Raw genomic sequence first — 71,673 nt, 5'->3', positions numbered from 1 at the left:
GTGAAAGTTTTGGTGTCACAGATGAAGAAGAAGAACCAGTGACATGGGCTGAAGAAGCTCCACCATACAACCAACTGCCAGCAGAGGAAACACGCTACGCTCTCTTCACCGACGGTTCCTGTTGCATTGTAGGGATGAATCAGAAGTGGAAAGCAACTGTATGGAGTCCGACACGATGGGTTGCAGAGGCCACTGAAGGAGAAGGTGGATCAAGCCAGTTTGCTGAACTCAAAGCCGTTCAACTGGCCCTAGACATTGCAGAAAGGGAGAAGTGGCCAAAGCTCTACCTCTACACTGATTCATGGATGGTAGCCAATGCTCTATGGGGGTGGCTAGAGAGGTGGAAAGAGGTTAACTTGCAGCATAGAGGAAAACCAATTTGGGCTGCTGAAGAGTGGAAAGATACCACTACCCGGGTAGAGAAGCTACCTGTGAAGGTTCGCCATGTAGATGCCCATGTCCCCAGAAGTAGAGCTAATGAAGAGCAGCAGGTAGATCAGGCTGCAAAGACAGGGATGTCAAAGATAGACCTCGATTGGGAACACAGGGGAGAGTTGTTCCTAGCACGATGGGCCCATGATGCCTCAGGCCATCAGGATAGAGGTGCCACCTCTAAGTGGGCACGAGACCGAGGGGTGGATCTCACCATGGACAGTATTTCTCAGGTGATCCATGACTGTGAGACGTGTGCTACCATCAAATAGGCCAAGCGGGTGAAGCCCCTGTGGTATGGTGGGCGGTGGTCCAAGTACCAGTATGGGGAGGCCTGGCAGATTGACTAAATCACACTGCCTCAGACACACCAAGGCAAGCGCTACGTGCTCACCGTGGTAGAAGCCACCACTGTATGGTTGGAAACCTACCCTGTGTCTCATGCTACAGCCCGTAACACCATCCTGGGCCTTGAAAAGCAGGTCCTTTGGAGGCATAGCACCCCTGAGAGGATTGAGTCAGATAATGGGACTCATTTCAAGAATAGCATTATCAACAGCTGGGCTAGGGAACATGGCATTGAGCGGGTGTGCCACATCCCCTACCATGCACCAGCTGCAGGCAAAGTGGAGAGGTACAATGGACTGTTAAAAACCACCTTAAAAGCATTGGGTGGGGGATCTTTCAAAAATTGGGAGCAACATTTAGCAAAGGCCACCTGGTTAGTTAACAGCCGAGGTTCCACCAATCGAGCACGTCGTGCCCAGTCTGAGCCCTTGAATATAGTAGATGGAGATAAAGTCCCAGTGGCACATGTCAGAGGTTTGTTAGGGAAATCAGTGTGGATCAATTCTGCCTCGAATACAGACAAACCCATTTGTGGGATTGTCTTTGCTCAGGGACCAGGTTGTACATGGTGGATAATGCAAAGAGATGGAACAACACGATGTGTACCTCAGAGAGATCTGATTGTGGGGTGAAACTATTGCGCAAATATCACTGCTGGATGTTACTGCCAATGTCTTACATGAAAACACACAGACATGAGAAAGAAGGAAATGTGGAAGTGGCAAAGGTTTGAGCAAGTGAAATAGAAGGAAATGTGTAAGTGTTAAAGGTATGAGTAAGTGAAAGATACAAGTTTTAACTTGATGGAGTTTTTAGGTGATGTTGAAGATATGGAGATAAGGGGTGGAATGTCCTAGGGTGACGTTACAGTGTTTGTATCTCCAATTGTGTGTTCTGTTTATGTTTGATATTATGTTCTGTGCTTTCAGAACTGACTCTGAAAGTGAAGGTTTGTTTTGCCTTGTTATCAGCCGTGGGTTCACCTCCCCCTCATGGTCTTCTGTCTAGAAAAGGCTAGTGCTGACTGGCTTGCTTTTGCTTGCTTGCTTGCTTGCTTGTGTCGTGGTTTGACATGGAAAAAAAAAAATTTCCAGAAGAAAGAAGTCAATTTAGATGTTGACCAATTGAAGGTAGACACGCCTCTGAGAACACAGAGGGGTTAAAAGCAAAATTCCCAGGAGAACTGGCTCTCTTTAGTTCCAGTCAGCGTGCAGTGCAGCCTCTCCCCTGCCTAGCCCGTGGCTGGGCGGGGAAGGGGAAGGCCCATGGCCTGACTGAGATAGGCCTAAGGGTGGAAGGACTGGAACCGGGCTGACCTCCTGCAGAGAGAAAAGTGAAAAAAATCTAAGATGCCTCAGTTCCCCTCCCCAGAGTTTCTCTCCCAAAAGGGAGAAAGAAAGAGACAACAGCAGTTTTATCAGCAGTTCACTGCGGGAAAGGAAGCGTGGGGGGGCCACAAAGTGCCCAGTCGCGTGGCAGCCGCCAGAGTCTGGGCGTCAAGCCATCCTGGGAGTCCAGACTTTTAACCCTTCCTTAAAAAATGAAAGCTTTATAATTTTTTTCCCCCCCTCCTCAGTTTAAAAAAGAAAAATAAAGGCACCTTAAACCCTGAGATGTTGAAAAAAGAAATTCTAAATAAGAGAAGGACAAAGAGTAGCTTTTAGCTAGTCTTTTCCATATTGACCACAAACTAAACCAATCTTCTCCTTCAAGAAAAACTATATTTTAAAAAGATGCCAGAGCAAAGTCAAGAAACCTACTTCAGCTAAAAAAACCAAAAGTGGAGTGAACAAAATAAAAATTAAGGAGTTTGTAGTAGTGCCCCCTGTCCTCAAAGAAAAAAAAAAAAAAAAAAAATCTCTGTTCTTAGACCCTCAGCCCCCGGAGAAAATGGGAAGGGGGGGAGCGACTGTAGTCCCAAAAAATAAAAAACTAAACTGTTGTTTTCTCCCCTCTTAACAAGACATCCTTAAAAGAAAAAATCCTAAAAGCAGTCTGTCCATCCATGCATTGGTGGTGAAAGCACTGTACATAAAAAAGAGAAGGGTCACCATGGCAAACTTTTTTTCTCCAGGCAGTGCCATGGGTAACATAAAAGCACAGGATGTGGCAGCTGTGTTTCTTTAGAAATCTGTAGCACAAGAGAGACTCCTGTCTCCCTCAATAAACTAAATATCAATTGTCTAGAAAGTAGAAACCAAATTAAAGTCCAGATTGTGTCTCACTGTAATATGTTAGAGTTAAATAGTAAGAAAAAGAATGCTTTGCAAAGTTTTCATTTTGATCTGTGTTTATATTTTTTTTCTTTCCTTTCTTTCTTTTATAGTAGTAGCTTAATAAAGTTTTTTTTCTGTTATTAACCTTAAGCCTGCTTTGCTGTATTTTCAATTCTATTTCATAGCATTCAATTAAGAAATTACATTTTCATGGGGGCACTAGCATTGTGCCAATGTCAAAACATAACAGCTTGCTTCTGCTTTCGCCTTTGCTACCTAATCAGTTTAGCTAAGCAGTCCAATTCTTTCCCTAGACTGTTTCTTTTCCTTTCCTCTTCCTGAATACCATCCAACCTGCTCCAGACTGGGATCTGGGAAACACCAAGAAACACCGGAAGCCTGCATTTTGTGATCTGCAGCAGCCATACCCAGTGCTGGACAGCAATCCTCAGCGTCCAGACTCGGGCGACCACTCCCAGGAAAGACTTTCTGGATTTATTCATCTCTTCAGAGTCATGAAAGAGTTTTGTTTTCTTCTGGTTTCGTTAATTTTTTTGGTGCTGGGGAGTGCTTTGTTCATTGAATAAACAGGTTCTTTTCCCCTTCTCTCAGAGAAAATTTTTTCCTGAACCAGGTGGGTGGGGAGGGGCCGTGTGGGTTTGTTTTCTGGGGGCTCCTCCCAGAGGGTTTTCCTTAAATTTGTCCTAAACTAGGACAAATAAGGAGAGTTTTCATATTTTTAACCAACTTATTAAGAAGTTTTTTTCATTGTAATTCCCATAAGAGATATTGTGAATTGGTTAAGATCGAGGAAGCCACGTTTCAATAATCAGCAGGGCCTAAATCATAAAAATTAAATATACTTTTCAACACATTGTTAAAATAAGGAGAAGAGAACCCACTGTCTTTCAAAGCCTGACAGAGTTCTTTTATATCATGGTGAGAAAGTTTCATATCCTGGGTTTACATCATTACGACCATACCTTACTGGTAAGGCAAGGAGTTGTTTATTTGAGTCCAATTTTTTTTCTAAATTTTGACTAATATTAGACCAATTAGATAGTTGCAGTGGAAGGTTTACCTCTGATTTAGACCCTGTTTTGTTTTTCCCTCTCATCACTCCTGTGTCTGACCCAGAAGAACAGGTAGTGTTGTTACAACAATCAGCTGTCCCAGGAACCCTGCCAAGAAGCTCCAAGTTCTTGGCAGTAGTGTCGTGGTAGCATCAAGCCCCCCCAGGAGCCCTGCCAGGAAGGGTGGAGGAGGAGAGCTCCACATTCCCAACGTCCCTCCCTCCGCTGGAGGTAGCGGCCACAGAATGTGTTGTATCATTCCCAGAAAAAAGCCAGAGCCTGCTACATCATGTCTCAATTCACTAAATTGGATCCTTTTAGATTCATACAAATTGGGCTGCTCTCGAGCTGCAAATCTCTAATTTGTATTTGTGACACTTTGCAATGAACTGTTACAAGTTCCACTCCATATCCCCGCCTGCAGCTGGAGAACTCTCAGTTCCGAACTGCAAATTTGACATGCTTTTTTCCCCCCAACAGCAAATGAGACAGCCTTCAAGGCTTCCAAACGATCTGTCTGTATCTCCACAGAAACTTCCCTAAGCTCTCCCGCCTCCACCCCATCCATCTCTCTGGACAGAGCCATCCCTGCCCTGCCCAGCCCCTGGCTGCCGCCTGTCACCTCCGTCCGCCCTCCTGCCCGCTCCCCCGCAGGCAGAGCCATATCCAAAGCCCCCCTCCAGCTACAACCGGAGGCTGAGGGGTTACAAGTGGCAAAAACCCTGGAAGGGGCATGGGGGAAGAATTAACATGAAAAGAGTTCTCCAAACTGTAAAGCAATCTGTCTGCCTGAGCCCGATCTGAGGGAGTAACCTCTTGGGAAGGGGAAACTGTGGCAGAGGTGACTCCCACAGCCCCCTGGCCAGGCAGAGCGGATCCAGAGCCCCCCTAGGCAAGCCCTGCCTGCAACACTTCCGAACGAGGCACGGCCGCAGCCTGCTTGGAAGAGAAGCGAGGCACAGAAACAGCGGCCACTGTTTTGCAAAGCTTCCCCAAACTCTCATCTCCCGGACCCATTAGACTCCCAGCCTCCCCAGAACATGATCGCAGACCCTCCAGATTCTCAGAGCACAACAAAAATCCCGAATGCTCTCCTGGGAGTCCCAGGGGTGGATGATTTCATGGAGGGATGGGAGGACGCCCGGTGACAGCATCAGTGACGCAGGGAATTCCGTAAGAAACAGAGGACACGACTGAAGCTGGAAGCTGATTGGATTCCGCCTTCCCGGGGTTCGGGGTGTTGTTCACACTGCCTGGACAGGCCAGGAGAAGGGAAGGAACCCCAAACAAAACCCAACACCCCCCCAGAGGAGGACAAAGACCCAGCACCACTCAGAATTAAAGTTTCAGAACGAGGTGTCCTGTTTTAGTGCTCAAGAAAGTCTTTGCCACGATCATTCGGTTTGAAACTTTCCATTAAAGCTCTGGAGACAGTCATTAGTTTGACCAAAGTTTCTTCTTTTTTAAGAGAGACCAGATGGTAAATTTTCAAGTTTATCTGGTCCCAAAAAGCACAGGTAAAAGCAGAATTCAAGTCTATATTTTGAGTATTCACCTTTACCCAGATTAATAAGTCTTTTAGTTCATGTTTTGAGATATCTGAACATCCTTTATTCTGTAAAATTGTCTCAAGCCGGTAAAAGACGTTCCATTCTGTTTTAGATAAATTGCCCAGGAGCCCCTAAATTTGCTGCTTAGTACTTACAAGGATATCAGCTACAGACAACGAAGGGGATGAACCATTCTTCCTATTAACAACCTCGGCCTCTGGCGACGGAGTCGTCCACAATCTTCTTCTTTTTTATTCCACTAGTCTAACCACCGTCCTCAGAGAGGAGCAGCATTTATCGCCGGCCGGGGGCTATATACGAGTCAGAAATAGGATGGGACTGCTGTGGTATGTGTCTCGAGCTGTTTATTTTTTAGCATCAGTCTCATTACATGGTTTTGACAATGGGAAGATGCCAGCAGCTCACATCCAGGCAACAGACCAAGAACTTAATGTTACAACTTACTTTATAAACATTTTGACCAGTCACACAAAGCAAAAGCATATTGACAGTAGTTCTATCCAATCACTACAAGCACATGTGCCTTTAGTTAAAACAATGCTTGCTTATTTTGAATACAATACTTGCTTGTAAGCCTCAAGATACAATGCACAGAGCTCCATTATCAAGCCTAGACCTTCCTAACATCTCAACAGATATACTTTCCTGCAACTTAGGAAGTTATTCTGTCCAAGCGTTAATACACAGACTATTGTTCTATTTGTTCTTTCTTTCTACTTCTTGTATAATTTTTCTGCTGACAAATATTATAGCTACTGCGTAACTCTAATCACCATCCTGGTGTCTCTGAGGCCTGCCTTTTGCAATGTGCCCAAAACGCTCTGATTTTAAGGAATTCCACAGACTTATCATTGATATTTGGTTCACAAGTCTTTTTCCATGCTTTTCTCAGTTGTTTATTAGAACTCATCTTTATAACTGTCCCATGGCTGTGTTCCACACATTTCTCAACTACAATTACACAGGTTACATTTATTTACCTGACACAAAACACAACTTTGCATTTCACACTGTCTTTCTTTGAGAGAAAGATTCAGATAAAGTCAAGGAAACAGGGCAGGCGAGACGGCAAGCTTCCCTTGAGATGCTTTTGGAAGGGCCTGCAAGGACCCTGCCTTCCTTCGGAACAGAGGTGGCCACGACACATGTTGTTGGCTGTCTTACCCTAGGTGCTCCCTCTGTTCCATAAGGACTTTTGCCCACTTCATCACTTGTCTGTCCCTCCAGCTGCAGGGCCTCAAACCTGCTCTGTAAGGTACTAAACCTCTAAGTCAGCTGCAAGTTTTGAGAATAAGGCAGTGAGCATGGCTCGAACTAGGGTGTTTTAGTCAGGCTTACAATATATGTTGAGAAGAAGAAGAGAGAAGGGGTAGATAGCACACGAGAATCCAGCACAGCCTCGCCAGATTTTTCATCTGGGTTCTTGAAGCACAATGCCCAGCACTTGCGCTGAGACATCTTTTTGTGTGTTCTGGTGACCAGAACCATCCCACGGCCAGGCCCAGGGTAATTTGGGTGCCAAAGTCCTGCCGCCTGCAAACAGCACACTTTTTTATCCAGCTGGAGCTGATTTCAGCATGTTTGCTGAGTTGACTTTAGGAGTGTTTTCCTTATCTTGGCAGTTCTAACAGATGTCCTTATGGCCCCTAAATTGTGCATCCTTTGCGTCCTCAATCAGTGGGCGTCCTTCTTCCCAAGCTTTGTCAGCTTCCCTCTGGGTCTGAGATCAGTGAAACGTGCCCAGCCCTGAGTCTTCAAAGACCAATCTAGCAACAAGTACTTTGCTTTTCTAACACCTGACCATCACTCCGAGCTTGCAGGCTGCCATGTTCGGCACACGTTAAATGTCTCTTCTTGTTGATCAGGTTTGAAAGTGTGCAAAGCTCAAGCGTTACAGGACATCCTTTCTTCGTCAGGAATGGGACCTGCGGGGTCCTGGCCCGCAGATCTTGCTGCTGGCCGAGGCTGCAGGGCCAGAGCTGCCGTGCGCCGTGGCACTGCCGGAGCGCCCCGGCAGAGCCGGGCTGGCAGTGCCGACACCTGAGGGAAGCCCTGCCGTGGCACTGCCGGAGCGCCCCGGCAGAGCCGGGCTGGCAGTGCCGACACCTGAGGGAAGCCCTGCCGTGGCACTGCCGGAGCGCCCCGGCAGAGCCGGGCTGGCAGTGCCGACACCTGAGGGAAGCCCTGCCATGGCACTGCCGGGGCCGCTCCTGCCCCGGGGCCGCCGGCAGGAGCGACGCCTGGGACCTGCCGACAGACCGGCATTGCTTGGCCCTCTTCAGTAGATCGAGGGAGTGGCACCACGAAATAGCAAAATATTACACCTGATTTAAAACACCAGAGGGAAGCCATAGAGTTGAAAGGAAAATGGTGTGCCAAAAGATAAAGAGCACGAAAGGGAAGACTAAAGAAAACATACTGAATCTTAATCTTCACATTAATCTCAACTATATCAGAGGAAACATGACAGTGAAAAAACCTACTCAGTGTTTTGACATTAGAAGGGTTTGCCATCATTATTTTGCAAGTATGTTCAACTCTTAAAAAGCAGTCAGGTATTCCTTTGTCTAGTGCCATGAATTTAATAATGGGATTGGATTTGGTACAGCTATCCCTCAAATTCTCCACATAAAGGAAGCTGAGTACTTAGCCATGAGTCAGTAAAAGAAATCTTCCATTCTATCATTGTTCTGTAGTAAGCACTTAATAAAAGAAGTAATTCTGCAAATTCATGCTGATCCTTTAGCCAGCTGTTAGAGAAACATACTATAATATTGGCTTCTTGGCTTTCCACAAATATTAAAGTGGAAGCTCTATGTATAGTGTAAAAGTAACCATGAAATACCAATATATATTTAATTTCTGCTATAAATTAAACTTAGAGAAGTGAAGTACCTGATATTACTCTTCAGGAAATTGAACTTACTCTTTGGTTCGGATCACATCCAATGAATGTATGATGAAGACCTCTGCTACTGACCGGAGGAGAAGGCGGACAGGAGCAGGGCTCACGCAGGGCTCAGCAGGGACTAGTGCCCTCGTGGCTCTGGGCCTGTTCTGCAAACTCCCCACACTCTTCTGTCTCCCAGACAGAGAGAGAACCAGCACCTGGAGGAGACTGTGACCTTTCTGGACAGGGACTCACCGCTGACGGCTGCCATGTGCGACAGCAAGCAGGAGGGCCCTGGTGCCAGGGAGCCAGGTGAGGGCAAAGCCGCCCTCCCAGAGCCGGGCCCAGGGGCTCCTGTGGCAGGCGTTGTGTGGGGCCCAGAGCAGAGGCAGGGGGAGGCAGGAGCTGCTCAGCCATGCCGCGGCTGGGAGCCTCCTTCCTGCCCAAGTGGGGCCCAGCTGGGCCAGGGGGCAGCTCTTGGGACACCCGTGCCCACAATGGCCCCTGCTCTCCAAGGCCTCCAGCCCTGCCCATCAGCCAGGCAGGCAGGCAGGGACAGAGCAGCCCTTGGGGCCGATGCTGCTGCAGCCAAAGAGCCCCGCAGAGGTGCTCATGCCCGCTGCCACTGGCTCTGTGCCCTGCAGTGTGCATGCTGTGTCGCCGTGCAGAGGCTGACCCCTGTGCTTCCCCAAGCGCTGCCACCAGCTCCTGTGCTGCTGCTGATTCTCTGCCCAGCCCACACACGGGCACTGCTGGAGCCTCACACCCACCACAGCCAGCTGGGGTGTGACAGCTCTGCTGCTATGAGCACGGCTCTGGGCAAAGCACCCGCATGTCCCTGGGCTGGGGGCAGTGCCCAGGTCGGGCTTGGCAGAGCTTGTCTACTCCTGGAGAGCCGGGGCCAGTGCCCAGGTGGGCCCTGGCCCGGCTCTGGGGCACCTTTGACATTCCTGCTTGCCTTTAGAGCTGCCAGGGATGAGCCAGAGCTCAATGGCCCCGGCCTGGCTGGACAGTCAGGACTGGAGCCTTCCCGTGGCTCCCCAGCACCCAAGACCATCATCTCCAGCTTGGAAACCCTGCCGAACAGGATTTGCCAATTTTTTTCCTCTTAGATCTTTGAAAGGATTTTGGTAGTAACATTGTTTGACCACTTCTTCAAGGAACAAAGGTGGCACGTTTCTATTCAGTAAAGAGTTTATTGGCTTCCTTGCATTTCTATTTGGTATCCCTATGCTTCCTTCAGCATTCCGGGAAATAATGAAAATCTACCGAATTCTTCAGAGAATTTTCTGAATCCACTATTAGGCAAAGTCTCTAAATTCACTCCTTCTCTTAAATACATCCTTTACGTACAGTTAATTAGCTGCTCCTGTAACATACAAAGATGTAGTGGTTTACCTGTCTGGACAACACAACATGATGTTATACACACCGGTACACTAAAACACGTTTGTTCCTGGGGAGTTGCAAAGTTGCAGGCTCTTCTTGAGGTCCTGAATTAATTCTGCACGCCCATTCATACCTGCATTCCCTCCCCTTGCTCAGCTTTCACCTACAGTTCCCAGGGAACACATGTTACATACTCACCTCAAGCAATAATCTACATCGGTCTTCCCAACCCTTTTTCTTCACTGAACTCTACTGATCTACAAAATAACTTTGGGCCCTCTGTGCAAAAAGAAGAACCAATTAATAGGCTTAAACATTTTCAATTGTGCTGCTGCTTCTAACAATCATGGGCAACTCAGCAATAAAGTCAGGAGTCAATTCTTCACATCCTTCCTGTTCTCTTGCCCACCACCAGATGTTGTCTCCCAACAGAAATGTTCCCTCCTGCAGCCTGGTGTCTGCGGGACAATGAAAGGCAGCAGCAGTTTTCCTCAGCATGCTGCAGTCTAAATTGCAGTGAAATAGCCGCTGTTTCATTAGAAGCTCAGCACCAGGATCACACATCTTCCCCCAGAACTGGGGCCTGCTTAGGACTGAGCTCTCCACTTTAACACCCCCTGCAAATCAGACAGGCTGGAAGAGTGCTGGGCACGAACTGTATGAACACAGCGATACATTTCTGCAGCGTTATTGAATCAGTCTCGAGAAATGCACACCATTTAAGCGTGTCTTAAGACTATTTTGCAAAACATATAACAAGCAATTGTTTTGCTGGCCTCTGCAATTTTTGGGGACGGGACTCCATATGTTTCCTTTGGTTGTTGTTTTCTTTGTTTCTAAATACAAAATCCCCAGGATTCAGAAGAGAAACCCCCAGATTCATTAGGACAAATCACCACAGGGACCTATGTGGGTGACAAGAACACAGAATTCCTAATGGTAACACCAGAAAGACAGGAAAAAGTTAAAGGCGATAAAAATACCTGAAAGGATCCAACATATCTAGGTAACCTGTCAAGTTGCTAATGTTTTCGTGAGCTCTGCAAATCTGGATTCCTATTAGGCAATTACCTGAAAGAGAAGAAAGCCAGAAATCTGCTTGGCCTTTATTTTACCAGGACTTTTTCACGGGATTCTGCCATAATTTTGAGCACAAGTAAGGACGCCAAAATTTGACTAGGAAACATTCCTAAGCAGGCAGCATCTTTTCCTCCTCACAGAATTCCAGGAAAAGTTTAAAAAAATACAAAAGGGGGTGAAGAAATTCTGTCGTACCTCTTAGGCATTCATCATCTTTGGAGAAGAAGACAACTCTAGCACTTTCTGTGCGTGGTAAAGAAACAAACCTAGACAAGTACAAAGGGATTTTAGCATTCTAAATTGTACTATCAAATTCCATGAACACAAGTTAAAACTGCAGTGCTTAAGAGAATTGGTATACAGTGAAAAGCTTTATTCCCTAGTAACCAAATAGAGCCTTCTAGAAAAAAAATAAAACTCTTCTTAACAGCAAACTGACTGTGTCTTTGGTTTCTGGCCAAACTCAGTTTGGAGTTGGTCAAACCAAAATGAGCCCGTTAATTTCTTGTGCTCAACGTCTCTCTTTTCATATTCAGCTTCACATCACATGGGCTGCTGGGAGTTTTGACTCTGGGCAGCACAAATGGTTTTCCAAGATGACTTTCACTGCTCAGAGGTGTGCAATCTCAGTTTCCCATTCCCTGAGTGCTGCTATTAATATTCCCACAGCATCCAACTACTACAGCCAAGTAGACAGCAAATAGAAACGGAACTTGCATTTCTTGGTCCGTTTCAGTGTCTCACGTCTCAGGCTCATCATCACCCTCAGAGCTGCCGTCTTGGAAACATGAATCCTCTTGCCATGCGACTTTTACCAGCTTTATTGTTCCGAGTCTGCAAGACTCTGCTATAACAGCACCGAAAAAGAAACAAAGCCACATCCAGATTATTCCTCCACTTGTCAGGAAGAATTCCTCCTTTCAAGACAAATACTTACAGTGGAGAAGACAGATGTAGGAAGGACAGAATCTGCTTCTGCCAGATTTTCTGAGCTACATCTCTGCTCCAGGATTTTCCACTCTGTTCTCAGGATCTCTGCTGTATTCTTAAACATTTTATCGTTGCATTCAGAAGACACCGAATACCTTCTGAATTCAGCACAAGTGTGGGGGGCTTGTTGCTTTGTGTTGTTGTGTTTTTTTTTTAAATATTTTGGATAACTTCACACGGTTTCTTTTCTCTCCTACAGGACTGTGACTTGATTTATGTTGTTTCATCCTCTTTTCATAAGGTCTCATATTATCTATGGTTAGAACTTCCAAAGCATCATGTTTCATGCAGTTTCCTTCTTCTATAGGTCCAAGAAGAGAATTCAGTAGCAAAGAGAATGTTCGTGGATCTTGCGGTCAGCTCCAGGCTTTTGCTTCTCCCTCTCCATTAAGACACATTTACTTTAAAATCTTGTTGGGTTCTCTGAAACTTGATATGACAGGTGTGTCACCTTTCTCCCTGTTTGAGAGATTCAGGGCTTGACAACAAGGTTTTTCACCACTCACCAAAAACCCCAATGCCTTCTCAAAGCATGCCTTTCAGAATTCCTGAAATGCAAGCATGAGTTACCTCTCATTCATGTACCACAGCCTTGGCAAGCAGAAATGAAGATCAAAATGCTTCTGCCTACTTACTGTCTTCTGCTGTAAAAAATCTCCTGCGTCCTGACCTCTTTACACCACAGTGCTCTACAGTGCCTGCCAGAAGCTCTTCCTTAGAAATGGCACTGTGAGAAGGGTCCTGCTGTTACCTACTTTGATGCCCAGCTCCTCTGTGTCTCCAAAGAAGGAAAACTTGAACGCGCTCGACTCCTGAGATGCGTTGTTCTCGGGCAAAGGTCCCAAATGGTCATCTGGGGGCAGGGTCCTGCGCATCCTCTTTGTCCCGGGGTATTTCCACAGTCTTTTCTGGTTTATTATTTGGAGCTCCAAACAAGTCTTTTAAATCAGCAGCAATATAGTAATGGATTTCTTCAGACACTTGAGGCAGTGTCTCACTCTCTTCTTTCTTCTTCCTTTTGGCTTTACTGAAATTAGATTGTTCAAGGATAGCAAAACAACGCACATCCTTTCCAAATACAGATTCCCAAGGAACCACCTTGCTCTGAACGTCTCCCTAACCGTATCCAAGCCCATAAAGGAGAGTTTAACTTTCAAGAGTGAGCAGTGGGGAAACATCTCAGCTTGGAGTCAAAAGGCCGGAACAAAAGTCCTTTTTCTTTAGCCACATCATTTAAGTGACTTTTCACTTAATACATGGTAAGACAGAAATCAAGGGCTTTAGCACAATAGGACTTTCCTGCCAGTAGAAATGTCAAGAGCTAATACGGTTTTCTCACTGACCTTCAAATCTCAAGGTCTCTGTATTGACTGTTCTCACCTTCACTTTTGGCAGCAAACAGATGGACTAGAAAGAAAACATGAAGCTACGTGCTGCTGTTGGAGGTCCCAGTTGAGGCCTGATGCTGCTGGTGGGAGCGGTTGCTCCTATGGGAACTCTCTGATGGTGTCCCTGTGCGCCTGGGCCTCTCAGCGCTTGCTGCTCTCCTCCTGCTCCTGTCCTGGCGACTCCTGGACCGGAGAGGTTGATCCGAGGCCCGGCGCTGCAGGCGGGAGCGGCTGCGTCTGGGGGACGTTCCTGACGGAGTATCCCTTTGCCTGGGCCACTCAGTCCTTGGTGCTGTCCTGTGGCTGCTGTCACGGCGACTCCTGGACCAGACAGGTGGACTTAGGGCATGACCTTGCTGGCGGGAGCGGCTGTGTATGGGGGACGTCCCTGGCGATGTCTCCCTTTGCCTGGGCGTCTCAGTCCTTGGTGCTGTCCTGTGGCTGCTGTCACGGCGACTCCTGGACCGGACAGGTGGACTTAGGGCCTGACCTTGCTGGCGGGAGTGGCTGTGTCTGCGGGACGTCCCTGGCGATGTCTCCCTTTGCCTGGGCCTCTCAGTCCTTGGTGCTGTGCTGTGGCTGCTGTCACGGCGACTCCTGGACCGGACAGGTGGACTTAGGGCCTGACCTTGCTGGTGGGAGCGGCTGTGTCTGCGGGACGTCCCTGGCGATGTCTCTCTTTGCCTGGGCGTCTCAGTCCTTGGTGCTGTCCTTTGGCTGCTGTCACGGCGAGTCCTCGACTGGACAAGTGGACTTAGGGCCCAATCTTGCTGGTGGGAGCAGGTGCATCTGGGGGATGCCTGTGAAGGTGTCTCTCTTTGCCTGGGCATCTCAGTACTTGGTGTTGTCCTTCTGCTGCCATCACAGCTACTCCTCGATCGGACTGGTCCATCTGGGGCCCGACCTTGCTGGCGGGAGCGGGTGCGCCTGCGGCCAGGCCCAGCATGTCTGGAATGGCCCCTGTCCTCAAGCTCAGGGGTGCTGCTGTACATTGACCTTGTTCTGCTGGGGCTGCTGGTGTTCAGCGAGGGAGATGGCAGAGACTGCTGCCGTGCTGTGCGTTGCTGGCTGCTGCGGCTGCTGGTCTCTGCGGATGAAGCCTGGGGATCCTGCCCCGATGGCACCGGGCCATGGGAGCTGGGGCTGATGGCCTCAGATTCTGTGGAGCCGTGAGCAGGCTCCAGTCCTGACTGACTGGTCGGGCTGGGGCCACTGGGCTCTGGCTCATCCCTGGAGGCTGTAAGGACAAGCAGGAATGTCAAAGACCACCCAGGCCCAAGGCAAGCCTGGCCAGAGCAGAACCCCAGCCCTTCAGGAGCAGATGGGCTCTGCCAGGCCCAGCCTGGGCACTGTCCCCAGCCCAGGGACACCGGGTGCTTTGCCTCATACTCGTTTCAAGACCAGCACAGCTGTCACACTCCCAGCTCTGTACGCTGTTTCTCAGGCCAGAGCAGCGCCTGTGGGTGCCCTCAGCAGCGCAGGAGGAGCACAGGAGCAGTTTCCAGGGCCTGGGGAAGCAAATGGGTTTATGGCACTGAGGACAAATTGATTGTCCGGCCAAGCTCTTCTACTTCTTTTCTCTTTGAGCCCTTGAAGTGACACGGCTACCCTGCAGAGCCTCAGGTGCCGCTCCCCAACTTACCCCTCTTCCTCTGCCTCCTCCCTGCCTCCCGGGTAAAGGCAATCCCTGGCATTGCACCTGCTGTGCCTCTCTCCTAGATCCGCGTAGGCATCGTTGTCCTCCCAGGTTGGCAGTCTGATGGAGAAAGGAAAAGCTGATGAGTTTCTGCTGCCCTCCCCTCATGGAGGTACAGGTTGTCCCTGCTCTTCCTCCCGTACTTTTCCAAGGCGTGCGTGAAGCTAAAGCCCAGACTGACGGGACAGGGCAGGGACAGGACTGGTGGGGCAAGGCCTGGCAGAGCACAGACCTTGCAGCTCCTGTCCTGTGAGGCAGGCAGAAGGACACCAACCTGAAGGGGATTCGGATCCCCAGGATGAACATTTCCACAGTGAATTCCTTCTTGTTTCTGCACAGGGGGCATTGGAAGAATAAAGCACCAGCGCACATGGCGTGTCCCTGCAGGGCAAACAGAAGCAGGGTGAGCAAGGCCCTGGTGCTGCTGAGCACCTGCTTTGCCCTGGGGCTGAGGGGAGGGCTCCTACCTGGATGCAGTCCCTGTGGAACCAGGCCCTTTTGCACGCTGGGCACACCAGGGTTCTGAAAGTCTTTCTATCCTCCACTGGCTCCACGCAGATGAGACAATCGGTGCCTGGCTCTGGAGTTGCCTCAACGTTCTGCTTTGCACGGTGCACAGGGCAGAAGGAGCTGGAGGAAAATGGATGGGCAAAGTGAGAAATGCTTGACCATTTCTCATTGGTGGCCAGAATGGGAGAGGAGTTACCTATATGGGGTAATGTATACATTGACGCAGCCACCCTCCTTGGCACAAGGCAGGTGGAACCATCTGTCACAGCCCTCCTTGCAGCACATGATGGTTGCCCCGCTCTGGCCACAGACACAGCAGCGCTGGAAAGAGCCAAGCAGCCCCATCAGCAGCAGCCTCGGGGCCTCCCCAGGCAGCCCCAGCGCTCCGGGCAGGGCGCAGGATGTGGCCGCTGCTGGGTCTCAGCCCACAGAGCCGTCTGGTGGAGGAGGGGGGCTCCTGTGCCAGAGCCTCTGTGCAGCTGCTGGGAGCCAGACTTTGCCCCGCAGCCGGCCAGAAGGGCAGGCCTTTCCTTCCAAGTGTCTGGGCTAAGCTCTGGCAAACCTCACCTGGCAAAATCTCCCTGCTTGAGTCAGGCCCTCACCTTTTGTGCCGACCTCCACACTGCAATTTGGATATCTCTAGGAAGAAATCCCATGAGTCCAACATGTTTGTTCTCTTGAGGAAAAAGTAGAGTGGCAAAGAACTGCAGCAGAGAGGAGGAGCAGATGAGGAGAGAGGGGCAGGAACTGCCCATTGCAATGGTGGATGGAGCTTCCAGAGCCACTCACCAGGCAGAACACGTGGGCACAGAGTCCGCCCTTCTCCACTTTGTCACCGCAGATGTCCGGATCAGCCTCTGCACGGCGACACAGCATGCAGGCTGCAGGGCACAGAGCCAATGGCAGCGGGCATGAGCACCTCTGCGGGGCTCTTTGGCTGCAGCAGCATCGGCCCCAAGGGCTGCTCTGTCCCTGCCTGCCTGCCTGGCTGATGGGCAGGGCTGGAGGCCTTGGAGAGCAGGGGCCATTGTGGGCACGGGTGTCCCAAGAGCTGCCCCCTGGCCCAGCTGGGCCCCACTTGGGGAGGAAGGAGGCTCCCAGCCGCGGCATGGCTGAGCAGCTCCTGCCTCCCCCTGCCTCTGCTCTGGGCCCCACACAACGCCTGCCACAGGAGCCCCTGGGCCCGGCTCTGGGAGGGCGGCTTTGCCCTCACCTGCCTCCCTGGCACCAGGGCCCTCCTGCTTGCTGTCGCACATGGCAGCCGTCAGCGGTGAGTCCCTGTCCAGAAAGGTCACAGTCTCCTCCAGGTGCTGGTTCTCTCTCTGTCTGGGAGACAGAAGAGTGTGGGGAGTTTGCAGAACAGGCCCAGAGCCACGAGGGCACTACTCCCTGCTGAGCCCTGCGTGAGCCCTGCTCCTGTCCGCCTTCTCCTCCCGTCGTCGCCTCGAGGAACACCGCAGTCCGCTCTGGCTGTTCCTCCGCTGATTCTGGGCAGGGAGAGGCAGGGGAGCCTGCAGCACAGGCCCAGAGCCCCGAGCTGTGGGGCTCCGCTGGTCCCTGAGCAGCAGCGTCCCTGCCCTGCCTTCTCCTCCCGTTGTCAGGTCGCACTGACACGCGGCCTGAGCCCAGCCTTCCCTTTTGTGACCTTGCTTGCACGGGTCACAATGGCCACTCTGACATCAGCATCGTGCATCCACAATTGGGGCAGCCATGGCCTCAGGTCCCTGGCAACCACTTGAGGCAGCCCCCTTGGTAACTGCCCAGGTTCTGAGATGGGTGCGAAGGTTTGGCCAGGAGGGAACCCAGGAAGGGACTCCTGCAGCAAGTGCAGGGCCAAATGCCACGCCCTGGGGCAGCCATCGAGGCTGGTACTGTTGGCAGTAAGGTGCTGTTCAGGCACTGCCACTCCAGGGCTCCAGCCCCGGCCAAGGGAAATCTCTGCTCCTGCCCCTGGCAGGGGGCAGTCACACAGAGATTGTGCATTGAGTCAGGAGTGGAACTGAGGCCACACATGGACTCTAGGTCTCTTCAGAAGGTTACTCCGAGTTTATTAGAAACCCATTATTTTATACACCGTTCTATTACAGGTGGACCTGATTAGTCATTTAATCAGCAGCTCTTCGCACCATTGGCTAATTCACAAGACACTCTTTGCTAAACATCTGATGAGAAAACAGCCGTTCAAAACACCAGCTTCAAGGTTGTTTTTAGTCTTTCTCTCAGGCATCTCAAAACTCCCCACAGCAACACCTGGGAAAGTTTATCTGGCTTCTCTTTCTCTGACTAAAGTGTTGCATCCACATGGATTCTCTTGCACTGGAGAAATTCAAAACCTGCTTCAGGTGAACTGACATTTTCCTCAAGACCTCTCTGGGGAAAACCAGGATGAAAGTGAAGGCACTGCTTTGTTACAGGGGCATTGCCATGCCCGAATCCTCAGTGAAGGAAGAAAATTAGCAATGGTGACACCGCTGTATAAACACAAAGCACATTTCAATGGTCAGCTGAAGTGCCCGGAGGAGACAGACATTAACCACCCTCACACTCATCCTCAGGACAGTTTTGTCTCCACATTTGACAGCTCTTCCTTTGAATGTTGTTTGGTTTATTACAACTCAGAGGCTTAAAATAACAGTGCCCAGTGTAGTTATTAGACCCCAAAACATTCCTCTAACAATTGCCTTATGTATTTCTCACTGTCATGTCCCAAGACTTTTTATCTGAGGTCAGAACAAAAGAATTCCAGCCTCCTGCCCATGATAGAGATGGGGAGATTTTGAAAGGATATAAGGACAACCATTATCTGTTGGGAGGTTACTGTGTCTTGGTTTGACAAGACAGGAGTCTGTGAAGGAGGGCAAAAGCCTCCTGTGGAATGGAGAAGGTAAACCCCCTCCCTCTGAGTTACCAGGATTTTTAAATTAAAAAGCTCTCAGGCAAAGATATGGGAATGGGAGTAACAATTCTTTACTAGGAGAAACTAAATAACAATTTAAAAAGGCAAATGCAATTGGTACAAATAAAACTAGTGATAAAGTCCACAATCTGACACCCTGAGGAGTCGGGTTGTTAGTAGTAGTCCGGTTGAAATGACAGCTGCTCCCCTTGCAGTGGCTGATGAATTGCAGCTGAAGCGGTGATCTTAAGAAAGGTATAGTTTTCTGTGAAGATCTGGTGGCAGTTGGGCTGGTCTTCCTCAGCGCCGGGGCTGCCTCCGAGCTCCACCGCCGCCGCCTCACCGCGCTCCGGCCGTTTCTCTGGGAATCCCGCCAAAGGAGCTGCTTCTCTGGGAATCCTGCAAAGAGAGAGAGAGCTGCTCTGTCTCCCAAAAGGTACCCCTTTATACAATAAAAGAGTGCTTGGCTTCCCCCTCTGGGTGGAGCATCTCACAATGGGATGGTGTTACGTTACCAGGCCTGCAGTGAGCCAGTCAATGGCCCGTTAACAAACGATTACCTCTTCGGAACCAACCATTGTTCTTGGAAGAGATAACAAACCTGCCCAATCTCCAACAGATGGCAAATAGAATACAAGCTTATCTTACAAACCAGGACACTGATGAAGAACAGGAAGTTCAGGGGAGATGGAAAGAAGTCCAATTGCTTTCCAAGAATAGGAAGAAAAGCTTTTTAAAGCCAGTATACTTTGCCACTTTATATTTGCTTCTCTCCCAAGACAAAAGATTTTACAGTGTGACTTTATCACAATTGGTTTTGTATCTAGAAAATTAAATGTCATTGTTCTGTAAAATGATAAAGCTGCAAAATCTAAAATTAAAAAAATAAACAACCAAAACCAAACACCAAACCAAAGAAAACTGAAGTATTTGTCAATTCAAGTGCAAGGTAGATCAAGTGCTACCTGCCAGCATCAGTTGGCAGGTTCTGCCAAGGTGCAAAGGCTGCCACACCAGCATGGCAAGCTTGAAAGAGTCCTGTGTAGATTCATCACAGTGGAGAAGATCAGCAGGACCCGAGCAAATACAGAGACTTGTACAGTTTCAGAAATCAGATACAGGAAACAATTCCTTCAGAGCTCTCTGCTACAGTTTAAATTCATTATCTACCAGAAGGAAAAAAGTAAAACAGACCTTTAAAACAGACTATCAAAGCAATAGTGGAGTTTTCAAGAATGAATCATTTTCTCTACTCTATGGGACTGGACTTAAGCAGATCCCACCCTTGAAGGGAGCCTGGGAGTGCAAATACAGAAGGGGCAATCCCACCCTGAATTTGTCAGGAAGAGGAGCTGCTCTTTCCCCTCTCTGTGGTCATACAGTTTGTCTTTTCCAGACTGGGAGGTAGGAAATTTATTGTTAAATTACATTTCTAACAAATTTAGGAGCTTTAGATATTGCTTCAATACATGCAGTAAAGCATCTCCTTTACTATATAAAAGCATTGTTTTTAAAATTAAGTTTAAAGCACTACTGCGATATAAAAGAAATGTTTTGTAAAAAGTACTTTATCCCCCAGAACTCAAATAAGGTTTTATAAACAGACATGCACTTGTTACTATAGAGAATCCTAGAAGCCTTTTGTTTCAGTTATTGTCTATCTTTTTTCTTTGTGTAAAATGCTGACACCTTTGGTAGGTGCCAACAGATTGAGTAATCCAACAGGCAGTTCTTTTCACTACCCACCATTACTTTCACACCATGAAGACTGGAAGACTGGTTTTTGTCAAGCTATTCCATATGACAACACATTTCCCCCCACTAACTCCAACAGCTGTAGCCTGAAATCAGGAAAAAAAAAGTTAACTGCCAAGTTAACCCCAAGACTTATTATTCTTTTAGAATTTAAAACAGTGACCGCACCACTTGTTTTTATGCTTTTATCTCCCTCATCTTCTTTTTAGTACAAAACACATACCATGCATACTCAGAACCTGGTATGTTCCCAGTTAAATCAAAGAACATGGCAGCATCCAAGCATCCACAATAACCTCCACTGAGACATAAATGGATCATCATTTATCAGTCACTCTGCCTATGCAAAGTAAGTATTGCAAATCACATGGATGATAAGAGGAGTGTAAGCAGAAGGAGATAAAATAAAAATCTATGTGGCTCTAAGGCAGAAAACATGCTTTTAAGTGAAAAAAAAAAAAAATCAAACCTTACAGCTGCCTCTGAGAAACTACAGCACGTCAAATTCAGCTTTGTTTTCGCTTAGATCATCTCTCTTGGAAAGGCTGTAGATGTTGGGGTTTTTTTCCTTCCAATTGAAGCTTTTTCTAGGAAAAACATGAGACTGCACATGTACATCTTTGACTAGAATTTCCTAGAGGAAACAACTTCATGTGAGAAGCTTGTAAAGAAGATGTTGAAATCAATGGCTTCCCTGCTTCCTATGCCCTTTCCCCCCACCGTGACTGCACTTCATTTACCTGCATTAACAGCACGGATGAGAGCCAAGCTAAGAGAAGGAATTTAAAAAGCTGTGATGTTTTCTCTGCCATTACTTAAAGTGCCACATGCAAACCCAAGCAAACAGTCTCTATTAGACACAGAGGAACTAAAATAGGATCTTGCAGCCTGGATGTCAGGTAGAAGTGAACATATTTGTCAAAATTACTGTAGAACAGGTACTGCATCAGGAGTGGCAAAAATTAAAAATGCCTTCCTGGGGAGATTCCAGCAGGGAGAAGGTTGCAGACACTTGAATTAGGTTTTCAGGTACTGTGCAGTTTGTTGGCATCTGACCCAAGGGCACAGCTCCCACACACATAAACTTTGGAACATCTAAGCATGGGTATAAGTGCTCTGGCTTGCAAAAGAACTCCGTGTTCAGCAGCTTGCAGTGGTGAGTGTCCTTAGGGTGCACTCAGAAATAAACCAAAATTAGGCCCCTTATGGCTTTGGGGGTTAGAGTTTCTTGGGGTTTGTTTTGTTCTTTTGGGGGTGGATTTTTAAAGATGTGTAGAGAACTTCTAGTTGCGAGCACTTTACATTATTAGACCACGCTAGTTGTCTTACCACTGAGCACAATGAAATATGAATTATTTTTATCTAGAATCATTGGTGATTCAAGACATGACAACACAAGTATTGTAGCCTTCCAAAAATGATGTGTGTTTTATTCTCTTGATACAAATATTCTATTCCTAGGAATGAATGGTAAATACAACATTTGCACACCCATTTTTACAGAAATACAGACACAAAGAAGACTGTAGGGTATGAAATACCATGAAGCTAAATTCAGGCATTTGTCAGACACAGCAGCTCAAGGTACTGAGCAGCACAAAGGGTTCTGAATTTAAGAACCTCTCTTGAAAGAGACACTACGTGTGTCTTACCTGGAACTCAGCTGCTGGTACTGGATATTGGGTTCTGTCATCACAGCAGACACTGCCTGCACACTGTCAAATGAAATTGAGAGTTAGGCCGGAGATGGAAGGAGGGGTGAACAATTAACAGTTTCCTTAGAAAATGAGAATTGAATTTAAACAATTTTTTTTCTGCCTTTTTGTCTGTTCCAAAACATACAGTAATAGAGAGGAAATTTAGAGATCCCTTTGTTCCATCATAGCATTATCCAGTGCCTCCAGCTGTTTTAGATACCCGGAAGGTGGGACCAGAGTTCTGGTCCTCAGTTTTTGTGATTTGCATTCACTCCTCAACCTCTTCCCAATTCTTTAGGGTGCCAGGCTGCCTTGCAGGATCCTCACTCCAAGCCCAGCATCCTCACTGACACCAGCATTAGCCACTTCTGATTGTGCAGCCGCAGCTCGGTGCCATTTGATGCAGCTCTCCAGCTCTCCGCTCCCCCCCTACTCCAGCCTCATTAATCAAAATGGATGTTGGCAAACTGCAGTAAATGCCAATGAGATTTCTTCAGTGTCTCCTAAGTCTTCTTGAAAATAGTGTGCATGGAAATTCAGACGTTTCGCTCAGCTGCACTGCAGAGCTGACACTGCGGCACGGTATTTCAGAAAGGCAAAGGAAACAAAATACAGAACCTTCTCCTGGCACATACAGGTCACAACTAAATGACTGAACAGCACATGTTTGGTTTAACCAAGTTCTACTGCACAAACCAGAGCGAAAGCTTCAGGACATCACCTGATGCGGGACGGAGGGAAGAGCATATTAAAAATAAAAGCAGGGGAAGCGCCACAAATGCTTCCACTGCACCGAGCATCTCTGCAATTGGCCGGGAGAGCTGTTGCTGCACAAACTCTGCCTGCTCCCGCCCCACGGAGTAAGCCCTGCTCCCTCTTACAACAGGCTGAAGCACAGCATGGCAAGCTGTCCCCAATTACTATCCCTGATGGCCATCCCCCCTCAAGCTCACAACAGTAACAAGTTTGCCCGAGATCCTAAAAATCTCTCAAAATGAGCTGTGTGCGGGAGGAAAATTGTAGTCCACAAATGTTTCATGCTAAGCCTAGCAAACTTGGCCTCTATAACTTCTGGCTTCCAAAGCAACAGATCATGGTTCAAACCCTGCTGGGGTATTGTCCAATAAAAATCCCTTTCAGGTGCGTCATCACTGTAAGAAGGAAAGCAGGGAAACAAAGGTGAGGCAATTTCAAAAGGTACTAAACTGAAGGCAGAAAGGAAATTAAAGTCCCTCCTCAAAGAAAACAAGCCTTGGGTTTACGACTAAAATATCTTTACAGGGGATTAGTCTTGATTTTTAAATAAGAAAAAGGAAAATTTTCCCTTTGTGTGGCAACCATGTATTAAAATCAACACAGACAAAAGTGTACCTGAGTGTCTAAAAGTCTCACCTGTCCCAGGGGTAACTCTTTGTATTGGAAAGGTGCGCCCTAGCCTAGGGGAAAAGTGCTGCAAAAATACCTGCTGCTTTAAGTTATGAAATGGAAAAGCTAACATCCTACCTCTTCAGCTCCTACTCTAATGCAAAGCAGTGATGAATTTGGAAAAAACCCCAGACACTTAATAAAATTATCAACTTTAATGTCCTGACAACTGATATGCTGGAGCAAATCCTGAAGGACCCATGGGATTCATTAATACACTTTCATCATAAAAAGGGGAAGTAAAGTGAATGATCCCAAATAGCAGGCCAAGCTACGGAGAAAATTCCCAAATGTATAATTAAAAAGACTGAGTTAATAAGGATGTTGCATTAATTCAGGTCCATCAATAAAACAACCCTAGCAGCTTTAGGTATTATCTTCAAAACCAGCATTAATGTGGAATGTTCAGCAAAAAGTTGGGCTTAAATAGCAGTAAAACTCTATTTATTTGGGGTGAATAGGAGATTTCTTCTGCAATTACAAACAGTAATTGTCCAAGAAGTCACAAGTCCTTCATCACAGGAGTCACTTACACATGGAAATTACAGGATGTGCTTTTTTGGGGAATTGCAACAATACTTGAGAAGTATATAATAAATAAGAGCATGTACAAACAGGTTACCAATAGAACGGAATTCTGTAACTCTGGTTTGAAGAGTATTCTCACTCCTCGGTCACATCACAAAGGCAAAGGCAAAGTGAACTGAATATAGCATCCAGGCTAGGGCCAGATTTGACTGCTTCATGATTTAGAAACCTCTTGGGAAGCTGGGACACTTGCTCAGTTTGTGAACCCACTCTAAACTCTGTTTCTACTGGGGTATAGTTGTACTCAGTCCAGCTGGATTAAAACTAAGCAGAGAGATGCTTTCTGAACATAGCAAAGCCATAGCCTGTGGCTCCCTGGACCTGTAGGGAGCATGTCCTCACTCCCTAGCTGAACAAGCTATTTTTAGATTACACAAAATGGATGCCAACAGACCTGCTGTAATCAAATGCTGGTTAAAAACAGCACCTATCTTCAGCAAGGAGATGGCTCATGATGGCTCCCGAGGATGTTCCTAAAATGCTGTGCTGTCCTAGCCAGTTTTTCAAAGGTTCTTTATCGCTGGCTGGGGGCTACATCCAAGTCACTAACTGGATTGGACTGCTGTGGTATGCGTCTCGAGCTGTTTATTTTTTAGCATCAGTCTCATTACAGGGTTATGACAATGGGAAGATGCCAGCAGCTCACATCCAGGCAACAGACCAAGAACTTAATGTTACAACTTACTTTATAAACACTTTGACCAGTCACACAAAGCAAAAGCATATTGACAGTAGTTCTATCCAATCACTACAAGCACACGTACCTTTAGTTAAAACAATGCTTGCTTATATTGAATACAATACTTGCTTGTAAGCCTCAAGATACAATGCACAGAGCTCCATTATTAAGCTTAGACCTTCCTAATATCTCATCAGATATACTTTTCTGCAACTTAGGAAGTTATTCTACCCAAGCGTTAATACACAGACTATTATTCTCTTTGTCCTTTCTTTCTACTTCTTGTATAATTTTTCTGCTGACAAATCTTATAGCTACTGCGTAGCTCTAATCACCATCCTGGTGTATCTGGGGCCTGCCTTTCGCAATGTGCCCAAAACGCTCTGATTTTACGGAATCCCACAATTCCCCCTCTTCTTTCAACTGAAAGAAACTGTCATAATCTTGTCGTTTATTAACTACCTTGCATTCATAGCTTTCCTATAATATCTCTGCTTATTACTTGCTTAAAGCACCATTTTTGTTTGCATTAAGCATAGCTATATTACAACACAACAAATTTATTGCTGTGAAGGTCCAATCAGTTCAAAGCACATAAGTCATATTTGATAGCAATTACAAGTCATTGTTCAAAATTGTCTTGCCGATTCCAAGGTCTTAGTTCTAAATCTTTGTCCATCTCTATACCTTCATCCACTAACTCTGTAAGAGTTTGAGAACTCTCTGTGAATGCATTTCCTACCTCTCTTTCCTGAATGATAAAAACTTGTTTGATAGCTTTGCCCATCATGTGTTGTACACACCGAAGTATGCAGGTATTACTACTAGTATCGTAACTAAAATGCCTAACACACATAAACATATTTTACAAAGATTCTTTAGCCAAGGTGCAAAACTCCATTCTTGGAACAAGTTATCTAACCATGATCCACCATCTTCTTTAATTTGAGCTGTCATATCCTTCAGCTTTTGTATGCTTTTGTGTATGGATTGAGAATAATCTGACAGATTCATACAACACGATCCTTCAAATTCCTCACAACCATGTCCATGTGCCGGTAAAAGAAAATCAATTGCTGCTCTATTTTGAAGAGTGGCATGTCTAACGCTGTTAACATCCGTCAGCATATCACTGATGGCAGTGGATGTGGCATTAGTTTGTTTACTCAGCCAACATCCAACCTGACCTAGTTGTTTCAATGCCACTGCTGAAGCCAGTTGGGGTAAAAACAAGCCTGCTGAAACCCTTTTCCCAGCATTTCAAGGCGTGAAATCACTCTTACACTCCTCATCATAGTAACTAGCAGATCTTGTCCCCCTATTCTTCTTCTTAATGACTGCTTTAGCTGTAGGTGCTATGACAGTGAGCATTCCAATGCTACAAGGGCCACTTTCAAGGCGTGATGGAATGCCCTGCCAAGCCCTATCTCCACAAATGAACCAATATCCTTTTGGCAATTGTCGTGGATATTGGTCCTCTTTGGAAAACACATCCCAGTTGTCTGAATAATTGCACCAAAAACTCGAATTCCCGTATGCAGAATAATGGGGAGTAACATTGTACTTTGGAGGATCACCTTCTCGCCAATCATTAGCTGTAAACATAATGCAAAAATCCATTGTTAAAGAACCAAGGATTACTAATTCTTGGGGTACAGATACTGCCTTGGGAAGTTCTTTGGCCCAAATACTCAAATTTAATACAGGATCGCCCGCACTGTCAATTTCACCTCTATTGAATTGTTTTTTGACCAAGGGCAAATTGTTTACTGGCACACCGACTAGGCAGGTTGAGAAAGGCTTTTCTGGTTCTGAATTAGACAAGCATATGGTATCTGAGCCTGCTGCCTTGGCTAAGGTCACCCAACATTAGGTTTTGGTTGTTCCACAGGCAAATCTGCACAGCAAAAAGCAATTAAACCCAACCAATACCAGCATATCATTTGATTTTGCTCCATCCTTTTTCATGAGCTAATTATTGGCAAAAATTCCACCCATATATACCAATTCAGAAATGTTGCTTTTGACCTTAAAATAAAATTTCACCTTTGAAAATCCCATAGAGAGGATCTATAACATAAGAAACAAAAATCCCTGTTTTTGCCAAAAAGAACTCTACGAAACCAACAATTAACACATCTATAAAGAGCATAAAAATCAGAAGATTGTAGGTTCCACCGATGAACAAGGAATGCCAGACATGACCCGCGATCTCTCTGTTTGGCTCACGTCTGCGTACTTGCTTCTACGGTCTTGGACTCGTCAACACGTTCTTGGGAGTGATATGGTTTGACGTTTTTCACAGGGACCCACTTAATTCCTGCACCTGTAGAGACAGAAGCATACCCTTTGCCCCAAGTGATTAATCAGAAAGGACCTTCAATTTGTCCTGTTTCAGGGTTTCTAATCAAAACAAGGGGATTTTCTTTCAATTTTGCATGTGTGTTATTTGAAAAATGCCTAAAAATTGGTGGATCGGGTTCTGCTACAGAGATGTTTAAGAAATGAAAAACATATAAAGCTTTGTTCAACCTCATCTGTGGTGTAGCCTCCATTTCCCCCCTCTGTTGATCAAGTATGCATTTTAATGTCTGATGTGCTCTCTCAACAATCGCTTGACCTGTGGGAGAATGAGGAATAGCAAAGATGTAGCAACACCCCAATCTTTTAAAAACGTGGCAAGTTTTTGAGATATATATGAGGGACCATTGTCGGTTTTTACTTCTTGGGGCACACCCAACAAAGCAAAAGCTTGCAAAAAATGGTGACAGGCATGATTACCTGTTTCACCTGTGTGAAGAGAAGCAAAAACTGCACCAGAGAAAGTGTCCATTGAAACACAAATATTTTTAAATTTAGCAAAAGAAGGACATTTAGTGATATCTGTTTGCCATAACTGCAGGCTTTGCAAGCCTCGCGGGCTGACCGCTCCTGTTGAAACAGGAGGCTGCACAAGCTGACAGTCAGGACAAGCACTAATGATAGCCTTAGCCTGACTCTTGGAAATTTGAAACATCGGCACAAGTGCTTGAGCGTTTTGGTGATAAAAGGCATGACTCAATTTCGCTTGCTGAAAAATGTTTGGTAGAGAGTTTGAAATAACCATTGTCAATTTGTCAGCTCTCGCGTCTCCTTCCACTAGAAATCCAGGAAGTGAAGAATGAGCCCTAATATGAGAAACAAAATATGGATTAGTTCTATATTGCAAAGTTGTGTAAAGACATGAAAGCCAATGATATATCATTACAAACATCCTTTAAAACTGATCCTTCTATTCTTTTAACCACATTAGCAGCATAAGCAGAATCTGTAATTAAATTAAAAGGTTGTGGAAAGAGCTGAAAAGCCCAAACCACAGCAGCAAGATCAACAACCTGAGGAGATAATTCTATTTGGACATCTGATTCCCAAGCTTTAGTTGTTTGGTTCAACCAAGTTATTACCGATTTGTGACTTTTGCCTGATCCATCAGTGAAGAGAGTTATTGCATCTAATGGTTCTTCACTTAATATAGGTTTTTCTCTAAAACTCAATTTTGGTTGTAATAATTTGTGAGCTGGGTAATGAACAGAACATATACCTGGGAAATGTAATAATGCATATTGTAAATCATCAGAATTTTGCATTGCCCAATCAAGATAATCTCTTTTCAGTAGTAAATAGATAACTGCAAATTCTTGACCTGCTAAAGTTAACAATCTTGTTCTGGCCTTAATTACAATTTGTGCTATCATCTCTAAAACTGTAAAAATAGTCTTAGGACACCTGTAGGGCAGAAAAAAATCCATTCTATTATCAACAAAGGATCTCTCTAAGAAGGATCCCATTGGAAAATGAGACGACAAAGTTGCATTTTTTCTCCCAAAATGGCAAAAAGGAAAGGCTTTTCTGGAACACAGCGATGAGCTTGTCATCTTTGGAGAGCTTCCATGACCTTGTCAAGAGCTGCACGAGCTTCTGCACGAGTTAAGAGTTCAAGGAGAGTTGATGTCACAACTTCCTCTCAGCAAATCAGAAAGCAGACCCAGTTCATCATTGGTAATTCCCAAAACAGGTTTAACCCAATTGATTTCTCCTCGAAGTTGTTGTAAATCTTGTAGATTGTTGACACTGATCTGGAGCGGTATCCTTTGAGGTGTAATTGTTTTTTCAGTCATCTTCCATCCCAGATACTTCCAGGGTGAAATTTCTTGAATTTTGGTTATAGAAATTTCAAGTCCAGCATTTTGGATTTCAGTAACAACACTAGCAAGTCCCACAAGCAAAACAACAAGTCTTTTTATCAGAGTCCAACTGTACAGTACCAACAGATTTTTCAAAAATTTTTTTGTTTGCTTTTCCAGGACCTTTTCGAGCTTTTCCATTTGTTGTCGCAAATTTTCTCCAAAAGCTCTAGCCAAATTATCTCCCAATGTTTTTCCTAACTTTTCTTGAGATTCTGTAATTTGCTTTCCAAGAGCATTAACTTGCACATTAGCAAGATGTTGTGGAGAAGTGAGTTTACTGCAAGCTGTTAGCATCTGTGTTACAGTTGGAGGCTGATCAGGTAAAGTTAAAATAATTTTTCTACATTCTTCTTAGAATGAGACAAAAGCAAGGTTTTGGATAAAACAGGAATGAGCTTGTTCATCTGGACATTGTTCTTCAACAGCTTGGGTTAATCTATCTAAGGAAGAGCCAAAAGGTTCCAATTGACCTTGTCTGATAGTAGTATAAGCATTTACATGGGTACCAGCTGGCTCAACTGAAAACAAAGCTTTTCTAGCAGCATCTTTAATATCGGTGAGCACAGGCTGAGGCAATTCCGCTGCCTGATTTTCTGGTCTATGGAAAGGTGGATCACCTGCTAGTTGGGCAATATCTATGTTCCCATAATGTCTTGGGGTGACGTTATGGTGTTTGTATCTCCAATCGTGTGTTCTGTTTATGATTTGATATTATGTTCTGTGCTTTCAGAACTGACTCTGAAAGTGAAGGTTTGTTTTGCCTTGTTATCAGCCGTGGGTTCACCTCCCCCCATGGTCTGCTGTCTAGAAAAGGCTAGTGCTGGCTGGCTTGCTTTTGCTTGCTTGCTTGCTTGCTTGGCTTGCTTGCTTTGCTTGCTTCTGCTTTTGCCTTTGCTTCCTAGTCAGTTTAGCTAAGCAGTCCAATTCTTTCCCTAGACTGTTTCTTTTCCTTTCCTCTTCCTGAATACCATCTAGCCTGCTCCAGACTGGGATCTGGGAAACACCAAGAAACACCGGAAGCCTGCATTTTGTGATCTGCAGCAGCCATCCCCAGTGCTGGAGGGCAATCCCCAGCGTCCAGACCTGGGCAACCACTGTCAGGAAAGACTTTCTGGATTTGTTCATCTCTTCAGAGTGGTGAAAGAGTTTTGTTGTCATCTGGAGTTGTTATTTTTTTTTTGGTGCTGGGGAGTACTTTGTTTGTTGAATAAACAGCTTCTTTTCCACTTCTCTCAGAGAAAATTTTTTCCCCGAACCAAGTGGGTGGGGAGGGGCCGTGTGGGTTTGTTTTCTGGGGGCTCCTCCCAGAGGGTTTTCCCCAAATTTGCCTAAACTAGGACAAATATTTTGGCGCCCAAATTGTGGCTCGAGAGAGTGGGAAAAACCCTGTATTAATCATATTTTTGTTCCAATTACTTTGTGTTGGTATGGAGCAGTTACTGGTTATGTTGTTTGAATTCATAGTGTCTCTTGGGGTGAAGGCCTGCATGTGTCTCTGGACCCTAGGGTTTTTTGAGATCTTAATCCCTCTATGGTCCCTAGGTTTATTTTTTTTATCCAGGAATAGCTCTTATATTGTCCCTAATACGTAGGTTTTGCAGTAGCAGGGCACTGATCAGAATATCCATCGGGCTGGGCTTGGGTGTAATGGCTTCCAGGGGGTTTATAAAGGTGCTGAAGTCTGTTTCTGGAATGTATGGTTCATGGTTATGGTTGTGCAGCCAGTTTGTTAGAGGGGAAGTAGGGGATGAGGCTTTTCAGCCTTTGCTTTCCTTCTTCTACTCTGAATTTGTTACCTTCCTATTAGAGAATGCTCCGTTTCCCCTGACTGTTAAAGAGACCATCTTCCTGGTGTTTAATCTGGTAAGCTTTCTCTATACAGTCTGCAGTCTCTCTAGAATGAGGGCTGAGGTTTCTAGAGGGGCCGATGAGACCTCTGACCCAGGAGTAGACGCAGGTGTGAGAAATCCTGAGTGGCCAAGGGAGTCCAGGCCGCCTCAGAGGTGATTGGCACAGAAGCACAAATCCTCCTGGCACCCCGACTACTGGTGCTGGGGTGGATGTTCAGAGGAAAGGTTCCCTCCACCCACCATGCCACCAGTGCTACATGGAGCAAGTGGATTGCTCTCATAACGCAGCGCGCCCATATTGGTAAACTGAATCGCCCTGGGATTTTGGAAGTAATTACAAATTGGCCCGAAGGTGAAAGTTTTGGTGTCACAGATGAAGAAGAAGAACCAGTGACATGGGCTGAAGAAGCTCCACCATACAACCAACTGCCAGCAGAGGAAACACGCTACGCTCTCTTCACCGACGGTTCCTGTTGCATTGTAGGGATGAATCAGAAGTGGAAAGCAACTGTATGGAGTCCGACACGATGGGTTGCAGAGGCCACTGAAGGAGAAGGTGGATCAAGCCAGTTTGCTGAACTCAAAGCCGTTCAACTGGCCCTAGACATTGCAGAAAGGGAGAAGTGGCCAAAGCTCTACCTCTACACTGATTCATGGATGGTAGCCAATGCTCTATGGGGGTGGCTAGAGAGGTGGAAAGAGGTTAACTTGCAGCATAGAGGAAAACCAATTTGGGCTGCTGAAGAGTGGAAAGATACCACTACCCGGGTAGAGAAGCTACCTGTGAAGGTTCGCCATGTAGATGCCCATGTCCCCAGAAGTAGAGCTAATGAAGAGCAGCAGGTAGATCAGGCTGCAAAGACAGGGATGTCAAAGATAGACCTCGATTGGGAACACAGGGGAGAGTTGTTCCTAGCACGATGGGCCCATGATGCCTCAGGCCATCAGGATAGAGGTGCCACCTCTAAGTGGGCACGAGACCGAGGGGTGGATCTCACCATGGACAGTATTTCTCAGGTGATCCATGACTGTGAGACGTGTGCTACCATCAAATAGGCCAAGCGGGTGAAGCCCCTGTGGTATGGTGGGCGGTGGTCCAAGTACCAGTATGGGGAGGCCTGGCAGATTGACTAAATCACACTGCCTCAGACACACCAAGGCAAGCGCTACGTGCTCACCGTGGTAGAAGCCACCACTGTATGGTTGGAAACCTACCCTGTGTCTCATGCTACAGCCCGTAACACCATCCTGGGCCTTGAAAAGCAGGTCCTTTGGAGGCATAGCACCCCTGAGAGGATTGAGTCAGATAATGGGACTCATTTCAAGAATAGCATTATCAACAGCTGGGCTAGGGAACATGGCATTGAGCGGGTGTGCCACATCCCCTACCATGCACCAGCTGCAGGCAAAGTGGAGAGGTACAATGGACTGTTAAAAACCACCTTAAAAGCATTGGGTGGGGGATCTTTCAAAAATTGGGAGCAACATTTAGCAAAGGCCACCTGGTTAGTTAACAGCCGAGGTTCCACCAATCGAGCACGTCGTGCCCAGTCTGAGCCCTTGAATATAGTAGATGGAGATAAAGTCCCAGTGGCACATGTCAGAGGTTTGTTAGGGAAATCAGTGTGGATCAATTCTGCCTCGAATACAGACAAACCCATTTGTGGGATTGTCTTTGCTCAGGGACCAGGTTGTACATGGTGGATAATGCAAAGAGATGGAACAACACGATGTGTACCTCAGAGAGATCTGATTGTGGGGTGAAACTATTGCGCAAATATCACTGCTGGATGTTACTGCCAATGTCTTACATGAAAACACACAGACATGAGAAAGAAGGAAATGTGGAAGTGGCAAAGGTTTGAGCAAGTGAAATAGAAGGAAATGTGTAAGTGTTAAAGGTATGAGTAAGTGAAAGATACAAGTTTTAACTTGATGGAGTTTTTAGGTGATGTTGAAGATATGGAGATAAGGGGTGGAATGTCCTAGGGTGACGTTACAGTGTTTGTATCTCCAATTGTGTGTTCTGTTTATGTTTGATATTATGTTCTGTGCTTTCAGAACTGACTCTGAAAGTGAAGGTTTGTTTTGCCTTGTTATCAGCCGTGGGTTCACCTCCCCCTCATGGTCTTCTGTCTAGAAAAGGCTAGTGCTGACTGGCTTGCTTTTGCTTGCTTGCTTGCTTGCTTGTGTCGTGGTTTGACATGGAAAAAAAAAAATTTCCAGAAGAAAGAAGTCAATTTAGATGTTGACCAATTGAAGGTAGACACGCCTCTGAGAACACAGAGGGGTTAAAAGCAAAATTCCCAGGAGAACTGGCTCTCTTTAGTTCCAGTCAGCGTGCAGTGCAGCCTCTCCCCTGCCTAGCCCGTGGCTGGGTGGGGAAGGGGAAGGCCCATGGCCTGACTGAGGTAGGCCTAAGGGTGGAAGGACTGGAACCGGGCTGACCTCCTGCAGAGAGAAAAGTGAAAAAAATCTAAGATGTCTCCGTTCCCCTCCCCAGAGTTTCTCTCCCAAAAGGGAGAAAGAAAGAGACAACAGCAGTTTTATCAGCAGTTCACCGCGGGAAAGGAAGCGTGGGGGGGCCACAAAGTGCCCAGTCGCGTGGCAGCCGCCAGAGTCTGGGCGTCAAGCCATCCTGGGAGTCCAGACTTTTAACCCTTCCTTAAAAAATGAAAGCTTTATAATTTTTTTCCCCCCCTCCTCAGTTTAAGAAAGAAAAATAAAGGCACCTTAGACCCTGAGATGTTGAAAAAAGAAATTCTAAATAAGAGAAGGACAAAGAGTAGCTTTTAGCTAGTCTTTTCCATATTGACCACAAACTAAACCAATCTTCTCCTTCAAGAAAAACTATATTTTAAAAAGATGCCAGAGCAAAGTCAAGAAACCTACTTCAGCTAAAAAAACCAAAAGTGGAGTGAACAAAATAAAAATTAAGGAGTTTGTAGTAGTGCCCCCTGTCCTCAAAGAAAAAAAAAAAAAAAAAAAATCTCTGTTCTTAGACCCTCAGCCCCCGGAGAAAATGGGAAGGGGGGGAGCGACTGTAGTCCCAAAAAATAAAAAACTAAACTGTTGTTTTCTCCCCTCTTAACAAGACATCCTTAAAAGAAAAAATCCTAAAAGCAGTCTGTCCATCCATGCATTGGTGGTGAAAGCACTGTACATAAAAAAGAGAAGGGTCACCATGGCAAACTTTTTTTCTCCAGGCAGTGCCATGGGTAACATAAAAGCACAGGATGTGGCAGCTGTGTTTCTTTAGAAATCTGTAGCACAAGAGAGACTCCTGTCTCCCTCAATAAACTAAATATCAATTGTCTAGAAAGTAGAAACCAAATTAAAGTCCAGATTGTGTCTCACTGTAATATGTTAGAGTTAAATAGTAAGAAAAAGAATGCTTTGCAAAGTTTTCATTTTGATCTGTGTTTATATTTTTTTTCTTTCCTTTCTTTCTTTTATAGTAGTAGCTTAATAAAGTTTTTTTTCTGTTATTAACCTTAAGCCTGCTTTGCTGTATTTTCAATTCTATTTCATAGCATTCAATTAAGAAATTACATTTTCATGGGGGCACTAGCATTGTGCCAATGTCAAAACATAACAGCTTGCTTCTGCTTTCGCCTTTGCTACCTAATCAGTTTAGCTAAGCAGTCCAATTCTTTCCCTAGACTGTTTCTTTTCCTTTCCTCTTCCTGAATACCATCCAACCTGCTCCAGACTGGGATCTGGGAAACACCAAGAAACACCGGAAGCCTGCATTTTGTGATCTGCAGCAGCCATACCCAGTGCTGGACAGCAATCCTCAGCGTCCAGACTCGGGCGACCACTCCCAGGAAAGACTTTCTGGATTTATTCATCTCTTCAGAGTCATGAAAGAGTTTTGTTTTCTTCTGGTTTCGTTAATTTTTTTGGTGCTGGGGAGTGCTTTGTTCATTGAATAAACAGGTTCTTTTCCCCTTCTCTCAGAGAAAATTTTTTCCTGAACCAGGTGGGTGGGGAGGGGCCGTGTGGGTTTGTTTTCTGGGGGCTCCTCCCAGAGGGTTTTCCTTAAATTTGTCCTAAACTAGGACAAATAAGGAGAGTTTTCATATTTTTAACCAACTTATTAAGAAGTTTTTTTCATTGTAATTCCCATAAGAGATATTGTGAATTGGTTAAGATCGAGGAAGCCACGTTTCAATAATCAGCAGGGCCTAAATCATAAAAATTAAATATACTTTTCAACACATTGTTAAAATAAGGAGAAGAGAACCCACTGTCTTTCAAAGCCTGACAGAGTTCTTTTATATCATGGTGAGAAAGTTTCATATCCTGGGTTTACATCATTACGACCATACCTTACTGGTAAGGCAAGGAGTTGTTTATTTGAGTCCAATTTTTTTTCTAAATTTTGACTAATATTAGACCAATTAGATAGTTGCAGTGGAAGGTTTACCTCTGATTTAGACCCTGTTTTGTTTTTCCCTCTCATCACTCCTGTGTCTGACCCAGAAGAACAGGTAGTGTTGTTACAACAATCAGCTGTCCCAGGAACCCTGCCAAGAAGCTCCAAGTTCTTGGCAGTAGTGTCGTGGTAGCATCAAGCCCCCCCAGGAGCCCTGCCAGGAAGGGTGGAGGAGGAGAGCTCCACATTCCCAACGTCCCTCCCTCCGCTGGAGGTAGCGGCCACAGAATGTGTTGTATCATTCCCAGAAAAAAGCCAGAGCCTGCTACATCATGTCTCAATTCACTAAATTGGATCCTTTTAGATTCATACAAATTGGGCTGCTCTCGAGCTGCAAATCTCTAATTTGTATTTGTGACACTTTGCAATGAACTGTTACAAGTTCCACTCCATATCCCCGCCTGCAGCTGGAGAACTCTCAGTTCCGAACTGCAAATTTGACATGCTTTTTTCCCCCCAACAGCAAATGAGACAGCCTTCAAGGCTTCCAAACGATCTGTCTGTATCTCCACAGAAACTTCCCTAAGCTCTCCCGCCTCCACCCCATCCATCTCTCTGGACAGAGCCATCCCTGCCCTGCCCAGCCCCTGGCTGCCGCCTGTCACCTCCGTCCGCCCTCCTGCCCGCTCCCCCGCAGGCAGAGCCATATCCAAAGCCCCCCTCCAGCTACAACCGGAGGCTGAGGGGTTACAAGTGGCAAAAACCCTGGAAGGGGCATGGGGGAAGAATTAACATGAAAAGAGTTCTCCAAACTGTAAAGCAATCTGTCTGCCTGAGCCCGATCTGAGGGAGTAACCTCTTGGGAAGGGGAAACTGTGGCAGAGGTGACTCCCACAGCCCCCTGGCCAGGCAGAGCGGATCCAGAGCCCCCCTAGGCAAGCCCTGCCTGCAACACTTCCGAACGAGGCACGGCCGCAGCCTGCTTGGAAGAGAAGCGAGGCACAGAAACAGCGGCCACTGTTTTGCAAAGCTTCCCCAAACTCTCATCTCCCGGACCCATTAGACTCCCAGCCTCCCCAGAACATGATCGCAGACCCTCCAGATTCTCAGAGCACAACAAAAATCCCGAATGCTCTCCTGGGAGTCCCAGGGGTGGATGATTTCATGGAGGGATGGGAGGACGCCCGGTGACAGCATCAGTGACGCAGGGAATTCCGTAAGAAACAGAGGACACGACTGAAGCTGGAAGCTGATTGGATTCCGCCTTCCCGGGGTTCGGGGTGTTGTTCACACTGCCTGGACAGGCCAGGAGAAGGGAAGGAACCCCAAACAAAACCCAACACCCCCCCAGAGGAGGACAAAGACCCAGCACCACTCAGAATTAAAGTTTCAGAACGAGGTGTCCTGTTTTAGTGCTCAAGAAAGTCTTTGCCACGATCATTCGGTTTGAAACTTTCCATTAAAGCTCTGGAGACAGTCATTCGTTTGACCAAAGTTTCTTCTTTTTTAAGAGAGACCAGATGGTAAATTTTCAAGTTTATCTGGTCCCAAAAAGCACAGGTAAAAGCAGAATTCAAGTCTATATTTTGAGTATTCACCTTTACCCAGATTAATAAGTCTTTTAGTTCATGTTTTGAGATATCTGAACATCCTTTATTCTGTAAAATTGTCTCAAGCCGGTAAAAGATGTTCCATTCTGTTTTAGATAAATTGCCCAGGAGCCCCTAAATTTGCTGCTTAGTACTTACAAGGATATCAGCTACAGACAACGAAGGGGATGAACCATTCTTCCTATTAACAACCTCGGCCTCTGGCGACGGAGTCGTCCACAATCTTCTTCTTTTTTATTCCACTAGTCTAACCACCGTCCTCAGAGAGGAGCAGCATTTATCGCCGGCCGGGGGCTATATACGAGTCAGAAATAGGATGGGACTGCTGTGGTATGTGTCTCGAGCTGTTTATTTTTTAGCATCAGTCTCATTACATGGTTTTGACAATGGGAAGATGCCAGCAGCTCACATCCAGGCAACAGACCAAGAACTTAATGTTACAACTTACTTTATAAACATTTTGACCAGTCACACAAAGCAAAAGCATATTGACAGTAGTTCTATCCAATCACTACAAGCACACGTACCTTTAGTTAAAACAATGCTTGCTTATTTTGAATACAATACTTGCTTGTAAGCCTCAAGATACAAAGCACAGAGCTCCGTCATTAAGCTTAGACCTTCCTAACATCTCAACAGATATACTTTCCTGCAACTTAGGAAGTTATTCTGTCCAAGCGTTAATACACAGACTATTGTTCTATTTGTTCTTTCTTTCTACTTCTTGTATAATTTTTCTGCTGACAAATATTATAGCTACTGCGTAACTCTAATCACCATCCTGGTGTCTCTGAGGCCTGCCTTTTGCAATGTGCCCAAAACGCTCTGATTTTAAGGAATTCCACAGACTTATCATTGATATTTGGTTCACAAGTCTTTTTCCATGCTTTTCTCAGTTGTTTATTAGAACTCATCTTTATAACTGTCCCATGGCTGTGTTCCACACATTTCTCAACTACAATTACACAGGTTACATTTATTTACCTGACACAAAACACAACTTTGCATTTCACACTGTCTTTCTTTGAGAGAAAGATTCAGATAAAGTCAAGGAAACAGGGCAGGCGAGACGGAAAGCTTCCCTTGAGATGCTTTTGGAAGGGCCTGCAAGGACCCTGCCTTCCTTCGGAACAGAGGTGGCCACGACACATGTTGTTGGCTGTCTTACCCTAGGGCTCCCTCTGTTCCATAAGGACTTTTGCCCACTTCATCACTTGTCTGTCCCTCCAGCTGCAGGGCCTCAAACCCGCTCTGTAAGGTACTAAACCTCTAAGTCAGCTGCAAGTTTTGAGAATAAGGCAGTGAGCATGGCTCGAACTAGGGTGTTTTAGTCAGGCTTACAATATATGTTGAGAAGAAGAAGAGAGAAGGGGTAGATAGCACACGAGAATCCAGCACGGCCTCGCCAGATTTTTCATCTGGGTTCTTGAAGCACAATGCCCAGCACTTGCACTGAGCCATCTTTTTGTGTGTTCTGGTGACCAGAACCATCCCACGGCCAGGCCCAGGGTAATTTGGGTGCCAAAGTCCTGTCGCCTGCAAACAGCACACTTTTTTACCCAGCTGGAGCTGATTTCAGCATGTTTGCTGAGTTGACTTTAGGAGTGTTTTCCTTATCTTGGCAGTTCTAACAGATGTCCTTATGGCCCCTAAATTGTGCATCCTTTGCGTCCTCAATCAGTGGGCGTCCTTCTTCCCAAGCTTTGTCAGCTTCCCTCTGGGTCTGAGATCAGTGAAACGTGCCCAGCCCTGAGTCTTCAAAGACCAATCTAGCAACAAGTACTTTGCTTTTCTAACACCTGACCATCACTCCGAGCTTGCAGGCTGCCATGTTCGGCACACGTTAAATGTCTCTTCTTGTTGATCAGGTTTGAAAGTGTGCAAAGCTCAAGCGTTACAGGACATCCTTTCTTCGTCAGGAATGGGACCTGCGGGGTCCTGGCCCGCAGATCTTGCTGCTGGCCGAGGCTGCAGGGCCAGAGCTGCCGTGCGCCGTGGCACTGCCGGAGCGCCCCGGCAGAGCCGGGCTGGCAGTGCCGACACCTGAGGGAAGCCCTGCCATGGCACTGCCGGAGCGCCCCGGCAGAGCCGGGCTGGCAGTGCCGACACCTGAGGGAAGCCCTGCCGTGGCACTGCCGGGGCCGCTCCTGCCCCGGGGCCGCCGGCAGGAGCGACGCCTGGGACCTGCCGACAGACCGGCATTGCTTGGCCCTCTTCAGTAGATCGAGGGAGTGGCACCACGAAATAGCAAAATATTGCACCTGATTTAAAACACCAGAGGGAAGCCATAGAGTTGAAAGGAAAATGGTGTGCTAAAAGATAAAGAGCACGAAAGGGAAGACTAAAGAAAACATACTGAATCTTAATCTTCACATTAATCTCAACTATATCAGAGGAAACATGACAGTGAAAAAACCTACTCAGTGTTTTGACATTAGAAAGGGTTGGCCATCATTATTTTGCAAGTATGTTCAACTCTTAAAAAGCAGTCAGGTATTCCTTTGTCTAGTGCCATGAATTTAATAATGGGATTGGATTTGGTACAGCTATCCCTCAAATTCTCCACATAAAGGAAGCTGAGTACTTAGCCATGAGTCAGTAAAAGAAATCTTCCATTCTATCACTGTTCTGTAGTAAGCACTTAATAAAAGAAGTAATTCTGCAAATTCATGCTGATCCTTTAGCCATCTGTTAGACAAACATATTATAATATTGGCTTATTGGCTTTCCACAAATATTAAAGTGGAAGCTCTATGTATAGTGTAAAAGTAACCATGAAATAACGATATATATTTAATTTCTGCTATAAATTAAACTTAGAGAAGTGAAGTACCTGATATTACTCTTCAGGAAATTGAACTTACTCTTTGGTTCGGATCACATCCAATGAATGTATGATGAACACCTCTGCTACTGACCGGAGGAGAAGGCGGACAGGAGCAGGGCTCACGCAGGGCTCAGCAGGGACTAGTGCCCTTGAGGCTCTGGGCCTGTTCTGCAAACTCCCCACACTCTTCTGTCTCCCAGACAGAGAGAGAACCAGCACCTGGAGGAGACTGTGACCTTTCTGGACAGGGACTCACCGCTGACGGCTGCCATGTGCGACAGCAAGCAGGAGGGCCCTGGTGCCAGGGAGCCAGGTGAGGGCAAAGCCGCCCTCCCAGAGCCGGGCCCAGGGGCTCCTGTGGCAGGCGTTGTGTGGGGCCCAGAGCAGAGGCAGGGGGAGGCAGGAGCTGCTCAGCCATGCCGCGGCTGGGAGCCTCCTTCCTCCCCAAGTGGGGCCCAGCTGGGCCAGGGGGCAGCTCTTGGGACACCCGTGCCCGCAATGGCCCCTGCTCTCCAAGGCCTCCAGCCCTGCCCATCAGCCAGGCAGGCAGGCAGGGACAGAGCAGCCCTTGGGGCCGATGCTGCTGCATCCAAAGAGCCCCGCAGAGGTGCTCATGCCCGCTGCCATTGGCTCTGTGCCCTGCAGTGTGCATGCTGTGTCGCCGTGCAGAGGCTGTGCTTCCCCAAGTGCTGCCACCAGCTCCTGTGCTGCTGCTGATGCTCTGCCCAGCCCACCCACGGACACTGCTGGAGCCTCACACCCACCACAGCCAGCTGGGGTGTGACAGCTCTGCTGCTATGGGCACGGCTCTGGGCAAAGCACCCGCATGTCCCTGGGCTGGGGCCATTGCCCAGGTCGGGCTTGGCAGAGCCCGTCTGCTCCTGGAGAGCCGGGGCCAGTGCCCAGGTGTGCCCTGGCCCGGCTCTGGGGCGCCTTTGACATTCCTGCTTGCCTTTAGAGCCGCCAGGGATGAGCCGGAGCTCAATGGCCCCGGCCTGGCTGGACAGTCAGGACTGGAGCCTTCCCGTGGCTCCCCAGCACCCAAGACCATCAGCCCCAGCTTGGAAACACTGCCGAACAGGATTTGCCAATTTTTTTTCCTCTTAGATCTTTGAAAGGATTTTGGTAGTAACATTGTTTGACCACTTCTTCAAGGAACAAACGTGGCACGTTTCTATTCAGTAAAGAGTTTATTGGCTTCCTTGCATTTCTATTTGGTATCCCTATGCTTCCTTCAGCATTCTGGGAAATAATGAAAATCTACCGAATTCTTCAGAGAATTTTCTGAATCCACTATTAGGCGAAGTCTCTAAATTCACTCCTCTTAAATACATCCTTTACGTACAGTTAATTAGCTGCTCCTGTAACATACAAAGATGTAGTGGTTTACCTGCCTGGACAACACAACATGATGTTATACACACCGGTATAGTAAATCACTTTTGTTCCTGGGGAGTTGCAAAGTTGCAGGCTCTTCTTGAGGTCCTGAATTAATTCTGCACGCCCATTCATACCTGCATTCCCTACCCGTGCTCAGCTTTCACCTACAGTTCCCAGGGAACACATGTTACATACTCACCACAAGCAATAATCTACATTGGTCTTCCCAACCCTTTTTCTTCACTGAACTCTACTGATCTACAAAATAACTTTGGGCCCTCTGTGCAAAAAGAAGAACCAATTAATAGGCTTAAACATTTTCAATTGTGCTGCTGCTTCTAACAATCATGGGCAACTCAGCAATAAAGTCAGGAGTCAATTCTTCACATCCTTCCTGTTCTCTTGCCCCCCACCAGATGTTGTCTCCCAACAGAAATGTTCCCTCCTGCAGCCTGGTGTCTGCGGGACAATGAAAGGCAGCAGAATTTTCCTCAGCATGCTGCAGTCTAAATTGCAGTGAAATAGCCGCTGTTTCATTAGAAGCTCAGCACCAGGATCACACATCTTCCCCCAGAACTGGGGCCTGCTTAGGACTGAGCTCTCCACTTTAACACCCCCTGCAAATCAGACAGGCTGGAAGAGTGCTGGGCATGAACTGTATGAACACAGCAATACATTTCTGCAGCGTTATCGAATCAGTCTTGAGAAATGCACACCATTTAAGCGTGTCTTAAGACTATTCTACAAAACATATAACAAGCAATTGTTTTGCTGGCCTCTGCAATTTTTGGGGATGGGACTCCATATGTTTCCTTTGGTTGTTGTTTTCTTTGTTTCTAAATACAAAATCCCCTGGATTCAGAAGAGAAACCCCCAGATTCATTAGGACAAATCACCACAGGGACCTATGTGGGTGACAAGAACACAGAATTCTTAATGGTAACTCCAGAAAGACAGGAAAAAGTTAAAGGTGATAAAAATACCTGAAAGGATCCAAAATGTCTAGGTAAACTATCAATGGGCTAATGTTTTGGTAAGCTCTGCAAGTCCGGATTCCTATTAGGCAATTACCTGAAAGAGAAGAAAGCCAGAAATCTGCTTGGCCTTTATTTTACCAGGACTTTTTCACGGGATTCTGCCATAATTTTGAGCACAAGTAAGGATGCCAAAATTTGACTAGGAAACATTCCTAGGCAGGCAGCATTTTTTCCTCCTCACAGAATTCCAGGAAAAGTTTAAAAAAACACAAAAGGGGGTGAAGAAATTCTGTCGTACCTCTTAGGCATTCATCATCTTCAAAGAAGAAGACAACTCTAGCACTTTCTGTGCATGGTAAAGAAACAAACCTAGACAAGTACAAAGGGATTTTAGCATTCTAAATTGTACTATCAAATTCCATGAACACAAGTTAAAACTGCAGTGCTTCAGAGAATTGGTATACAGTGAAAAGCTTTATTCCCTAGTAACCAAATAGAGCCTTCTAGAAAAAAAAATAAAACTCTTCTTAAAATAAAACTGACTGTGTCTTTGGCTTCTGGCCAAACTCAGTTTGGAGTTGGTCAAACCAAAATGAGCCCGTTAATTTCTTGTGCTCAACGTCTCTCTTTTCATATTCAGCTTCACATCACATGGGCTGCTGGGAGTTTTGACTGTGGGCAGCACAAATGGTTTTCCAAGATAACTTTCACTGCTCAGAGGTGTGCAATCTCAGTTTCCCATTCCCTGAGTGCTGCTATTAATATTCCCACAGCATCCAACTACTACAGCCAAGTAGACAGCAAATAGAAACGGAACTTGCATTTCTTGGTCCGTTTCAGTGTCTCACGTCTCAGGCTCATCATCACCCTCAGAGCTGCCGTCTTGGAAACGTGAATCCTCTTGCCATGCAACTTTTACCGGCTTTATTGTTCCAAGTCTGCAAGACTCTGCAATAACAGCAGCGAAAAAGAAACAAAGCCACATCCAGATTATTCCTCCACTTGTCAGGAAGAATTCCTCCTTTCAAGACAAATACTTACAGTGGAGAAGACAGATGTAGGAAGGACAGAATCTGCTTCTGCCAGATTTTCTGAGCTACATATCTGCTCCAAGATTTTCCACTCTGTTCTCGGGATCTCTGCTGTATTCTTATGAATTTATCATTGCATTGAGAAGACACCGGATACCTTCCGAATTCAGCACAAGTGTGGGGGGCTTGTTGCTTTGTGTTGTTGCGTTGTTTTTTTTAAATATTTTGGATAACTTCACATGGTTTCTTTTCTCTCCTACAGGACTGTGACTTGATTTAATGTTGTTTCATCCTCTTTCATAAGGCCTCATTTTATCTATGGTTGGAACATCCCAACCATCATGTGTCGTTCAGTTTACTTCTTCTATAGGTCCAAGAAGAGAATTCAGTAGCAAAGAGAATGTTCGTGGATCTTGCGGTCATCTCCAGGCTTTTGCTCCTCCCTCTCCATTAACACACATTTACTTTAAAATCTTGTTGGGTTCTCTGAAACTTGATATGATTGGTGTGCCATCTTTCTCCCTGTTTGCGAGATTCAGGGCTTGACAACAAAGTTTTTCACCACTCAGCAAAATTCCCAATGCCTTCTCAAAGCATGCCTTTCAGAATTCCTGAGATGCAAGCATGAGTTACCTCTCATTCATGTACCACAGCCTTGGCAAGCAGAAATGAAGATCAAAATGCTTCTGCCTACTTACTGTCTTCTGCTGTAAAAAATCTCCTGCGTCCTGACCTCTTTACACCACAATGCTCTACAGTGCCTGCCAGAAGCTCTTCCTTAGAAATGGCACTGTGAGAAGGGTCCTGCTGTTACCTTCTTTGATGCCCAACTCCTCTGTGTCTCCAAAGAAGGAAAACTTGAACGCGCTTGACTCCTGAGATGCGTCGTTCTCGGGCAAATGTCCCAAATGGTCATCTGGGGGCAGGGTCCTGTACATCCTCTTTGTCCCAGGGTATTTCCACAATCTTTTCTGTTTTGTTCTTTGAAGCACCAAACAAGTCCTTTAAACTGAAATGAGATTGTTCAAGGATAGCAAAACAATGCACATCCTTTCCAAAGACAGCTTCCCAAGGAGCCACCTTGCTCTGAACGCCTCCCTAACTGTATGAAAGGCCTATAAAGGAGAGGTTCACTTTACAATAGTGAGCAGTGGGGAAACATCTCAGCTTGGAGTCAAAAGGCCGGAACAAAAGTCCTTTTTCATTAGCCACATCATTTAAGTGACTTTTCACTTAATACATGGTAAGACAGAAATCAAGGGATTTAGCACAAGACTACTTTCCTGCCAGTAGAAATGTCAAGAGCTAATACGGTTTTCTCACAGACCTGCAAATCTCAAGGTCTCTGTATTGACTGTTCTCACCTTCACTTTTGGCAGTAAACAGATGGACTAGAAAGAAAAGATGAAGCTACGTGCTGCTGTTGGAGGTCCCAGTTGAGGCCCGACGCCTCTGGTGGGAGCGGTTGCTCCTGCAGGAACTCTCTGATGGTGTTCCCGTGCGCCTGGGCCTCTCAGCGCTTGCTGCTCTCCTCCTGCTCCTGTCCTGGCGACTCCTGGACCGGAGAGGTTGATCCGAGGCCCGGCGCTGCAGGCGGGAGCGGCTGCGTCTGGGGGATGTCCCTGATGGAGTATCCCTTTGCCTTGGCCACTCAGTCCTTGGTGCTGTCCTGTGGCTGCTGTCACGGCGACTCCTGGACCGGACAGATGGACTTAGGGCCTGACCTTGCTGGTGGGAGCGGCTGTGTCTGCGGGACGTCCCTGGCGATGTCTCCCTTTGCCTGGGCATCTCAGTCCTTGGTGCTGTCCTGTGGCTGCTGTCACGGCGACTCCTGGACCGGACAGATGGACTTAGGGCCTGACCTTGCTGGTGGGAGCGGCTGTGTCTGCGGGATGTCCCTGGCGATGTCTCCCTTTGCCTGGGCCTCTCAGTCCTTGGTGCTGTGCTGTGGCTGCTGTCACGGCGACTCCTGGACCGGACAGGTGGACTTAGGGCCTGACCTTGCTGGTGGGAGCGGCTGTGTCTGCGGGATGTCCCTGGCGATGTCTCCCTTTGCCTGGGCCTCTCAGTCCTTGGTGCTGTGCTGTGGCTGCTGTCACGGCGACTCCTGGACCGGACAGGTGGACTTAGGGCCTGACCTTGCTGGTGGGAGCGGCTGTGTCTGCGGGACGTCCCTGGCGATGTCTCCCTTTGCCTGGGCGTCTCAGTCCTTGGTCTTGTCCTCTGGCTGCTGTCACGGCGACTCCTGGACCGGACAGGTGGACTTAGGGTCCAATCTTGCTGGTGGGAGCGGGTGCATCTGGGGGATGCCTGTGAAGGTGTCTCTCTTTGCCTGGGCATCTCAGTCCTTGGTGTTGTCCTTCTGCTGCCATCACAGCTACTCCTCGATCGGACTGGTCCATCTGGGGCCCGACCTTGCTGGCGGGAGCGGGTGCGCCTGCGGCCGGGCCCAGTATGTCTGGAATGGCCCCTGTCCTCAAGCTCAGGGGTGCTGCTGTACATTGACCTTGTTCTGCTGGGGCTGCTGGTGTCCAGCGAGGGAGATGGCAGAGACTGCTGCCGTGCTGTGCGTTGGTGGCTGCTGCGGCTGCTGGTCTCTGCGGATGAAGCCTGGGGATCCTGCCCCGATGGCACCGGGCCATGGGAGCTGGGGCTGATGGCCTCAGATTCTGTGGAGCCGTGAGCAGGCTCCAGTCCTGACTGACTGGTCGGGCTGGGGCCACTGAGCTCTGGCTCATCCCTGGAGGCTGTAAGGACAAGCAGGAATGTCAAAGACCACCCAGGCCCAAGGCAAGCCTGGCCAGAGCAGAACCCCAGCCCTTCAGGAGGAGACGGGCTCTGCCAGGCCCAGCCTGGGCACTGCCCCCAGCCCAGGGACACCGGGTGCTTTGCCTCATACTCGTTTCAAGACCAGCACAGCTGTCACACTCCCAGCTCTGTACGCTGTTTTTCAGGCCAGAGCAGCACCTGTGGGTGCCCTCCGCAGCGCAGGAGGAGCACAGGAGCAGTTCCCAGGGCCTGGGGATGCAAATGGGTTTATGACACTGAGGACAAATTGATTGTCCGGCCAAGCTCTTCTAGTTCTTTTCTCTTTGAGCCCTTGAAATGACACGGCTACCCTGCAGAGCCTCAGGTGCCGCTCCCCAACTTACCCCTCTTCCTCTGCCTCCTCCCTGCCTCCCGGGTAAAGGCAATCCCTGGCATTGCACCTGCTGTGCCTCTCTCCTAGATCCGCGTAAGCATGGTTGTCCTCCCATGTTGGCTGTCTGATGGAGAAAGGAAAAGCTGATGAGTTTCTGCTGCCCTCCCCTCACAGAGGTATAGATTGTCCCTGCTGTTCGTCCCGTACTTTTCCAAGGCGTGCGTGAAGCTAAAGCCCAGACTCACGGGACAGGGCAGGGACAGGACTGGTATGGCAGGGCCTGGCAGAGCACAGACCTTGCAGCTCCTGTCCTGTGCGGCAGGCAGAAGGACACCAACCTGAAGGGGATTCGGATCCCCAGGATGAACATTTCGACAGTGAATACCATCCGGTCTCTGCACAGGGGGCACCGAAAATATAAAGCACCAGCACACATGGCCTGTCCCTGCAGGGCAAACAGAAGCAGGGTGAGCAAGGCCCTGGTGCTGCTGAGCACCTGCTGTGCCCTGGGGCTGAGGGGAGGGCTCCTACCTGGATGCAGTCCCTGTGGAACCAGGCCCTTTTGCACGCTGAGCACACCAGGGTTCTGAAAGTCTTTCTATCCTCCACTGGCTCCATGCAGATGAGACAATTGGTGCCTGGCTCTGGAGTTGCCTCCACGTTCTGCTTTGGACGGTGCACAGGGCAGAAGGAGCTGGAGGAAAATGGATGGGCAAAGTGAGAAATGTTGGATCTTCTGCCAGGGGTGACCAGGAGTGGGGAGGAGGTACCTGAACTGTGGAATGTACTGTGTGACGCAGCCGCCCTCCTTGGCACAGGGCAGGTGGAACCATCTGTCACAGTCCTCCATGCAGCACATGATGGTTGCCCCGCTGTGGCCACAGACGCAGCAGCGCTGGAAAGAGCCAAGCAGCCCCATCAGCAGCAGCCTCGGGGCCTCCCCAGGCAGCCCCAGCGCTCCGGGCAGGGTGCAGGATGTGGCCACTGCTGGGTCTCAGCCCACAGAGCCGTCTGGTGGAGGAGGGGGGCTCCTGTGTGAGAGCCTCTGTGCAGCTGCTGGGAGCCAGACTTTGTCCCACAACTGGCCAGAAGGGCAGGCCTTTCCTTCCAAGTGTCTGGGCTAAGCTCTGGCAAACCTCACTTGGCACAAATCTCCCTGCCTGCATCGGACTCTCACCTTTTGTGCTGCCCGCCGCACTGCAATTTGGATATCTCTAGGAAGAATTCTCATGAGCCCAACATGGTCCTTCTCTTGAGGAAAAAGTAGAGTGGCAAAGAACTGCAGCAGAAAGGAGGAGCAGATGAGGAGAGAGGGGCAGGAACTGCCCATTGCAATGGTGGATGGAGCTTCCAGAGCCACTCACCAGGCAGAACACGTGGGCACAGAGTCCGCCCTTCTCCAGTTTGTCACCGCAGATGTCCGGATCAGCCTCTGCACGGCGACACAGCATGCACACTGCCGGGCACAGAGCCAATGGCAGCGGGCATGAGCACCTCTGCGGGGCTCTTTGGCTGCAGCAGCATCGGCCCCAAGGGCTGCTCTGTCCCTGCCTGCCTGCCTGGCTGATGGGCAGGGCTGGAGGCCTTGGAGAGCAGGGGCCATTGTGGGCACGGGTGTCCCAAGAGCTGTCCCCTGGCCCAGCTGGGCCCCACTTGGGGAGGAAGGAGGCTCCCAGCCGCGGCATGGCTGAGCAGCTCCTGCCTCCCCCTGCCTCTGCTCTGGGCCCCACACAACGCCTGCCACAGGAGCCCCTGGCCCCGGCTCTGGGAGGGCGGCTTTGCCCTCACCTGGCTCCCTGGCACCAGGGCCCTCCTGCTTGCTGTCGCACATGGCAGCCATCAGCGGTGAGTCCCTGTCCAGAAAGGTCACAGTCTCCTCCAGGTGCTGGTTCTCTCTCTGTCTGGGAGACAGAAGAGTGTGGGGAGTTTGCAGAACAGGCCCAGAGCCACGAGGGCACTAGTCCCTGCTGAGCCCTGCGTGAGCCCTGCTCCTGTCCGCCTTCTCCTCCCGTTGTCGCCTCGAGGAACACCGCAGTCCGCTCTGGCTGTTCCTCCGCTGATTCTGGGCAGGGAGAGGCAGGGGAGCCTGCAGCACAGGCCCAGAGCCCCGAGCTGTGGGGCTCCGCTGGTCCCTGAGCAGCAGCGTCCCTGCCCTGCCTTCTCCTCCTGTTGTCAGGTCGCACTGACACACGGCCTGAGCCCAGCCTTCCCTTTTGTGACCTTGCTTGCACGGGTCACAATGGCCACTCTGACATCAGCATCGTGCATCCACAATTGGGGCAGCCATGGCCTCAGGTCCCTGGCAACCACTTGAGGCGGCCCCCTTGGTAACTGCCCAGGTTCTGAGATGGGTGCGAAGGTTTGGCCAGGACGGAACCCAGGCAGGGACTCCTGCAGCAAGTGCAGGGCCGAATGCCACGCCCTGGGGCAGCCATCGAGGCTGGTACTGTTGGCAGTAAGGTGCTGTTCAGGCACTGCCACTCCAGGGCTCCAGCCCTGGCCAAGGGAAATCTCTGCTCCTGCCCCTGGCAGGGGTCAGTCACACAGAGATTGTGCATTGAGTCAGGAGTGGAACTGAGGCCACACATGGACTCTAGGTCTCTTCACAAGGTTAATCGGAGTTTATTAGAAACCCATTATTTTATACACCGTTCTATTACAGGTGGACCTGATTAGTCATTTAATCAGCAACCCCTGACATCATTGGCTAATTCACAAGACACCCTTTGCTAAACATCTGATGAGAAAACAGCCGTTCAAAACACCAGCTGCAAGGTTGTTTTTAGTCTTTCTCTCAGGCATCTCAAAACTGTAGTACTTCGCTTGCCCAGTCACGGGGATCTTTTGTGGCGGCTAGCTTGTCCCCTTCAAGTGACTGGAGGGAACTACAAGTGTGGCTGCCCCCGGCTCGTCACTTAGAGCACCGGGTGGCAGTGATTGCCTCAGCGTGGGTGACGAAGGCACAGCAAAGCTACGAAGATCCAAAGCAAAGGAATAGGGAGCGGACACCTGTATGAGGTCTGCAGAGCTTTTATTCTCCCAAACCGGGACAGTGACAGATGCCTCTCTACCTTGGGTCTGACAGGGGATTATAAAGGGTGTGGGCGTGAGGGGGGTGAACACAGTGCAACCAATAGGAAGGGATTACATCAGTGCAGGGGCCAATGAGGAGAACCTAGGGAGGGGAAAGTTTTCCAGGGACCAATACTAACAAGAACAGGGATGACTGACATCAAACATTCTAGAAGAAAATGGGGACGGTTTCAGGGATTGACAGGGAGAGGGGGTGTACAACTTGGACTGACAGGGGTATTTTTAGGTACAGAGGGAGATTGACAACCCTGTGGCAGGAAAACTTTGTGGCAAGGAGGTGGGGAAAAACCTTCCTAGGGAGGAATAGGGGACACTTGGAACATACCAACAAGACCTGTCTAACAACTAATTTCTAACTTAATTACCAAAACCTTATAAATCCTTGTAAAACTGTCACACAACCACACAGCAACCCTTCGCACCATTGGCTAATTCACAAGACACCCTTTGCTAAACATCTGATGAGAAAACAGCCGTTCAAAACACCAGCTGGAAGGTTGTTTTTAGTCTTTCTCTCAGGCATCTCAAAACTCCCCACAACAACACCTGGGAAAGTTTATCTGGCTTCTCTTTCTCTGACTAAAGTGTTGCATCCACATGGATTCTCTTGCACTGGAGAAATTCAAAACCTGCTTCAGGTGAACTGACATTTTCCTCAAGACCTCTCTGGGGAAAACCAGGATGAAAGTGAAGGCACTGCTTTGTTACAGGGGCATTGCCATGCCCGAATCCTCAGTGAAGGAAGAAAATTAGCAATGGTGACACCGCTGTATAAACACAAAGCACATTTCAATGGTCAGCTGAAGTGCCCGGAGGAGACAGACATTAACCACCCTCACACTCATCCTCAGGACAGTTTTGTCTCCACATTTGACAGTTCTTCCTTTGAATGTTGTTTGGTTTATTACAACTCAGAAGCTTAAAATAACAGTGCCCAGTGTAGTTATTAGACCCCAAAACAGCCCTCTAACAATTGCCTTATGTATTTCTCACTGTCATGTCCCAAGACTTTTTATCTGAGGTCAGAACAAAAGAATTCCAGCCTCCTGCCCATGATAGAGATGGGGAGATTTTGAAAGGATATAAGGACAACCATTATCTGTTGGGAGGTTACTGATGAAGAACAGGAAGTTCAGGAGAGATGGAAAGAAGTCCAATTGCTTTTCTAGAATAGGAAGAAAAGCTTTTTAAAGCCAGTATACTCAGTATACTTTGCCACTTTATCTTTGCTGCTCTCCCAAGACAAAAGATTTTGCAGTGTGAATTTATGACAATTGGTTTTGTATCTAGAAAATTAAATGTCATTGTTCTGTAAAATGATAAAGCTGCAAAATCTAAAATTAAAAAAATAAACAACCAAAACCAAACACCAAACCAAAGAAAACTGAAGTATTTGTCAATTCAAGTGCAAGGTAGATCAAGTGCTACCTGCCAGCATCAGTTGGCAGGTTCTGCCAAGGTGCAAAGGCTGCCACACCAGCATGGCAAGCTTGAAAGAGTCCTGTGTAGATTCATCACAGTGGAGAAGATCAGCAGGACCCGAGCAAATACAGAGACTTGTACAGTTTCAGAAATCAGATACAGGAAACAATTCCTTCAGAGCTCTCTGCTACAGTTTAAATTCATTATCTACCAGAAGGAAAAAAGTAAAACAGACCTTTAAAACAGACTATCAAAGCAATAGTGGAGTTTTCAAGAATGAATCATTTTCTCTACTCTATGGGACTGGACTTAAGCAGATCCCACCCTTGAAGGGAGCCTGCGAGTGCAAATACAGAAGGGGCAATCCCACCCTGAATTTGTCAGGAAGGGGAGCTGCTCTTTCCACTCTCTGTGGTCATACAGTTTGTCTTTTCCAGACTGGGAGGTAGGAAATTTATTGTTAAATTACATTTCTAACAAATTTAGGAGCTTTAGATATTGCTTCAATACATGCAGTAAAGCATCTCCTTTACTATATAAAAAGCATTGTTTCTAAAATTAAGTTTATATAAAAGAAATGTTCTGTAAAAAGTACTTTATCCCCCAGAACTCAAATAAGGTTTTATAAACAGACATGCACTTGTTACCAGAGAGAATCCTAGAAGCCTTTTGTTTCAGTTATTGTCTATCTTTTTTCTTTGTGTAAAATGCTGACACCTTTGGTAGGTGCCAACAGATTGAGTAATCCAACAGGCAGTTCTTTTCACTACCCACCATTACCTTCACACCATGAAGACTGAAAGACTGGTTTTTGTCAAAATAAATGAAGCTATTCCATATGACAACACATTTCCCCCCACTAACTCCAACAGCTGTAGCCTGAAATCAGGAAAAAAAAAGTTAACTGCCAAGTTAACCCCAAGACTTACTATTCTTTTCGAATTTAAAACAGTGACCGCACCACTTGTTTTTATGCTTTTATCTCCCTCGTGTTCTTGTCAGTACAAAACACATACCATGCATGCTCAGAACCTGGCTATGTTCCCAGTTAAATCAAAGAACATGGCAGCATCCAAGCATCCACAATAACCTCCACTGAGACATAAATGGATCATCATTTATCAGTCACTCTGCCTATGCAAAGTAAGTATTGCAAATCACATGGATGATAAGAGGAGTGTAAGCAGAAGGAGATAAAATAAAAATCTATGTGGCTCTAAGGCAGAAAATATGCTTTTAACCTAAAAAAAACCCAAACAAACCTCACAGCTGCCTTCAAGAAACTACAGCATGTCAAATTCAGCTTTGCTTTCGCTTAGATCATCTCTCTTGGAAAGGCTGTAGATGTGGGGTTTTTTTCCTTCCAATTGAAACTTTTTCTAGGAAAAACATGAGACTGCACATGTACATCTTTGACTAGAATTTCCTAGAGGAAACAACTTCATGTGAGAAGCTTGTGAAGAAGATGTTGAAATCAATGGCTTCCCTGCTTCCTATGCCCTTTCCCCCCACCGTGACTGCACTTCATTTACCTGCATTAACAGCACGGATGAGAGCCAAACTAAGAGAAGGAATTTAAAAAGCTGTGATGTTTTCTCTGCCATTACTTAAAGTGCCACATGCAAACCCAAGCGAACAGTCTCTACTAGACACAGAGGAACTAAAAGAGGATCTTGCAGCCTGGATGTCAGGTAGAAGTGAACATATTTGTCAAAATTACTGTAGAACAGGTACTGCATCAGGAGTGGCAAAAATTAAAGATGCCTTCCTGGGGAGATTCCAGCAGGGAGAAGGTTGCAGACACTTGAATTAGGTTTTCAGGTACTGTGCAGTTTGTTGGCATCTGACCCAAGGGCACAGCTCCCACACACATAAACTTTGGAACATCTAAGCATGGGTATAAGTGCTCTGGCTTGCAAAAGAACTCCGTGTTCAGCAGCTTGCAGTGGGGAGTGTCCTTAGGGTGCACTCAGAAATAAACCAAAATTAGGCCCCTTATGGCTTCAGGGGTTAGAGTTTCTTGGGGTTTGTTTTGTTCTTTTGGGGGTGGATTTTTAAAGATGTGTAGAGAACTTCTAGTTGCGAGCACTTTACATTATTAGACCACGCTAGCTGTCTTACCACTGAGCACAATGAAATATTAATTATTTTTATCCAGAATTATTGGTGATTCGAGACATGACAACACAAGTATTGTAGCCTTCCAAAAATGATGTGTGTTTTATTCTCTTGATACAAATATTCTATTCCTAGGAATGAATGGTAAATACAACATTTGCACAACCCATTTTTACAAAATCAAAGGAGCAAAGGACTGACTTTCAACTGATACTCCCCATTCTTAAAGAGAAAAGGGTTACCAAAGGACAAATGGAATGCTGACCACTAAACAAAGTGATGGTTCTACCTTTCTTCAGTTACACATTGGAAACGCCACAACTAATCAATCTCTCAGTGAGCTTATTCTTTGGAAAGGAGACTCCTCATTCCCCTAGGGGGCCATGGTCTGTGGTGTGCCCACAGGTCAATGTCCTCACCTGCCTCCTAGCCTGGCGGCTGAGCAACAGGGCTTCCTGTCGCAGGATTTCTGAGAGAGAGAGGACACGCTTTATATTTCGAGTGAAGGTTGAGCTACCCCCAGTCTAGGCCTCAGATAATGGGCCTTGGTAAGGCCTTTGAAGCCTTTGACACAGTAAGAAATTAGTCACTGCGCAGTTCGAAATTATGTTAAGGTAACCACAGTATCAACGAGTTTTCTGGGTGTGAATTGGTGAAGGGCTGCAGTGTGGAACTCTAGCCACCTTAAGACAAAGACAAACAATGTTTGCTGACCAATGATAGTGTGCTCACAATTTGTAAACGATATTGAAGTGTATATAAACTGCCATCTTATAAAGAATAAACGGAGAATGTAGCATTAGCTATATTGGCTTGATCTGCGTTTGTCCTGTCCAGCATTCCCTATTGTATAAGAAGTCCCTTGCTTCTGCTTCCAGCTTTGGGTAAGGCAGTGTTTGAAATACAGACGCAAAGAAGACTGTAGGGTATGAAATACCATAAAGCTAAATTCAGGCATTTGTCAGACACAGCAGCTCAAGGTACTGAGCAGCACAAAGGGTTCTGAGTTTAAGAACCTCTCTTGAAAGAGACACTACGTGTGTCTTACCTGGAACTCAGCTGCTGGTACTGGATATTGGGCTCTGTCATCACAGCAGACACTGCCTGCACCCTGTCAAATGAACTTGAGAGTTAGGCCGGAGATGGAAGGAGGGGTGAACAATTAACAGTTTCCTTAGAAAATGAGAATTGAATTTAAACAATTTTTTTTTTTTCCCTTTTCGTCTGTTCCAAAACACACAGTAATGGAGATTCAGAGATCCCTTTGTTCCATCATGGCATTATCCAGTGCCTCCAGCTGTTTTAGATACCTGGAAGGTGGGACCAGTGTTCTGGTCCTCAGTTTTTGTGATTTGCATTCACTCCTCAACCTCTTCCCAATTCTTTAGGGTGCCAGGCTGCCTTGCAGGATCCTCACTCCAAGCCCAGCATCCTCACTGACACCAGCATTAGCCACTTCTGATTGTGCAGCCGCAGCTCGGTACCATTTGATGCAGCTCTCCAGCTCTCCGCTCCCCCTCTACTCCAGCCTCATTAATCAAAATGGATGTTGGCAAACTGCAGTAAATGCCAATGAGATTTCTTCAGTGTCTCCTAAGTCCTCTTGAAAATAGTGTGCATGGAAATTCAGACGTTTCGCTCAGCTGCACTGCAGAGCTGACACTGCGGCACGGTATTTCAGAAAGGCAAAGGAAACAAAATACAGAACCTTCTCCTGGCACATACAGGTCACAACTAAATGACTGAACAGCACATGTTTGGTTTAACCAAGTTCTACTGCACAAACCAGAGCGAAAGCTTCAGGACATCACCTGATGCGGGACGGAGGGAAGAGCATATTAAAAATAAAAGCAGGGGAAGCGCCACAAATGCTTCCACTGCACCGAGCATCTCTGCAATTGGCTGGGAGAGCTGTTGCTGCACAAACTCTGCCTGCTCCCGCCCCACGGAGTAAGCCCTGCTCCCTCTTACAACAGGCTGAAGCACAGCATGGCAAGCTGTCCCCAGTTACTATCCCTGATGGCCATCCCCCCTCAAGCTCACAACAGTAACAAGTTTGCCCGAGATCCTAAAAATCTCTCAAATTGAGCTGTGTGCGGGAGGAAAATTGTAGTCCACAAATGTTTCATGCTAAGCCTAGCAAACTTGGCCTCTATAACTTCTGACTTCCAAAGCAACAGATCATGGTTCAAACCCTGCTGGGGTATTGTCCAGTAAAAATCCCTTTCAGGTGCGTCATCACTGTAAGAAGGAAAGCAGGGAAACAAAGGTGAGGCAATTTCAAAAGGTACTAAACTGAAGGCAGAAAGGAAATTAAAGTCCCTCCTCAAAGAAAACAAGCCTTGGGTTTACGACTAAAATATCTTTACAGGGGATTAGTCTTGATTTTTAAATAAGAAAAAGGAAAATTTTCCCTTTGTGTGGCAACCATGTATTAAAATCAACACAGACAAAAGTGTACCTGAGTGTCTAAAAGTCTCACCTGTCCCAGGGGTAACTCTTTGTATTGGAAAGGTGCGCCCTAGCCTAGGGGAAAAGTGCTGCAAAAATACCTGCTGCTTTAAGTTATGAAATGGAAAAGCTAACATCCTACCTCTTCAGCTCCTACTCTAATGCAAAGCAGTGATGAATTTGGAACAAACCCCAGACACTTAATAAAATTATCAACTTTAATGTCCTGACAACTGATATGCTGGAGCAAATCCTGAAGGACCCATGGGATTCATTAATACACTTTCATCATAAAAAGGGGAAGTAAAGTGAATGATCCCAAATAGCAGGCCAAGCTACGGAGAAAATTCCCAAATGTATAATTAAAAAGACTGAGTTAATAAGGATGTTGCATTAATTCAGGTCCATCAATAAAACAACCCTAGCAGCTTTAGGTATTATCTTCAAAACCAGCATTAATGTGGAATGTTCAGCAAAAAGTCGGGCTTAAATAGCAGTAAAACTCTATTTATTTGGGGTGAATAGGAGATTTCTTCTGCAATTACAAACAGTAATTGTCCAAGAAGTCACAAGTCCTTCATCACAGGAGTCACTTACACATGGAAATTACAGGATGTGCTTTTTTGGGGAATTGCAACAATACTTGAGAAGTATATAATAAATAAGAGCATGTACAAACAGGTTACCAATAGAACAGAATTCTGTAACTCTGGTTTGAAGAGTATTCTCACTCCTCGGTCACATCACAAAGGCAAAGGCAAAGTGAACTGAATATAGCATCCAGGCTAGGGCCAGATTTGACTGCTTCATGATTTAGAAACCTCTTGGGAAGCTGGGACACTTGCTCAGTTTGTGAACCCACTCTAAACTCTGTTTCTACTGGGGTATAGTTGTACTCAGTCCAGCTGGATTAAAACTAAGCAGAGAGATGCTTTCTGAACATAGCAAAGCCATAGCCTGTGGCTCCCTGGACCTGTAGGGAGCATGTCCTCACTCCCTAGCTGAACAAGCTATTTTTAGATTACACAAAATGGATGCCAACAGACCTGCTGTAATCAAATGCTGGTTAAAAACAGCACCTATCTTCAGCAAGGAGATGGCTCATGATGGCTCCCGAGGATGTTCCTAAAATGCTGTGCTGTCCTAGCCAGTTTTTCAAAGGTTCTTTATCGCTGGCTGGGGGCTACATCCAAGTCACTAACTGGATTGGACTGCTGTGGTATGCGTCTCGAGCTGTTTATTTTTTAGCATCAGTCTCATTACAGGGTTATGACAATGGGAAGATGCCAGCAGCTCACATCCAGGCAACAGACCAAGAACTTAATGTTACAACTTACTTTATAAACACTTTGACCAGTCACACAAAGCAAAAGCATATTGACAGTAGTTCTATCCAATCACTACAAGCACACGTACCTTTAGTTAAAATAATGCTTGCTTATATTGAATACAATACTTGCTTGTAAGCCTCAAGATACAATGCACAGAGCTCCATTATTAAGCTTAGACCTTCCTAATATCTCATCAGATATACTTTTCTGCAACTTAGGAAGTTATTCTACCCAAGCGTTAATACACAGACTATTATTCTCTTTGTCCTTTCTTTCTACTTCTTGTATAATTTTTCTGCTGACAAATCTTATAGCTACTGCGTAGCTCTAATCACCATCCTGGTGTATCTGGGGCCTGCCTTTCGCAATGTGCCCAAAACGCTCTGATTTTACGGAATCCCACAATTCCCCCTCTTCTTTCAACTGAAAGAAACTGTCATAATCTTGTCGTTTATTAACTACCTTGCATTCATAGCTTTCCTATAATATCTCTGCTTATTACTTGCTTAAAGCACCATTTTTGTTTGCATTAAGCATAGCTATATTACAACACAACAAATTTATTGCTGTGAAGGTCCAATCAGTTCAAAGCACATAAGTCATATTTGATAGCAATTACAAGTCATTGTTCAAAATTGTCTTGCCGATTCCAAGGTCTTAGTTCTAAATCTTTGTCCATCTCTATACCTTCATCCACTAACTCTGTAAGAGTTTGAGAACTCTCTGTGAATGCATTTCCTACCTCTCTTTCCTGAATGATAAAAACTTGTTTGATAGCTTTGCCCATCATGTGTTGTACACACCGAAGTATGCAGGTATTACTACTAGTATCGTAACTAAAATGCCTAACACACATAAACATATTTTACAAAGATTCTTTAGCCAAGGTGCAAAACTCCATTCTTGGAACAAGTTATCTAACCATGATCCACCATCTTCTTTAATTTGAGCTGTCATATCCTTCAGCTTTTGTATGCTTTTGTGTATGGATTGAGAATAATCTGACAGATTCATACAACACGATCCTTCAAATTCCTCACAACCATGTCCATGTGCCGGTAAAAGAAAATCAATTGCTGCTCTATTTTGAAGAGTGGCATGTCTAACGCTGTTAACATCCGTCAGCATATCACTGATGGCAGTGGATGTGGCATTAGTTTGTTTACTCAGCCAACATCCAACCTGACCTAGTTGTTTCAATGCCACTGCTGAAGCCAGTTGGGGTAAAAACAAGCCTGCTGAAACCCTTTTCCCAGCATTTCAAGGCGTGAAATCACTCTTACACTCCTCATCATAGTAACTAGCAGATCTTGTCCCCCTATTCTTCTTCTTAATGACTGCTTTAGCTGTAGGTGCTATGACAGTGAGCATTCCAATGCTACAAGGGCCACTTTCAAGGCGTGATGGAATGCCCTGCCAAGCCCTATCTCCACAAATGAACCAATATCCTTTTGGCAATTGTCGTGGATATTGGTCCTCTTTGGAAAACACATCCCAGTTGTCTGAATAATTGCACCAAAAACTCGAATTCCCGTATGCAGAATAATGGGGAGTAACATTGTACTTTGGAGGATCACCTTCTCGCCAATCATTAGCTGTAAACATAATGCAAAAATCCATTGTTAAAGAACCAAGGATTACTAATTCTTGGGGTACAGATACTGCCTTGGGAAGTTCTTTCGCCCAAATACTCAAATTTAATACAGGATCGCCCGCACTGTCAATTTCACCTCTATTGAATTGTTTTTTGACCAAGGGCAAATTGTTTACTGGCACACCGACTAGGCAGGTTGAGAAAGGCTTTTCTGGTTCTGAATTAGACAAGCATATGGTATCTGAGCCTGCTGCCTTGGCTAAGGTCACCCAACATTAGGTTTTGGTTGTTGCACAGGCAAATCTGCACAGCAAAAAGCAATTAAACCCAACCAATACCAGCATATCATTTGATTTTGCTCCATCCTTTTTCATGAGCTAATTATTGGCAAAAATTCCACCCATATATACCAATTCAGAAATGTTGCTTTTGACCTTAAAATAAAATTTCACCTTTGAAAATCCCATAGAGAGGATCTATAACATAAGAAACAAAAATCCCTGTTTTTGCCAAAAAGAACTCTACGAAACCAACAATTAACACATCTATAAAGAGCATAAAAATCAGAAGATTGTAGGTTCCACCGATGAACAAGGAATGCCAGACATGACCCGCGATCTCTCTGTTTGGCTCACGTCTGCGTACTTGCTTCTACGGTCTTGGACTCGTCAACACGTTCTTGGGAGTGATATGGTTTGACGTTTTTCACAGGGACCCACTTAATTCCTGCACCTGTAGAGACAGAAGCATACCCTTTGCCCCAAGTGATTAATCAGAAAGGACCTTCAATTTGTCCTGTTTCAGGGTTTCTAATCAAAACAAGGGGATTTTCTTTCAATTTTGCATGTGTGTTATTTGAAAAATGCCTAAAAATTGGTGGATCGGGTTCTGCTACAGAGATGTTTAAGAAATGAAAAACATATAAAGCTTTGTTCAACCTCATCTGTGGTGTAGCCTCCATTTCCCCCCTCTGTTGATCAAGTATGCATTTTAATGTCTGATGTGCTCTCTCAACAATCGCTTGACCTGTGGGAGAATGAGGAATAGCAAAGATGTAGCAACACCCCAATCTTTTAAAAACGTGGCAAGTTTTTGAGATATATATGAGGGACCATTGTCGGTTTTTACTTCTTGGGGCACACCCAACAAAGCAAAAGCTTGCAAAAAATGGTGACAGGCATGATTACCTGTTTCACCTGTGTGAAGAGAAGCAAAAACTGCACCAGAGAAAGTGTCCATTGAAACACAAATATTTTTAAATTTAGCAAAAGAAGGACATTTAGTGATATCTGTTTGCCATAACTGCAGGCTTTGCAAGCCTCGCGGGCTGACCGCTCCTGTTGAAACAGGAGGCTGCACAAGCTGACAGTCAGGACAAGCACTAATGATAGCCTTAGCCTGACTCTTGGAAATTTGAAACATCGGCACAAGTGCTTGAGCGTTTTGGTGATAAAAGGCATGACTCAATTTCGCTTGCTGAAAAATGTTTGGTAGAGAGTTTGAAATAACCATTGTCAATTTGTCAGCTCTCGCGTCTCCTTCCACTAGAAATCCAGGAAGTGAAGAATGAGCCCTAATATGAGAAACAAAATATGGATTAGTTCTATATTGCAAAGTTGTGTAAAGACATGAAAGCCAATGATATATCATTACAAACATCCTTTAAAACTGATCCTTCTATTCTTTTAACCACATTAGCAGCATAAGCAGAATCTGTAATTAAATTAAAAGGTTGTGGAAAGAGCTGAAAAGCCCAAACCACAGCAGCAAGATCAACAACCTGAGGAGATAATTCTATTTGGACATCTGATTCCCAAGCTTTAGTTGTTTGGTTCAACCAAGTTATTACCGATTTGTGACTTTTGCCTGATCCATCAGTGAAGAGAGTTATTGCATCTAATGGTTCTTCACTTAATATAGGTTTTTCTCTAAAACTCAATTTTGGTTGTAATAATTTGTGAGCTGGGTAATGAACAGAACATATACCTGGGAAATGTAATAATGCATATTGTAAATCATCAGAATTTTGCATTGCCCAATCAAGATAATCTCTTTTCAGTAGTAAATAGATAACTGCAAATTCTTGACCTGCTAAAGTTAACAATCTTGTTCTGGCCTTAATTACAATTTGTGCTATCATCTCTAAAACTGTAAAAATAGTCTTAGGACACCTGTAGGGCAGAAAAAAATCCATTCTATTATCAACAAAGGATCTCTCTAAGAAGGATCCCATTGGAAAATGAGACGACAAAGTTGCATTTTTTCTCCCAAAATGGCAAAAAGGAAAGGCTTTTCTGGAACACAGCGATGAGCTTGTCATCTTTGGAGAGCTTCCATGACCTTGTCAAGAGCTGCACGAGCTTCTGCACGAGTTAAGAGTTCAAGGAGAGTTGATGTCACAACTTCCTCTCAGCAAATCAGAAAGCAGACCCAGTTCATCATTGGTAATTCCCAAAACAGGTTTAACCCAATTGATTTCTCCTCGAAGTTGTTGTAAATCTTGTAGATTGTTGACACTGATCTGGAGCGGTATCCTTTGAGGTGTAATTGTTTTTTCAGTCATCTTCCATCCCAGATACTTCCAGGGTGAAATTTCTTGAATTTTGGTTATAGAAATTTCAAGTCCAGCATTTTGGATTTCAGTAACAACACTAGCAAGTCCCACAAGCAAAACAACAAGTCTTTTTATCAGAGTCCAACTGTACAGTACCAACAGATTTTTCAAAAATTTTTTTGTTTGCTTTTCCAGGACCTTTTCGAGCTTTTCCATTTGTTGTCGCAAATTTTCTCCAAAAGCTCTAGCCAAATTATCTCCCAATGTTTTTCCTAACTTTTCTTGAGATTCTGTAATTTGCTTTCCAAGAGCATTAACTTGCACATTAGCAAGATGTTGTGGAGAAGTGAGTTTACTGCAAGCTGTTAGCATCTGTGTTACAGTTGGAGGCTGATCAGGTAAAGTTAAAATAATTTTTCTACATTCTTCTTAGAATGAGACAAAAGCAAGGTTTTGGATAAAACAGGAATGAGCTTGTTCATCTGGACATTGTTCTTCAACAGCTTGGGTTAATCTATCTAAGGAAGAGCCAAAAGGTTCCAATTGACCTTGTCTGATAGTAGTATAAGCATTTACATGGGTACCAGCTGGCTCAACTGAAAACAAAGCTTTTCTAGCAGCATCTTTAATATCGGTGAGCACAGGCTGAGGCAATTCCGCTGCCTGATTTTCTGGTCTATGGAAAGGTGGATCACCTGCTAGTTGGGCAATATCTATGTTCCCATAATGTCTTGGGGTGACGTTATGGTGTTTGTATCTCCAATCGTGTGTTCTGTTTATGATTTGATATTATGTTCTGTGCTTTCAGAACTGACTCTGAAAGTGAAGTTTTGTTTTGCCTTGTTATCAGCCGTGGGTTCACCTCCCCCCATGGTCTGCTGTCTAGAAAAGGCTAGTGCTGGCTGGCTGGCTTTTGCTTGCTTGCTTGCTTGCTTGGCTTGCTTGCTTTGCTTGCTTCTGCTTTTGCCTTTGCTTCCTAGTCAGTTTAGCTAAGCAGTCCAATTCTTTCCCTAGACTGTTTCTTTTCCTTTCCTCTTCCTGAATACCATCTAGCCTGCTCCAGACTGGGATCTGGGAAACACCAAGAAACACCGGAAGCCTGCATTTTGTGATCTGCAGCAGCCATCCCCAGTGCTGGAGGGCAATCCCCAGCGTCCAGACCTGGGCAACCACTGTCAGGAAAGACTTTCTGGATTTGTTCATCTCTTCAGAGTGGTGAAAGAGTTTTGTTGTCATCTGGAGTTGTTATTTTTTTTTTGGTGCTGGGGAGTACTTTGTTTGTTGAATAAACAGCTTCTTTTCCACTTCTCTCAGAGAAAATTTTTTCCCCGAACCAAGTGGGTGGGGAGGGGCCGTGTGGGTTTGTTTTCTAGGGGCTCCTCCCAGAGGGTTTTCCCCAAATTTGCCTAAACTAGGACAAATATTTTGGCGCCCAAATTGTGGCTCGAGAGAGTGGGAAAAACCCTGTATTAATCATATTTTTGTTCCAATTACTTTGTGTTGGTATGGAGCAGTTACTGGTTATGTTGTTTGAATTCATAGTGTCTCTTGGGGTGAAGGCCTGCATGTGTCTCTGGACCCTAGGGTTTTTTGAGATCTTAATCCCTCTATGGTCCCTAGGTTTATTTTTTTTATCCAGGAATAGCTCTTATATTGTCCCTAATACGTAGGTTTTGCAGTAGCAGGGCACTGATCAGAATATCCATCGGGCTGGGCTTGGGTGTAATGGCTTCCAGGGGGTTTATAAAGGTGCTGAAGTCTGTTTCTGGAATGTATGGTTCATGGTTATGGTTGTGCAGCCAGTTTGTTAGAGGGGAAGTAGGGGATGAGGCTTTTCAGCCTTTGCTTTCCTTCTTCTACTCTGAATTTGTTACCTTCCTATTAGAGAATGCTCCGTTTCCCCTGACTGTTAAAGAGACCATCTTCCTGGTGTTTAATCTGGTAAGCTTTCTCTATACAGTCTGCAGTCTCTCTAGAATGAGGGCTGAGGTTTCTAGAGGGGCCGATGAGACCTCTGACCCAGGAGTAGACGCAGGTGTGAGAAATCCTGAGTGGCCAAGGGAGTCCAGGCCGCCTCAGAGGTGATTGGCACAGAAGCACAAATCCTCCTGGCACCCCGACTACTGGTGCTGGGGTGGATGTTCAGAGGAAAGGTTCCCTCCACCCACCATGCCACCAGTGCTACATGGAGCAAGTGGATTGCTCTCATCACGCAGCGCGCCCATATTGGTAAACTGAATCGCCCTGGGATTTTGGAAGTAATTACAAATTGGCCCGAAGGTGAAAGTTTTGGTGTCACAGATGAAGAAGAAGAACCAGTGACATGGGCTGAAGAAGCTCCACCATACAACCAACTGCCAGCAGAGGAAACACGCTACTCTCTCTTCACCGACGGTTCCTGTTGCATTGTAGGGATGAATCAGAAGTGGAAAGCAACTGTATGGAGTCCGACACGATGGGTTGCAGAGGCCACTGAAGGAGAAGGTGGATCAAGCCAGTTTGCTGAACTCAAAGCCGTTCAACTGGCCCTAGACATTGCAGAAAGGGAGAAGTGGCCAAAGCTCTACCTCTACACTGATTCATGGATGGTAGCCAATGCTCTATGGGGGTGGCTAGAGAGGTGGAAAGAGGTTAACTTGCAGCATAGAGGAAAACCAATTTGGGCTGCTGAAGAGTGGAAAGATACCACTACCCGGGTAGAGAAGCTACCTGTGAAGGTTCGCCATGTAGATGCCCATGTCCCCAGAAGTAGAGCTAATGAAGAGCAGCAGGTAGATCAGGCTGAAAAGACAGGGATGTCAAAGATAGACCTCGATTGGGAACACAGGGGAGAGTTGTTCCTAGCACGATGGGCCCATGATGCCTCAGGCCATCAGGATAGAGGTGCCACCTCTAAGTGGGCACGAGACCGAGAGGTGGATCTCACCATGGACAGTATTTCTCAGGTGATCCATGACTGTGAGACGTGTGCTACCATCAAATAGGCCAAGCGGGTGAAGCCCCTGTGGTATGGTGGGCGGTGGTCCAAGTACCAGTATGGGGAGGCCTGGCAGATTGACTAAATCACACTGCCTCAGACACACCAAGGCAAGCGCTACGTGCTCACTGTGGTAGAAGCCACCACTGGATGGTTGGAAATCTACCCTGTGTCTCATGCTACAGCCCGTAACACCATCCTGGGCCTTGAAAAGCAGGTCCTTTGGAGGCATAGCACCCCTGAGAGGATTGAGTCAGATAATGGGACTCATTTCAAGAATAGCATTATCAACAGCTGGGCTAGGGAACATGGCATTGAGCGGGTGTGCCACATCCCCTACCATGCACCAGCTGCAGGCAAAGTGGAGAGGTACAATGGACTGTTAAAAACCACCTTAAAAGCATTGGGTGGGGGATCTTTCAAAAATTGGGAGCAACATTTAGCAAAGGCCACCTGGTTAGTTAACAGCCGAGGTTCCACCAATCGAGCACGTCGTGCCCAGTCTGAGCCCTTGAATATAGTAGATGAAGATAAAGTCCCAGTGGCACATGTCAGAGGTTTGTTAGGGAAATCAGTGTGGATCAATTCTGCCTCGAATACAGACAAGCCCATTTGTGGGATTGTCTTTGCTCAGGGACCAGGTTGTACATGGTGGATAATGCAAAGAGATGGAACAACACGATGTGTACCTCAGAGAGATCTGATTGTGGGGTGAAACTATTGCGCAAATATCACTGCTGGATGTTACTGCCAATGTCTTACATGAAAACACACAGACATGAGAAAGAAGGAAATGTGGAAGTGGCAAAGGTTTGAGCAAGTGAAATAGAAGGAAATGTGTAAGTGTTAAAGGTATGAGTAAGTGAAAGATACAAGTTTTAACTTGATGGAGTTTTTAGGTGATGTTGAAGATATGGAGATAAGGGGTGGAATGTCCTAGGGTGACGTTACAGTGTTTGTATCTCCAATTGTGTGTTCTGTTTATGTTTGATATTATGTTCTGTGCTTTCAGAATTGACTCTGAAAGTGAAGGTTTGTTTTGCCTTGTTATCAGCCGTGGGTTCACCTCCCCCTCATGGTCTTCTGTCTAGAAAAGGCTAGTGCTGACTGGCTTGCTTTTGCTTGCTTGCTTGCTTGCTTGTGTCGTGGTTTGACATGGAAAAAAAAAAATTTCCAGAAGAAAGAAGTCAATTTAGATGTTGACCAATTGAAGGTAGACACGCCTCTGAGAACACAGAGGGGTTAAAAGCAAAATTCCCAGGAGAACTGGCTCTCTTTAGTTCCAGTCAGCGTGCAGTGCAGCCTCTCCCCTGCCTAGCCCGTGGCTGGGTGGGGAAGGGGAAGGCCCATGGCCTGACTGAGGTAGGCCCAAGGGTGGAAGGACTGGAACCGGGCTGACCTCCTGCAGAGAGAAAAGTGAAAAAAATCTAAGATGTCTCCGTTCCCCTCCCCAGAGTTTCTCTCCCAAAAGGGAGAAAGAAAGAGACAACAGCAGTTTTATCAGCAGTTCACCGCGGGAAAGGAAGCGTGGGGGGGCCACAAAGTGCCCAGTCGCATGGCAGCCGCCAGAGTCTGGGCGTCAAGCCATCCTGGGAGTCCAGACTTTTAACCCTTCCTTAAAAAATGAAAGCTTTATAATTTTTTTCCCCCCCTCCTCAGTTTAAAAAAGAAAAATAAAGGCACCTTAGACCCTGAGATGTTGAAAAAAGAAATTCTAAATAAGAGAAGGACAAAGAGTAGCTTTTAGCTAGTCTTTTCCATATTGACCACAAACTAAACCAATCTTCTCCTTCAAGAAAAACTATATTTTAAAAAGATGCCAGAGCAAAGTCAAGAAACCTACTTCAGCTAAAAAAACCAAAAGTGGAGTGAACAAAATAAAAATTAAGGAGTTTGTAGTAGTGCCCCCTGTCCTCAAAGAAAAAAAAAAAAAAAAAAAATCTCTGTTCTTAGACCCTCAGCCCCCGGAGAAAATGGGAAGGGGGGGAGCGACTGTAGTCCCAAAAAATAAAAAACTAAACTGTTGTTTTCTCCCCTCTTAACAAGACATCCTTAAAAGAAAAAATCCTAAAAGCAGTCTGTCCATCCATGCATTGGTGGTGAAAGCACTGTACATAAAAAAGAGAAGGGTCACCATGGCAAACTTTTTTTCTCCAGGCAGTGCCATGGGTAACATAAAAGCACAGGATTTGGCAGCTGTGTTTCTTTAGAAATCTGTAGCACAAGAGAGACTCCTGTCTCCCTCAATAAACTAAATATCAATTGTCTAGAAAGTAGAAACCAAATTAAAGTCCAGATTGTGTCTCACTGTAATATGTTAGAGTTAAATAGTAAGAAAAAGAATGCTTTGCAAAGTTTTCATTTTGATCTGTGTTTATATTTTTTTTCTTTCCTTTCTTTCTTTTATAGTAGTAGCTTAATAAAGTTTTTTTTCTGTTATTAACCTTAAGCCTGCTTTGCTGTATTTTCAATTCTATTTCATAGCATTCAATTAAGAAATTACATTTTCATGGGGGCACTAGCATTGTGCCAATGTCAAAACATAACAGCTTGCTTCTGCTTTCGCCTTTGCTACCTAATCAGTTTAGCTAAGCAGTCCAATTCTTTCCCTAGACTGTTTCTTTTCCTTTCCTCTTCCTGAATACCATCCAACCTGCTCCAGACTGGGATCTGGGAAACACCAAGAAACACCGGAAGCCTGCATTTTGTGATCTGCAGCAGCCATACCCAGTGCTGGACAGCAATCCTCAGCGTCCAGACTCGGGCGACCACTCCCAGGAAAGACTTTCTGGATTTATTCATCTCTTCAGAGTCATGAAAGAGTTTTGTTTTCTTCTGGTTTCGTTAATTTTTTTGGTGCTGGGGAGTGCTTTGTTCATTGAATAAACAGGTTCTTTTCCCCTTCTCTCAGAGAAAATTTTTTCCTGAACCAGGTGGGTGGGGAGGGGCCGTGTGGGTTTGTTTTCTGGGGGCTCCTCCCAGAGGGTTTTCCTTAAATTTGTCCTAAACTAGGACAAATAAGGAGAGTTTTCATATTTTTAACCAACTTATTAAGAAGTTTTTTTCATTGTAATTCCCATAAGAGATATTGTGAATTGGTTAAGATCGAGGAAGCCACGTTTCAATAATCAGCAGGGCCTAAATCATAAAAATTAAATATACTTTTCAACACATTGTTAAAATAAGGAGAAGAGAACCCACTGTCTTTCAAAGCCTGACAGAGTTCTTTTATATCATGGTGAGAAAGTTTCATATCCTGGGTTTACATCATTACGACCATACCTTACTGGTAAGGCAAGGAGTTGTTTATTTGAGTCCAATTTTTTTTCTAAATTTTGACTAATATTAGACCAATTAGATAGTTGCAGTGGAAGGTTTACCTCTGATTTAGACCCTGTTTTGTTTTTCCCTCTCATCACTCCTGTGTCTGACCCAGAAGAACAGGTAGTGTTGTTACAACAATCAGCTGTCCCAGGAACCCTGCCAAGAAGCTCCAAGTTCTTGGCAGTAGTGTCGTGGTAGCATCAAGCCCCCCCAGGAGCCCTGCCAGGAAGGGTGGAGGAGGAGAGCTCCACATTCCCAACGTCCCTCCCTCCGCTGGAGGTAGCGTCCACAGAATGTGTTGTATCATTCCCAGAAAAAAGCCAGAGCCTGCTACATCATGTCTCAATTCACTAAATTGGATCCTTTTAGATTCATACAAATTGGGCTGCTCTCGAGCTGCAAATCTCTAATTTGTATTTGTGACACTTTGCAATGAACTGTTACAAGTTCCACTCCATATCCCCGCCTGCAGCTGGAGAACTCTCAGTTCCGAACTGCAAATTTGACATGCTTTTTTCCCCCCAACAGCAAATGAGACAGCCTTCAAGGCTTCCAAACGATCTGTCTGTATCTCCACAGAAACTTCCCTAAGCTCTCCCGCCTCCACCCCATCCATCTCTCTGGACAGAGCCATCCCTGCCCTGCCCAGCCCCTGGCTGCCGCCTGTCACCTCCGTCCGCCCTCCTGCCCGCTCCCCCGCAGGCAGAGCCATATCCAAAGCCCCCCTCCAGCTACAACCGGAGGCTGAGGGGTTACAAGTGGCAAAAACCCTGGAAGGGGCATGGGGGAAGAATTAACATGAAAAGAGTTCTCCAAACTGTAAAGCAATCTGTCTGCCTGAGCCCGATCTGAGGGAGTAACCTCTTGGGAAGGGGAAACTGTGGCAGAGGTGACTCCCACAGCCCCCTGGCCAGGCAGAGCGGATCCAGAGCCCCCCTAGGCAAGCCCTGCCTGCAACACTTCCGAACGAGGCACGGCCGCAGCCTGCTTGGAAGAGAAGCGAGGCACAGAAACAGCAGCCACTGTTTTGCAAAGCTTCCCCAAACTCTCATCTCCCGGACCCATTAGACTCCCAGCCTCCCCAGAACATGATCGCAGACCCTCCAGATTCTCAGAGCACAACAAAAATCCCGAATGCTCTCCTGGGAGTCCCAGGGGTGGATGATTTCATGGAGGGATGGGAGGACGCCCGGTGACAGCATCAGTGACGCAGGGAATTCCGTAAGAAACAGAGGACACGACTGAAGCTGGAAGCTGATTGGATTCCGCCTTCCCGGGGTTCGGGGTGTTGTTCACACTGCCTGGACAGGCCAGGAGAAGGGAAGGAACCCCAAACAAAACCCAACACCCCCCCAGAGGAGGACAAAGACCCAGCACCACTCAGAATTAAAGTTTCAGAACGAGGTGTCCTGTTTTAGTGCTCAAGAAAGTCTTTGCCACGATCATTCGGTTTGAAACTTTCCATTAAAGCTCTGGAGACAGTCATTCGTTTGACCAAAGTTTCTTCTTTTTTAAGAGAGACCAGATGGTAAATTTTCAAGTTTATCTGGTCCCAAAAAGCACAGGTAAAAGCAGAATTCAAGTCTATATTTTGAGTATTCACCTTTACCCAGATTAATAAGTCTTTTAGTTCATGTTTTGAGATATCTGAACATCCTTTATTCTGTAAAATTGTCTCAAGCCGGTAAAAGATGTTCCATTCTGTTTTAGATAAATTGCCCAGGAGCCCCTAAATTTGCTGCTTAGTACTTACAAGGATATCAGCTACAGACAACGAAGGGGATGAACCATTCTTCCTATTAACAACCTCGGCCTCTGGCGACGGAGTCGTCCACAATCTTCTTCTTTTTTATTCCACTAGTCTAACCACCGTCCTCAGAGAGGAGCAGCATTTATCGCCGGCCGGGGGCTATATACGAGTCAGAAATAGGATGGGACTGCTGTGGTATGTGTCTCGAGCTGTTTATTTTTTAGCATCAGTCTCATTACATGGTTTTGACAATGGGAAGATGCCAGCAGCTCACATCCAGGCAACAGACCAAGAACTTAATGTTACAACTTACTTTATAAACATTTTGACCAGTCACACAAAGCAAAAGCATATTGACAGTAGTTCTATCCAATCACTACAAGCACACGTACCTTTAGTTAAAACAATGCTTGCTTATTTTGAATACAATACTTGCTTGTAAGCCTCAAGATACAAAGCACAGAGCTCCGTCATTAAGCTTAGACCTTCCTAACATCTCAACAGATATACTTTCCTGCAACTTAGGAAGTTATTCTGTCCAAGCGTTAATACACAGACTATTGTTCTATTTGTTCTTTCTTTCTACTTCTTGTATAATTTTTCTGCTGACAAATATTATAGCTACTGCGTAACTCTAATCACCATCCTGGTGTCTCTGAGGCCTGCCTTTTGCAATGTGCCCAAAACGCTCTGATTTTAAGGAATTCCACAGACTTATCATTGATATTTGGTTCACAAGTCTTTTTCCATGCTTTTCTCAGTTGTTTATTAGAACTCATCTTTATAACTGTCCCATGGCTGTGTTCCACACATTTCTCAACTACAATTACACAGGTTACATTTATTTACCTGACACAAAACACAACTTTGCATTTCACACTGTCTTTCTTTGAGAGAAAGATTCAGATAAAGTCAAGGAAACAGGGCAGGCGAGACGGAAAGCTTCCCTTGAGATGCTTTTGGAAGGGCCTGCAAGGACCCTGCCTTCCTTCGGAACAGAGGTGGCCACGACACATGTTGTTGGCTGTCTTACCCTAGGGCTCCCTCTGTTCCATAAGGACTTTTGCCCACTTCATCACTTGTCTGTCCCTCCAGCTGCAGGGCCTCAAACCCGCTCTGTAAGGTACTAAACCTCTAAGTCAGCTGCAAGTTTTGAGAATAAGGCAGTGAGCATGGCTCGAACTAGGGTGTTTTAGTCAGGCTTACAATATATGTTGAGAAGAAGAAGAGAGAAGGGGTAGATAGCACACGAGAATCCAGCACGGCCTCGCCAGATTTTTCATCTGGGTTCTTGAAGCACAATGCCCAGCACTTGCACTGAGCCATCTTTTTGTGTGTTCTGGTGACCAGAACCATCCCACGGCCAGGCCCAGGGTAATTTGGGTGCCAAAGTCCTGTCGCCTGCAAACAGCACACTTTTTTACCCAGCTGGAGCTGATTTCAGCATGTTTGCTGAGTTGACTTTAGGAGTGTTTTCCTTATCTTGGCAGTTCTAACAGATGTCCTTATGGCCCCTAAATTGTGCATCCTTTGCGTCCTCAATCAGTGGGCGTCCTTCTTCCCAAGCTTTGTCAGCTTCCCTCTGGGTCTGAGATCAGTGAAACGTGCCCAGCCCTGAGTCTTCAAAGACCAATCTAGCAACAAGTACTTTGCTTTTCTAACACCTGACCATCACTCCGAGCTTGCAGGCTGCCATGTTCGGCACACGTTAAATGTCTCTTCTTGTTGATCAGGTTTGAAAGTGTGCAAAGCTCAAGCGTTACAGGACATCCTTTCTTCGTCAGGAATGGGACCTGCGGGGTCCTGGCCCGCAGATCTTGCTGCTGGCCGAGGCTGCAGTGCCAGAGCTGCCGTGCGCCGTGGCACTGCCGGAGCGCCCCGGCAGAGCCGGGCTGGCCGTGCCGACACCTGAGGGAAGCCCTGCCGTGGCACTGCCGGAGCGCCCCGGCAGAGCCGGGCTGGCAGTGCCGACACCTGAGGGAAGCCCTGCCGTGGCACTGCCGGAGCGCCCCGGCAGAGCCGGGCTGGCAGTGCCGACACCTGAGGGAAGCCCTGCCGTGGCACTGCCGGAGCGCCCCGGCAGAGCCGGGCTGGCAGTGCCGACACCTGAGGGAAGCCCTGCCGTGGCACTGCCGGGGCCGCTCCTGCCCCGGGGCCGCCGGCAGGAGCGACGCCTGGGACCTGCCGACAGACCGGCATTGCTTGGCCCTCTTCAGTAGATCGAGGGAGTGGCACCACGAAATAGCAAAATATTGCACCTGATTTAAAACACCAGAGGGAAGCCATAGAGTTGAAAGGAAAATGGTGTGCCAAAAGATAAAGAGCACGAAAGGGAAGACTAAAGAAAACATACTGAATCTTAATCTTCACATTAATCTCAACTATATCAGAGGAAACATGACAGTGAAAAAACCTACTCAGTGTTTTGACATTAGAAAGGGTTGGCCATCATTATTTTGCAAGTATGTTCAACTCTTAAAAAGCAGTCAGGTATTCCTTTGTCTAGTGCCATGAATTTAATAATGGGATTGGATTTGGTACAGCTATCCCTCAAATTCTCCACATAAAGGAAGCTGAGTACTTAGCCATGAGTCAGTAAAAGAAATCTTCCATTCTATCACTGTTCTGTAGTAAGCACTTAATAAAAGAAGTAATTCTGCAAATTCATGCTGATCCTTTAGCCATCTGTTAGACAAACATATTATAATATTGGCTTATTGGCTTTCCACAAATATTAAAGTGGAAGCTCTATGTATAGTGTAAAAGTAACCATGAAATAACGATATATATTTAATTTCTGCTATAAATTAAACTTAGAGAAGTGAAGTACCTGATATTACTCTTCAGGAAATTGAACTTACTCTTTGGTTCGGATCACATCCAATGAATGTATGATGAAGACCTCTGCTACTGACCGGAGGAGAAGGCGGACAGGAGCAGGGCTCACGCAGGGCTCAGCAGGGAGTAGTGCCCTTGTGGCTCTGGGCCTGTTCTGCAAACTCCCCACACTCTTCT

General features: G+C 46.3%; 1 protein-coding gene and 1 pseudogene across 1 annotated transcript; both read right to left on the bottom strand.

Annotated features, from left to right (window-relative positions):
- Nucleotides 1-13,518: 13,518 nt before the first annotated feature.
- Nucleotides 13,519-39,786, bottom strand: LOC144247030 (G2/M phase-specific E3 ubiquitin-protein ligase-like). Its single transcript, XM_077786218.1, is given in 14 exon segments — nucleotides 13,519-13,592; nucleotides 14,282-14,614; nucleotides 14,767-14,885; nucleotides 15,020-15,133; nucleotides 15,348-15,483; nucleotides 15,486-15,703; nucleotides 15,780-15,904; nucleotides 16,373-16,464; nucleotides 18,995-18,999; nucleotides 20,458-20,535; nucleotides 21,887-21,949; nucleotides 26,853-26,949; nucleotides 27,405-27,413; nucleotides 39,771-39,786. Coding segments are annotated over 14 exon segments (1,479 nt in total).
- A 2,929-nt stretch (nucleotides 39,787-42,715) lies between these two features.
- LOC144247029 (E3 ubiquitin-protein ligase PHF7-like) lies at nucleotides 42,716-47,495 on the bottom strand (annotated as a pseudogene).
- Between the last annotated feature and the right edge of the window lie 24,178 nt (nucleotides 47,496-71,673).

The sequence above is a fragment of the Lonchura striata genome, chromosome 12, assembly GCF_046129695.1.
Source record: "Lonchura striata isolate bLonStr1 chromosome 12, bLonStr1.mat, whole genome shotgun sequence".
In the NCBI taxonomy this organism is placed as follows: domain Eukaryota; kingdom Metazoa; phylum Chordata; class Aves; order Passeriformes; family Estrildidae; genus Lonchura; species Lonchura striata.
This window is presented reverse-complemented; position numbering and strand designations above follow the sequence as displayed.